Source organism: Triticum urartu, chromosome 4 (assembly GCF_003073215.2).
Source record: "Triticum urartu cultivar G1812 chromosome 4, Tu2.1, whole genome shotgun sequence".
In the NCBI taxonomy this organism is placed as follows: domain Eukaryota; kingdom Viridiplantae; phylum Streptophyta; class Magnoliopsida; order Poales; family Poaceae; genus Triticum; species Triticum urartu.
Genome location: NC_053025.1, coordinates 582,028,908 through 582,100,996, shown reverse-complemented (window position 1 = coordinate 582,100,996; position 72,089 = coordinate 582,028,908).

Below are 72,089 nucleotides of genomic sequence, written 5' to 3'. Positions count from 1 at the left end.
ACGTCAGCCTTCTGCCATCCAATCCTTCTGAAGAAATGCATGCTTAGCTCAGCTCGGTGACCATAGTATCAATGGAGATGACATCACGGATAACCGTGTTTCTGCCCTTGTCATTGCCATGAGCTATCTTCCATAGTTGATATCTCCTGCCTTAGGGTTTTCTTGACAAAACTTTGAGTTCTCATGCTCCTTGTTTCAGTCTTTCTCCGATACACCTTGATCTCGGGTATTGACAACTTTCATAGTCTGCCAAGTTCCATAAGGGTAGCCTTCCTAGTCATACAAATCTAGGAATTCTTCAGAGCCTTCAAATTCTACTTGTCTTCGGTCTTCAACCGTTGTAGTTTCCATTATCATAATGTATGGTAAAATCCTCTTCATTCCGAATGGTCTCGGTTGTCCGATATCTTGTACTTCTTGGAGTGGTCTCATTAGTCGAATCTTCGTGTGGTCAAAAGGGAAAAGGGGGTATGGTCTCACTAAAAGGGAATTTTTATTTTTGAATAAGCTCAGAAGAGAAGAGAGGTAAAAGATCTTTTTGAAAGGGAAAGTTGTCGAGAGAAATCTTTGCTATGGGCTTGCCAGTTTCTAGGGTCACGTCCTACAGTCAACATGTGCTCTGATACCATCTTGTAGCGACCCAAATCGAATGGATCAAGTCTCTGTGCTTAAGTGTCATCCCTGGATCGGTATGCTGACACACAAAGTACTCGAGGATTTATAACAGAGGTAAATCACATGTATAAAGTAGCGTAAATACTATTACCTCAATCCAAAATAGCGGAAGCAACAAGGTTGTGGATTCCCATCAACACCAACGGCAAAGTTGAGTGTAAAAATCGTAACCCTAACGTATCACTTACTCGTCGTAAGAAACCTGCAACATGAGACGTTGCAGCCTGAAATGGGTCAGTACATTGAATGTGCTGGCAAATTCACACCATAGAGAAAATGATGAACAATGGCTATCACTACATGCATATATGGCTGGTGGAAAAGCTCTATGGTTAAAATGTTTTTGCGAAAAGCCAATTTTTCCCTACTACAAAGGAATAAATTTTATTTAACTATCATGGTAGTTGTTAAACATTGAGAATGGTTGACAGCATTCTCAATCCCAATTAAGCATCAACATTAAAACCCAACAAAATTAATTAAAGTACTGTGATGAGATCAACAGGATAATCCAAGAACTAGATACTCAAATTGTCCATAACCGGGGACACGGCTAACCATGATTAGTTTGTACACTCTGCAGAGGTTTGTGCACTTTTCCCCACAAGACTCGATCTCCTCCATTGGATTTCTCGCACTACATGGTGTTTGAGAGACGGATGACCGAGACATAGTCTTTCAGAAGCGCTAGCACCTTACGATGGGTAGACCGTTACACCTACTTTCCCTTACATCTGCTAGTCTACCACTGTAAGAGTTCGCACGACTTAATCAACTATGCTAGAGCCCATAATAGCTTGTGGCTGCACACGGAAGTTTCTAGTATGAATAATCTAATGATCCCTTTGAGCCTGGGTGGCGGTCCATAAAAAAAACAGGCAATCCTGGTCTACCCAGGTGCCTAGGCAGGCAATCCTGGAATAACCAGGTGCCTCAATCCACCCAGATGTGTGTTTAAGTTGCCACCTTAAGTAAACCATTAATTAACAATCTCACATCTGTCATGAATACTCTCAAAACCCAATCCACGTCTACGAGCATAGCATGGCAATGTAAGCATAACGTAATAGTAACCCCCAAGGGTTTGATAATAAACAGGTAATAGGTACTACCTCAACTACTTCCCATCCCACAATTTAATTAGATCCTAACCATGCAATGTTTGAGGGTAAAACTAATGCATAAAGCTGGGTATGAAAGGGATATGATCAAAGTGTGAACTTGCCTGCAATGTTGATGAAGATGATGCGCACTCAAAACTCTTGATAGCTCTACTCGTCACACTCCGGTCAATCTATCGTGAGCAAGCAATAGTAACCACACATAAGCAATCACTCAAAAGATCAGAAAGAACGAAGAAGACGATTTGGAAAACTTCGAAACCTAGAAAATAACTCTTGCATCATAAAACAATTTCTAACAATACCAAAATTATGTGAATTTGGCCTTATCAGAAAGTTTAAGTCAAGAGCTTCGATTTGCAAAAAGAATCAACTCAAACGGAGCTACGAAACTCAAGTTATGATCAAACGAAGTTTGAATTCAAATCTGATCTAATTCAAATTTTAAACTTTTCAAAAACATGTTTGTGTTGGATTACTGGATAGAGGAGATTGTAACGAAGATGTGAGCATTGGTTTCGTTGAATTCAAATCCTATCGAACGGGCGTTCGCTACCGAACGCTAACGAATGAAACCGTTCACTGCAGAACCTAACATAATGAACATTCGCTAATTAGATCTAACTAAAAGAAAACCGGTTTTTTTAAAACAAAACCTAAGAAAACCAAACGACTAAACCAGACCGGAGCGGTTTTATTACCGGTTCGGTGCGGTCCTTCATCGAAAACCGGCGGTGGATCTCCGGCGGCATCCCGTGGCGGCGGGCGGCGATGAGGAGCGGGGCAACGGCTGCGGGCGTCGGCGGCGATAGGCGAAGACGGCGTGGGGCGGCGCGGCAAACGGCGGAGCCGACGAGGTGGACTACGGCGGCGCGGCAAGCGGCGGTTGCGGCGGCATGCAGTGGCGAGATGCGGCGGTGGCGTGGTTGTGCGGGCGGCGGCGAGAAGAGGAGGAGCGGGGCGGCGGCGGCCTATTTATGGGAGGCGGGGCGGAGAGCCTTAGGCAAGGGGGCAGAGGTGCCCTGCCTCGGCACGGACGCCGAGGTCGGTGGCGGCAGTCAAGGCGGCGGCGGTCTCCCGCTCGGGTGGAGGGAGGCGGTGCGGCTGGGCTGGGCCGTGGCCTGGCCGGTTGGCTGGGCCGACCTAGTTCGGCGGAAAGGTTAAAAAAAACATTTCCAAACAAATAAAAATAATAAAATAAAAATAAATAAAAATATTATATAGGCATATAATATATCAAAATTTTCAGAAAAAGATTTTCTAAGACATGAACATTTTTCTAGCATTAAATAAAATACACATAAATTCAGATAAAACAAAGAGTGCTACTAGTCTAATAAAATCCAATAAAAACCATTTTAAAAATACCAAAATGATTTCAAATAAATTTTTCTCCAATTTTCTATTGTAGGGAATCATGTTACCATATTTTCCATGTATTTTGTTTTTGGAGAAAAATAATTTGAATAAAACTCAAATAATCCAAATTGAAAAAATAATTTCAATGGATTTTGAATTTGTGTTTCTTTGAAACTCCCAACTCATATTTCATATAATTTGAAGAAGTCATTTTATCTTCTCTCGTGAAAATCACTGAGTTGCATAAAGTTTCAGAATTGGAAATATTCTCAAATGAAATTCAAATATTTTCAACACCCCTTGTCATTTAAATAAAAGGAAGAAGTCATGTCATCTTCTCTCCAGGGTTTTGTGATGAAAAGAATTTGAATTCACGGGGATCAAAAAGAAAAAGGTGAAAGTTTGGGAAAGTCCTTTTATTCCCTCTCATTTAACTTTCAAAAGTTTCGAATTTCACTCAATCAATCACACAACAATCAAACAATCAATCAAATCTATCTATTTATTATAACATTCCAAAATTTAGAATTTTGGGATGTTACAGATGGTCCCCTTCCCCCCTCTTCACCGCATACTATATGCTCCTGCCGTAATATATGTACAACCCAAAAGAATCCTCATCGATGGTGAAATTAATTAACCTGTCCTGATGTGGGTCAAAGTGATGCATGCATGCATACATCGACGATGGCCTGGTGGGCCCACAGATGGAAGCGTCACACGTGAGTGTCCTAGCTAGGATATATATGCATGTGGCCCAAAAAGGTGTTGTGTGATGTTTGAATAACCAATTTCAGAATTTTGATGTGGCACGTGCCTCGGTAACCAAAAAGTCCCGACACTGAGTGAGGTGTACTTGTTCACGGACGAATACGTATAGTATATATGCTAGTCCCCTCCCACCTCTTCGACGCGTTCTATATACCATCATAACACAAACAAAAAAGATTCTACCTTGCTGGTCAAATTAACCTCATTGCCGGCTATTCATCAAAGTGATGGACGATGACCTCGAGGGCCCACAGAAAGCGTCACACGCGAGTATCTAGTGTCATGTAGGACAACCATCGCCTGCATGTGGCAAAACATTTATGTATGAAAGGGTTGTGTAATGTTTTTAATAATGATTTCACGACTCTGATGTGGCACCAGCCTGCCTAACAGAATGGCCAACCCACACGGTGGCTCACAACTCGTAGTGTACTGCGAGCCACCCGCCACCCCCAGACGCACACACTGTAACATCCCAAATTTTCAATTTGGAATGTTATACACTATATCATCATTGCATATCATATTTATTGCATTTTGGTTGATCCTAGAAATTTTTGCAACTCAAGGACCCTCGCAGAGAGTTGGGGATTTCGTTATTTTCATATTTGAGTTGTCTCAAATTTTGAAAATAGGATCATTTGATTTTATTTATTTTATCTTCAATTATTTCTAATATAAAAATATGAGAGAGGGAATAAAATGACTTCCCCAAAATAAAGAAATATTTAGGATTTAATAAAAAATCAAACAAGATTTTATTTGGTTTTGTTTGCTATTTTATTTGAATTTAGGAAAAATGCGTGTTTTTCAAAATTGCATTTAGGCCCCAAATAAATGTTCATCCTGTGCGCCTTGATTTTAGAAGCCAGGGAAAATTTATTTCGGGATTTTTGGAGTCCGTTTAGTAGTCCTTTTGTTTTTTTCTGAGCGTAACTATTTAAAAAAACGCGCAACTGACCTACGGGCCGTGTCCGACCCGGACACTAAGGCCCGTCCGTCTTTAAAAGCGGGGGAGGTCCAGCCGGAACCCCACCCCAAACCCTAGCCGCCCGCTGCCGCCGCCGTCGCCGCCCCGCGCCGCCCGCCGCCGCCGCCCGCTGCCGCCGCCCGCCGCCGTCGCCGGAGCCGCCGCCGGAGCTGCCGCCGCCCGCTGCTTCCGCCATCGCCGGAACCGCCGCCGGAGCCGCCGCCGCCGCCGGACCCGCCGCCGGTTTTTTTAGAAAAACCGTTCGGTTTTCTGATGGTTTTGTTCGTTTTTTAGTTTCGGTTTTTTTAAAATAGATCGGTTTTCCGGTTTATTTAATTAGTGAGCATTCATCCGTTCGTTCGTTTTAACGAACGTTCGTCATTTTTCTTTTTCTCGGATTAAATCCGCAATTTTTCTGATCGCGATTTCTGATCCAATTTTCGTTTTAGTTTAACTTTTCGCTCGTTTATCGGAATCACGCGATTCAAGCGCCTGGAGTTTCGTCTCGAAACCCTCTTTCCGTTTAACCAACTCAAACAAGTTTTTTGCCACTGTAAAAATTGCCCTAGATCCAGAATAGTAAACGAAGTTTGTTTCCTTTGTCATTTTGTCTTTCGTTGCTTCGTTCGATTTGATTCTTTTTGCCAACCAGAGTTCCTAAGTTGAACCTACTGGTTAGATCTCTTATTTGAGTTTTACCTGTGCATTAGTTGAGTGCTTATTGTATGCTTGTTTGTTAGCGATAGAGTACCCGGAGTGCGCCGCTTGCTATTTCGAATCGCTAGGTTTCCCGGATCATCAGCAAGGCAAGTAACACTTTGATCATACCTCCTACTACCCAGTTTTATTGCATTAGATCAATCCTTACACATTGCATGATTAGGATCTAATTAAATTGTGGGTTTGGGAAGTAGTTGAGGTAGTACCTATTACCTGTTTACTGTCAAACCTTTGGGAGTCACTTCTACGTTTGCTTATTATGCCATGCTATGCTATAGACGTGGATTGGGTGAGTGTATCCATGACAGATGTGAGATTGTTAATTAATGGTTTATTTAAGGTGGCAACTTAAACACACATCTGGGTGGATTGAGGTACTTGGGTATTCCAGGATTGCCTGTTTTTCTTTATGGACCGCCACCCAAGCTCAAAGGGATCATGAGATTTTTCATGCTAGAAACTTCCGTGTGCAGCCACAAGCTATTATGGGCTCTAGCATAGTTGACTAAGTCGTGCGTACTCTTACAGTGGTAGACTAGCAGATGTAAGGGATGTAGGTGGTACGGTCTACCCGTCGTAAGGTGCTAGCGCTTCTGAAAGACTATGTCTCGGTCATCCGTCTTCCCAAACACCTTGTAGTGCGAGAAACCAAACGGAGGCGATCCAGTCTTGTGGGGAAAAGTGCGCAAACCTCTGCAGAGTGGATAAACTAATCATGGTTAGCCGTGTCCCCGGTTATGGACATCTTGAGTATCTAGTACCTGGATTATCATGTGAATCTCAACATGTTACTCTAAATTAATTTTGACGGGTTTGTTTAATGATGATGCTTAATTAGGATTGAGAATGCTATCAACTACTCTCAATGTTTAACAACCACCATGATAGTTAAATAAATTTATTCCTTTGCAGTAGGGAAAAATTGGCTTTACGCAAAACTGTAACCATAGAGCTTTCCACCAGCCAAATATGCATATAGTATAGGTGTTTCATTCCATTACTCTCTATGTGTTACATTGCCAGCATATTCCATGTGCTGACCCGTTTCGGGCTGCAACGTTAATGTTGCAGACTTTTCAAACGACGATTAAGGAGTTTTAGGTCATGGTTCTATACTCAGTGATGCCATTGGAGTTGATGGACTCACTTATCTTCCAAGCCTTCCGCTGTTATCGTTATTAGATGGCCTTAAGCCATATTTATTGTAATAAGTTCTCTTTTGAGACCCTCGATGTAATAAGTGTGTGATTGCTACTCTGTTATAAATCCTTCAAGTATTGTGTGGTGTCAGCATTACTGATCCAGGGATGACACCGGAGCACAGAGATTGGACCGTTTGAGGTCTGTTCGCTACAAGATGGTATCAGAGCACACGCTGACTGTAGGACACGACCACTAAGCTAAAGACCTAGATCACTACTCACTCTCTTCTCTTCTGACTCCTCATCTTTTCTACTCTTTTAGGATGGCGGATGCAAGGAACAAGTTCAGTCAACCGGATGAAGACACACCCTTTGGACGTCACTTGAAGGAAGTCACTAGATACCTGAACATAGGAGTACCAAGCTTCACCGGAACCTACAACGCCACCTTACCTGAAGAAAAGCGCTGGATGATTCAAGTTCAAGTTCCAGGAAGGACTTCCATGCCAGTCACTGAGCCCATAGAGTTTTCTTTTGATGCACCAACTTGGAATCTAGGAAAGAGCATGGCAGCTCACATCGCCATGGGACACATTGGAGAAGTCTACCGCAATGATCTCAAGGATACTATCTACCAGATTTGTGGGCACCGAGATGAGCACTGGGAGATGATCAACACCAGGAAGGATAGATCAATTGCAGCTTTCATCCAGGAGTTAAACCAGCACATTAGACGTCAGGAGAATCAGATGTGCACTGACATGATAGACCTGAAGAAGGCAAAGACAAGAATCAAGGAACCGGAGGAAGAACTCAATGCTACTCATGAAGATTATGAAGAAGGAATTGAAGTATTAGTGGATAAGAATGCCGACCTAACAATGAAGATCGGAATAATTATGGAAGGCCCTACACCGGTAGAAGAAGACGAAGAACCCAAGGAGATTTGCCCGGAAGACTACATAATCATCGACGACACCGACTCGGATCCCGACGATAGCGATGATGACTATGTTGATGAAGCCGGAGCAGATATCATGGAGTCTGCAACCGAAGAATATTTCTAGTAGACCACCTCATCAGTAGTAGTAGTCCACCATGTAAATATTATAGTCCGAGCACTTTTGTGATAGTTAGATCGATTATATGCCCTTGTTTGATTGAATGAATGAAGTGAATTGTTTGCTTTTGCCTCATGTGCATATGGGTAGTGTTTTCTCTTTACACCCCCTCTATTCTTAAATATCATATTTTCTAAACCCTCAGATGCCTCCGAGACGTGACCCCGGATTTACCTTTCCACCGGAGCTCACTCAGTTGATCCAGCAGCAGAACACATTGATGCATTTGCTAGTCCAGAATCAGAATCACGGGAACAACAACAACAACCCACCACCACCACCACCTGTTGATCACTTAGCCTGTTTTCTTAGGCTAAATCCGCCGGTGTTTTCCAGTAGCACCGAGCCGATAGTAGCAGATGATTGGCTCTGCAAGACAGCTAGAGAGTTGACCACAGTAGGATGCACGAATGCATAAAAGGTGAAGTTTGCCGCACATCAGCTTGAAGGACCCGCAACCTCATGGTGGGAGAATTTCACAGCCACTTTCCTGTCGATACTATCACATGGGACCAGTTTCAGCGGGCTTTTCGTACTGCCCATGTTTCAGCAGGAGCTATGGCCATGAAGAAGCGAGAGTTTCGCAACTTGCGCCAAGGAGGACGGACAGTTGGCCAGTATGTGGAAGACTTTAGTAAATTAGCACGTTATGCCCCAAATGACGTTGCTACGGATGCAGCAAAGCAGGAGAAGTTTATGGAAGGACTGAATGATGAGTTGAGCATGCGGTTGATGGTAGCAACCTTCAACAACTACCATGAGTTGGTAGATCGTGCTCTCATGATTGAAGGGAAGCAGCAGCAAATTGAGAATCGCAAGAGGAAGTATGCTCAAGGAAAGGACAATTCCGGAGCTCAGCAGAAGCCACGATTTACCCCTAGGCCGGGAGGACATTTTCAGCATACCCATGGAGGAGGTAGCTTGCACAATCACAATGGCCCCAGGAATGGTAATTTGAATGGAGGAAGCAACGGCCAGAACCGCACCAACCCATCAACCCCAGCCAAGAAAGACTTGAGCCAAGTCACTTGCTTTAAGTGCCAGAAGACCGGACATTATGCCAATGAATGTCCTAAATCCCAGAATGGGAATGGCAATGGAAGCTCTGGGAAGAAGCTAAACCCTTTCAATAGGGGACAGGTGAACCACGTTAATGTGGAGGAGGTTGAAGAGCAGCCGGATGCAGTAATCAGTAAGTTTTTGGTTAAGTCATTTACTGCACTCGTTCTTTTCGATACTGGTGCATCGCATTCATACATATCAAGGGGATTTGTGGATAAGTATAAACTACCAACCCAAGCCCTTAGGTCACCCATGTTAGTAACCTCGCCTGGAGCAGAATATATCGCTAGTCTATGGTGTGATCGGTTACCATTAAGGATTGGTAACTACGTATTCCCATCAGACCTAATAGTGTTGGAATCCCAAGGATTGGATGTGATATTAGGCATGGATTGGTTGTCAAAGTATGAAGGGAATATTGAATGTGCCAGTAAATCAATTTTGCTTACCACCCCAGAAGGGAGAAGGATCAAGTATGTATCCAGACATGTGCCAAAGAGGACTCAAGTAAATTGTTTAACCGGAGTTGTGCAGGAGGAAGTACCAGTAGTGAAGGATTTCCCCGAAGTATTTCCAGAAGAGTTGCCAGGCATGCCACCGGATAGAGATATAGATTTTTTAATTGAGCTTTTGCCAGACACAGTGCCAATATCAAAGAGACCATATAGGATGCCTGCAAAGGATTTGGTGGAAATTAAGAATCAAATTAAGGAGTTACTAGATAAAGGTTATATTCGCCCAAGTTCTTCACCTTGGGGATCGCCAGTACTTCTAGTAGAAAAGAAGGATGGATCGTTAAGGATGGTTGTCGATTATCGAGGATTGAATGAAGTAACCATCAAGAACAAGTACCCACTACCGATGATCAATGATCTGTTTGATCGATTGCAAGGAGCTAAGGTATTTTCCAAGATCGATCTGCGATCAGGATACCACCAGTTGAAGATTCGGGAACAGGATATACCCAAGACGGCTTTTACCACCAGGTATGGGCTATACGAGTATACCGTTATGTCATTTGGTCTGACTAACGCACCTGCATATTTTATGAACATGATGAACAAAGTGTTTATGGAGTTCTTGGATAAGTTCTACGTAGTGTTCATTGATGATATCCTGGTTTACTCGAAGAATGAAGAGGAGCATAAGGAACATTTGCATTTGGTTCTTGGAAAGCTCAGAGAACATCAGTTATATGCCAAGTTTAGCAAATGTGAGTTTTGGTTGAAAGAAGTTGGATTTCTCGGACACGTTATATCCGGAGAAGGTATAGCAGTTGATCCCACTAAAGTTGATACCGTTACCAAGTAGGAAGCACCAACCACCGTGGGAGAGATCCGGAGTTTGCTTGGACTCGCAGGATACTACCGGAGGTTTATTGAGAATTTCTCAAAGATTGCAAAGCCTATGACAGAGTTGTTGAAGAAGGATACCAAGTTCATATGGACGGAGGAATGTGAGGCTAGTTTTCAGGAGTTGAAGAAACGTTTGGTTACCTCACCAGTGTTGATTTTACCGGATCAGACCAAGGACTATGAGGTGTATTGCGATGCTTCACGTCGAGGACTTGGAGCAGTGCTGATGCAGGAAGGGAGAGTTGTTTCATATGCCTCACGACAGCTTAAGCCTCACGACAGCTTAAGCCTCATGAGTTAGCAGCCGTAGTGCATGCATTGAAGACTTGGAGACATTTTCTGATTGGAAACCATTGCGAGGTGTATACGGATCATAAGAGTTTGAAGTATATTTTCACACAGAAGGAGTTGAATCTCAAACAAAGGAGATGGTTGGAGCTCATCAAGGATTATGATATGAAATTGCATTATCACCCTGGAAAGGCTAACGTAGTAGCTGACACGTTGAGCCGTAAGAGCCACGTCAATACCCTAATGACAGGAGATTTACCAAGGGAGTTAGCCGAAAATCTTCGAGAGCTATGTTTGGAAATAGTCCCGAGAGGCTATGTAGCAGCATTAGAGATTCAGTCTACTTTGATGGATAAGATCAGAGAAGCTCAAAGGTCTGACAAGGAGATTGCTTCTATTAAGGAGAAAATGAACAAAGGAAAAGCTAAGGGATTTCGTGAGGATGAGCACGATACCTTATGGTTTGAAGACCGTGTCTATGTACCAAATGATCTGGAGATTAGGAAGTTAATTTTACAAGAGGCCCATGATTCAGCATACTCGATTCACCCATGAAATACCAAGATGTATTTGGATTTGAAGGATATTTTTTGGTGGACCGGAATGAAGAAGGATATTGCTGAGTATGTAGCAGTTTGTGATGTATGTCAGAGAGTGAAGGCAGAGCATCAGAAGCCAGCCGGATTGCTACAACCATTGTCGATACCCGAATGGAAGTGGGATAAGCTGGGCATGGATTTTATTACAGGATTACCCAGAACATGTTCAGGCCATGACTCGATATGGGTTGTAGTCGATCGCTTGACAAAGGTAGCTCATTTCATTCCAGTAAAGACTACCTATACCAGTGCAAAGTTGGCAAAGATATACATGACCAGGATCGTATGTCTGCATGGAGTTCCAAGGAGCATTGTATCAGATAGAGGAACCTAGTTTACCTCAAAGTTCTGGAATCAGTTGCATGAGACTTTGGGAACTAGACTGGAGTTTAGCACAGCTTTTCATCCACAGACAGATGGACAGACTGAGAGAGTCAATCATATTTTGGAGGATATGCTAAGAGCTTGTGCGCTAGATTACGGATCTAGTTAGGACGAGAATTTGCTGTATGCAGAGTTCTCTTACAACAACAGCTATCAATCCAGTTTGAAGATGGCCCCTTTCGAAGCCTTGTACGAAAGGAGGTGCAGGACCCCATTGCCCTGGGATGAAGTTGGAGATTGCTAGTTGTTTGGACCAGATCTGATAAAGGAATCTGAACAAAAAGTGAAATTAATTCTCGACAGGCTGAAGGTACCTCAGTCCAGGAAGAAGAGTTATGCAGATTCTAAACGCAAGGAGACAGTTTACGAAGTAGGAGACGAGTTTATCTTCGAGTATCTCCACTTCGAGGAGTTAAGCGCTTTGGAGTTAAGGGAAAACTAGCGCCACGTTTTGTAGGCCCATACAAAGTTTTGGAGCGTATGGGAGAAGTAGCCTACAAGTTGGAATTACCCGAAGGACTGTCAGGAGTTCACGACGTGTTTCATGTATCCCAGTTGAAGAAGTGCCACGCAGAGATGGCTGACATACCGCTGAGAGATACGGTACCACTGGAAGCAATTCAGTTGGACAGTGATTTGACCTATGAGGAGAAACCAGTTAAGATTCTAGAATATACCAGTCAAGTCACCCGCAGCAAGGTTATCAAGTTTTGCAAGGTTTACTGGAGCCACCACACGGAGGATGAAGCCACATGGGAACGAGAGGAATAATTGCTCAAAGACCACCCTCACCTATTTTCTAGCCAACCCGAATCTCGGGGGCGAGATTCATCTTAAGGGGGGTAGGTTTGTAACATCCCAAATTTTCAATTTGGAATGTTATGCACTAGATCATCATTGCATATCATATTTATTGCATTTTGGTTGATCCTAGAAATTTTTGCAACTCAAGGACCCTCGGAGAGAGTTGGGGATTTGTTTATTTTCATATTTGAGTTGTCTCAAAATTTGAAAATAGGATCATTTGATTTTATTTATTTTATCTTCAATTATTTCTAATATAAAAATATGAGAGAGGGAATAAAATGACTTTCCCAAAATAAAGAAATATTGAGGATTTAATAAAAAATCAAACAAGATTTTATTTGGTTTTGTTTGCTATTTTATTTGAATTTAGGAAAAATGCGCGTTTTTCAAAATTGCATTTAGGCCCCAAATAAATGTTCATCCTGTGCGGCTCGATTTTAGAAGTCGGGGAAAATCTATTTCGGGATTTTTGGAGTCCGTTTAGTAGTCCTTTTGTTTTTTCTGAGCGTAACTATTTAAAAAAACGCGCAACCGACCTACGGGCCGTGTCCGACCCGGACACTAAGGCCCGTCCGACTTTAAAAGCCAAGGAGGCCTAGCCGGAACCCCACCCCAAACCCTAGCCGCCCCAAGCCGCCGCCGCCGCCCGCCGCCGCCGGAGCCGCCGCCCAACGCCACCGTCGGCGGAGCCGCCGCCCGCCGCCGCCGGAGCCGCCGCCCAACGCCGCCGTCGCCGGAGCCGCCGCCGCCGGACCCGCCGCCCGAGGTTTACCTCGATCCCACCGTCGTTTTTTTTCAGAAAAACTGTTCGGTTTTCCGACGGTTTTGTTTGTTTTTTTAGTTTTGGTTTTTTTAAAATAGATCGGTTTTCCGGTTTATTTAATTAGTGAGCGTTTGTCCGTTAGTTCGTTTTAACGAATGTTCGTCATTTTTATTTTTCTCGGATTAAATCCATGATTTTTCTGATCGCGATTTCTGATCCGATTTTCGTTTTAGTTTAACTTTTCGCTCGTTTATCGGAATCAGGCGATTCAAGCACCTGCAGTTTCGTCTCGAAACCCTCTTTCCGTTTAACCAACTCAAACAAGTTTTTTGCCACTGTAAAAATTGCCCTAGATCCAGAATAGTAAACGAAGCTTGTTTCTTTTGTCGTTTTGTATTTCGTTGCTTCGTTCGATTTGATTCGTTTTGCCAACCGGAGTTCTTAAGTTGAACCTTCTGGTTAGATCTCTTATTTGAGTTTTACCTGTGCATTAGTTGAGTGCTTATTGTATGCTTTTTTGTTTGCGATAGAGTACCCGGAGTGCGCCGCTTGCTACTTCGAATCGCTAGGTTTCCCGGATCATCAGCAAGGCAACTAACACTTTGATCATACCTCCTACTACCTAGTTTTATTGCATTAGATCAATCCTTACACATTGCATGATTAGGATCTAATTAAATTGTGGGTTTGGGAAGTAGTTGAGGTAGTACCTATTACCTGTTTACTGTCAAACCTTTGGGAGTCACTTCTACGTTTGCTTATTATGCCATGCTATGCTAGTAGACGTGGATTGGGTGAGTGTATCCATGACAGATGCGAGATTGTTAATTAATGGTTTATTTAAGGTGGCAACTTAAACACACATTTGGGTGGATTGAGGTACCTGGGTATTCCAGGATTGCCTGTTTTTCTTTATGGACTGCCACCCAGGCGCAAAGGGATCACGAGATTTTTCATGCTAGAAACTTCCGTGTGAAGCCACAAGCTATTATGGGCTCTAGCATAGTTGACTAAGTCATGCGAACTCTTATAGTGGTAGACTAGCAGATGTGGGGGATGTAGGTGGTACTGTCTACCCATCGTAAGGTGCTAGCGCTTCTGAAAGACTATGTCTCGGTCATCCGTCTTCTCAAACACCTTGTAGTGCGAGAAACCAAACGGAGGCGATCGAGTCTTGTGGGGAAAAGTGCGCAAACCTCTGCAGAGTGTATAAACTAATCATGGTTAGCCATGTCCCCGGTTATGGACATCTTGAGTATCTAGTACCTGGATTATCATGTGAATCTCAACATGTTACTCTAAATTAATTTTGACTGGTTTGTTTAATGATGATGCTTAATTGGGATTGAGAATGCTGTCAACCATTCTCAATGTTTAACAACCACCATGATAGTTAAATAAATTTATTCCTTTGCAGTAGGGAAAAATTGGCTTTACGCAAAACTGTAACCATAGAGCTTTCCACCAGCCAAATATGCATATAGTATAGTTGTTTCATTCCATTACTCTCTATGTGTTACATTGCCAACATATTCCATGTGCTGACCCATTTCGGGCTGCAACATTAATGTTGCAGACTTTTCAGACGATGATTAAGGAGTTTTAGGTCGTGGTTCTATACTCAGTGATGCCGTTGGAGTTGATGGACTCACTTATCTTCCAAGCCTTCCGCCGTTATCGTTATTTGATGGCCTTAAGCCATATTTATTGTAATAAGTTCTCTTTTGAGACCCTCGATGTAATAAGTGTGTGATTGCTACTCTATTATAAATCCTTCAAGTATTGTGTGGTGTCAGCATTACTGATCCAGGGATGACACCGGAGCACAGAGATTGGACCGTTTGAGGTCTGGTCGCTACACACACCCACACACACACCGCGAATCCACGGCAACTACGATGCATGTTAAATTAATTATCCCGCGGTGAACATACATGTTAATAAAGGAGGGACGTTTTAATTTCACAAAAATCACAGAGATCATTAAGATGTTTTAGTACATTGATTGATTGATTTTCCATGGGTATAGTGTGCAAAAATCAAATTTGAGCTACATGCACACGTGACAGTGCACCTAAATGGATTGCAAACACACATGTGTCTCACTGGGTGCATGTTTACTCCCCGTGCAACAAATTTCAAACATTGAGAATCTTGATTTTTAAATTCTAGTACATCCAAAACTTATTTGAAGTTCTTGAAACTTATCGTGTTGTCATATGGACACTAATACAAAGTGGCATTGTACTTTTTTGTCAATATTGAGACCAGTTTTGATGTAATTTTTATCTAATTATAGACAGGAGATTATTAATAATTGGGAACCAATATCCCAAACGGATTATTTATTTGAACCGTGAGCATTAGACCAGCAATGGATACGTGCCATGCTTCGGTTAAGCAATAAAGCGGCAGCATTAATCATCCAAATAGAAAAACAATATACGTGTCATCGCGCGACCCATGTGGCGTGCGAGCAGGCGTGAGTTGACGGGACGCATGCGAGTAGTCCACCGCGCAGGCAGACGGGGAGGCGTGCGTGCAGGTGTGTGAATTGACGGAGACGTGCTTGATGTGCAGTGTCATCAGGAGGCGTGCAAGTAGCTGTGTGAAACTTTGGTAGGCATGCCAGCAGTCCGGTGCGCAGGCTCACCGGGAGGCGAGCCATCGGTTTGACTACCACCCGCCTCTCTCCCACAACTCCCACTACTCCATATTAATGGTGTGCTCGAGCGGCCGCACCCCCCATCCTTGCTATGCACACACAATCCTCTCTCTCCGCTTGCATCCTCGACGCCGCTCTCTGTCCACAAAGCCATCAGTGTATGAGGATGGCACCGAAGCGCCCCATCGGAGGGAGTGGCGATGCCGGGGCTGCTAAAGCACTGGAGCATGGCGTGGAGATGGAGATAGAGCTTGCCGTCATCGCCGGCGAGTTATCGCTGCACCCTGACATCGTCGACGGCGTCGAGCTTCCACAGCTGGAGGCGGAGTTCCACACTGACTCCGACGACCACTCTGGCGACGACTCCGACGACCACTCCGGCGATGACTCCGACGACGACGGGCAGCTGGTTAGTCATCTATACCCATTTATGTGTCAAATAGATCATAGGGTTTCTCTGGTTACTCCTGCCTCCCCCTTTTTGGAATAGAAATCATGTGGTTATGTTCTCCCAATCCATGAAATCTGAGCAAGTTTCGTTACATCAGTGTAGTGTATTGATTGTTTGAATGGTACAGGTGATAAGTGATTAGTTGTTTCATCTGTGCAAATGATTTTTGCTAGTAATCCGACTAGGGTTAGTGTTCGTGCTAATAATTCCAAGCCAGGACTTGACAATTGATTTTGAATGACCTACCTATGTTTGTGCCATTATTTTCTTCAAGATTGGTCTGTACATAGACGACTGTGCTTAAAAATCGAACCATAATCTCTGGATATGTATAAATAAATAGCCATAAGTTCCTAATCTTACTTCACGGCATGTAATCAGTGATTTGATGCCAAATTTGTTTTACTATTTGTATAAATCTTGTCTAACAATGTGGACAGTGAGGATGAAGATGCCCAGAGGAGGTACAAGAGGCGAATCCTGAGGGAGCTTTATGCGGGAATGCATAACAGGCGTATTAGGACCTGGAACGACGGCTATGGATGCCCATTCTGCAACAATAAGATTCATGACGCGTATCTAAGTGTTCTGGCACATGCAAGAGGGCGGGCCGTTGGCTCCTTCAAGCAGAAGTATTCTCGCAGGGTGACGCACGACGCGTATGCCGAGTACCTGGAGAAGCTTCAGGATCGTGCCGGCCGCATGTGAGATGAGATGTGGGATGGATCGAACTATGTACGCTTGAGTATGCTTAATGACGGTTGAACTATGCACTTATGGTTGAACTATGCTTATGTACGTGTATGCCTATTATCTATGTCTGAGTATGTTAAATATTTCGCCAAATTTTGGTAAAAATTACAACGGGGAACCAATAAACCAGGACAGAGGTAGTACGTCAATCACACACGGTTCCCAAAATTGGAACCATGTGCAACAACTTCCATTTTGCCTACTACATCAATCACACACGATGCACTCTAGCAAAACCGTCGCCCCAAAATTCTTTGTGGGACAGAAAACCCTCACCATCCAATTCAAAAAATAAAAAATAAAACCCTCACCATCCCCACATCACAAAAACCCTCACCCCGCCTGCCACCCCCTCGGCCCCTCCGGTATGTTCCCCATTCACACCTGCACAAGCTCCTCCGCATCTATGCCATGGCACCGCATATCACGGCGGTAAACACTTAGCTCGACGCCTGCCGCCGCGAGGCTGCTGGCAAAGCCGCATTTTGCCACTTTCGCTTGCCGCCGCCTATCGCCATCGACTTTCTCGACGCTGCTCGCGATCGACCCAACTCTGCTCGGTTGGGGAATTTGCCATACAAAGGGTTCTTTCTCATGGATGACAAGGTAACTAATTTAACGAGATATTATCTCATCTCTTATCCTAGTCCATCCGCCTCCTTTAATCACCTAGCAGAAATCGCCGTGAATTCATTTTCATTCGAGCTGATTTGAGGGTTTTCTTTCATTTCATAGAATGTACAGTACGCCGACACTTCAGGACTTGGCGACCGCCGCCAGAGATTCCATATCATCGTACCAGATAACTTGAGGATGCACGCGGTATGTTCAATCGCACCCTAAATCAGTTGGCATGGCCTACTTTCCTGAACATATTCTAAATATTGCTACATTTGGATAAAAGGTGCCACATGCACCATATATGTCAAAGTGGATTTTCCCCTCTTCTTTCTATATTAGGCAAATTAATGATGTATTGTTCTTTCGATTACTCTCATATTTCCATGACATCATGTTTACCCTATCTGTTTAATTATAGACTTTTGTCCTTCGATTTCAACTGTTGTACATTTCTTTCAATTTGGGCCCATATTTGCATGTTACCATATTTTCTTTAACAATCCTAACATTTTCTGCAGGACATCCCTCGCTATGCAACAGATTATGTAGTGCACAATTTTTCCCTTTACATACATCAAGGCTCCACGAATGTCATACTACACACAAACCATGGATTTACAATCATTGCTACTGTAAGACTTGATGAACATGGTGACTCCTATTTTGTCACTGGCTTTTGGAATGAAATTGCAAAGTTTTATGTACTGAAAGCTGGCACTAAAATTGCACTGCACATAGAAGGGCCTGGTCATGAGATATATGCTAACTTCCCCGAAAAAATCATCCATCCAGACTTTGTTCGAAGTAAGTTTTCTTTTCAACTATCTACATATGTTGACTTACCCAGCAATGTCAAATGAATTTTTTAGTATTTAGAGCCTGTTTCGGAATGCTCTGGTCCTTAAAATTCAGCTCAGCTTCAGAAAACACAAACCAAACGGGGCAGCTCCACAATATGCCGCTCCACAAAAAAACTAGAATCTGGGGTACTCCAAAAAACAGATAGGCTAAACATGATGTCATGGAAATATGAGAGTAATCGAAAGTACAACTCCCAATTTTTTATGAAGCTCTTCAGGGGGTGCTCCAAAAAACTCTAGAAGCTGGAGTTGGGTGGAAATTACCCACCACTGCCACCAGTAAGTGGATACCCCTTCGTTTCTCCCCCTCAACCAATTAAATAGATCATTTCCACCAAATTTTTCATTCTCGAAGCTGAAGCTAGATGGAAGCCAAACATTCTCTTGGGTAGTGCTACAACTTTTGGATGAAACTGCTTCAAAGTGAATTTAGTGGAGCGAAACTGATTTTGGTGAAACGAAGCGGTCCCGAACAAGCCCTTAAGAAACCAATTGTTATTCCCTTTTCTTACTATATCCCTACCTAATAACTCCTAGTTACCAATACACTTTTCTATTCCCCTGTTTTAACTAAATATTCCCTGTACTCCCATTTCTATCAAAAAGCGCCGCTGACAAGGAGACTTTGGAGGTGGAGAACGGGGCTGCCAACAAGCGGAGGCGGGGTGAGCTAGAACCGCAAGCGACTCCAGCAGGCCTAGACTTAATCAGCAGCCTCCTCGATGATATGTTGAGAGCCATCATCTCCCTCCTCCCAATCAAATATGGAGCGCGGACAACCCTCCTTTCCCGGCGGTGGCGCCCCCTATGGAACTCCAGCCCTCTCAACCTCATCGACACCCACGAGCTCTGCCATGGCTATCGCAAAAGCTTGGATGCGTTCTCCAAGATCCTTGGCAGTCACCTTGGCCCAACCAAAGGCCTTAGAATGGGCAAATTCCGTTCCAACGGCAAGGACCGAGCCAAGCTTGACGACTGGTTCCGATCCCCCACCCTAGATCAGCTCGAGGAGCTCACTTTTGATGATGGGCATATGAGGTCGCTGCCAACGTCCGCACTCTACCTCGCGCCCACGCTGCGCGTCGCCAAGTTCAGGAACTGCCATTTCCCGCCCCTTAATGACGCGCCCGCTCTTATTCTACCACGACTGAAGCACCTCGAGCTCGTCATCGTCTGCCTCTCAAAGGGTGACATGGAGCGCCTGCTACATGGCTGTACTGCACTCGAGTACCTTCATCTTCAGGCGATCAATGGGTTGAGTACCTTCCACATCACCTCCATGACTCTCCGGACTATTTATGTGTGTTGCTGGTGCGGCAGGAAGACATCACAAAAGGTGGACCACGATATGGTCATCCAGGACACCTGCACTTGAGAGATTACTTGTAGTTGATCAAGAAGGTCCAACAAGAATCAATGTCATTTCTGCGCCGAAATTGATAGTGGTGGGCTACTCATCTGACAAATACTCCGAACTTGTTATTGGATCCACACCCGTTCAGGTACAACAACCGCCTTCTACCTCTCCTTCTACAAATTAACATTATTTCTAATTTTGAAGATGTTTGTTTGTCTGTCATTCAGAAAATGATTCTGACAAACTTGACCCCAAAACTGCCCATAGTGAAGGTCTTGGCACTAGAATCTATCGGGCCCGACCTAGAGCAAGTTATCAGTTTCCTGAGATGTTGTCCGTGCCTGGAGAAGCTATATATCAAGGTGATGTTCCTTTCCTGTTAAATGTTAACCATAAGGGAGTTCAATTTGTGACATCTTTTTCCAAGTTTACAATGACAATGTACTACAATTTCTGAAGGTTCTTTTGGAGGATTTCAGTACATACATGCCCCCCATATTGGTTGCTTGATCCATATGGTTACATTCAATAAGCATTTCTCCTTTGGATTCATCTGTACTAGTTTTCTTAGGGAACTTTTCATCCACTCCAACCTCTTGTGAAGAAGCCTACATTTTTATAGAATGTAATCAAATGCCCATGTTAATCATGTCAGATCAAAAATGGCATGTTAGTGCATTTTACAAATCCTGCAAACCAAATAGCTAGGACTGTAGTAATGTTCAAAACTGCATGTAGGCACTAACACATTTTTCTTCTTTTGAAGATAAGATTAGGCCTAATGGTGGATAATGTGGTACAATATAACAATCACGTCGAATGCCTAGATCTGCATCTCTCAGAAATTACTTTGAACTCCTATCGAGGGACCTTACCGGAGATTATATTCGCCAGGTTCTTTGTTCTCAGAGCAAGGGTGCTAAAGGAAATGAGGTTTGCCCTACATTTATTTTGGAAAAATGAATGGTCTGTTGATCAGCGCCGGCGCCTGCGGCAGAATGGAGTAGGCTCCAAAAATGCTGAATTTCATTTTGGAACTTCATATGACAGAGTAATCGGAAGTCATCGGGTCAACCCCATACATGACTTCTCAATGGCTGACCCCTTTGCAAAAATTGTGAGGTTTCGAAACCAGACTTAGAAGCGGTGATATTAGTTTGAACCTCTCTGATATCCATATCCAGCGCATCAGTGCAAGTGTTTGCAGCTGATGAGCTAAATTTCATTTCTAATATCAGTTTGAACCTTGTAATCTTCGAATTTGAGCCATATAACTCTGGAATTTGAACCTTGTAACATTTCGAGCTTTTGTCGTACACTTGAAATGGCATCGTATGAGACTCGTATATTGCTAGCACTATTTTTACCTTAATATGCAATGGTCTTAGATTTTATTAACCATTCTCGAATCAGTTTACCTTGTCGATCTCACAGCACATGATCTGTATAGCTAACTTGACTGCGATCTTCGACAATATTGCACACAGTTGGTTTCTTCCACCGTGTACACTATAGAGTGCAGAATTAATTATCGCACTCGATTGTCCATCATCACCCTTCTGTGTAACTTTGACCTCATCACCCAAGGGTAAACTTATGACCGAAGTCATTCCACACAGTACGTTTTTTCAAAGCTTTTTGCCAATAAACGCCCACGATTTGTCCCTCTTCTAGCCGACGCGTGGCCAAACTAGCCGGGCAGGAAGCGTGCACGGTAAACAGTGCGGTAGCGCGGGAACAGGCTCTTCGAGCCCACACTTGGGGTGCGGTGTTGTCAAGCATGCACTGGATCCTGGAATCCTCCACTATGACCGTCGTGACAAGATGTGACGATTACAGGCCGGTCGTCCCCCATTTATTACAGTGGCCATTTAACATACCATTGTGTCTCTTCAACCTTTCAATCACACCCCACCATTGCAAGAAGCACACCCACCACGAGAAATTCTTAGAGGGTATCCTGCGCGGTTCCAATGACGCTCCGAGCAGCTCAACGACGAGCAGCAGTTCACCATGCGTGTCATGGTGGACACCCACAGAAGGTTCATGGACCTCTCAGTGGTGTACACCAATGACCCGGTCTGGGCGGAGCACTCCATCCACATCATGGAGCTATTGCTTGCCGAGGAGAAGTACAAGGTGGTCGGGTTCGACCTCGAGTACACCCGCGCTCGTGTCGGGTCTCGTCCCAAGGTCGCCGTTGCCTATATGTGCGAGCACCACCACGCCCTCGTCTACCACTACTGCCTGGCCACAAGGCCTTGCGAGCGTTCTGCCAGGTTAGTCAACAGCCCCCACTACATGTTCGCTATGGTGGACATCACCAACGATGTAAAGGCGCTCGAGAATTCAGGCATCACCTGCCAGAATCTTGTCGGCATCCAAGGCCAATACAAGACCAGGGGAAACAAGGAGCATGAGAAGGACTCACTGGTTCACCTCGTCGAGGCCATCATCGACCCCTACTACAGAGACATGAAGGATTCGTGTAACAAGGACAAGCGTGCCTGGCACTCGGCCTGGATGGAGAAACTCCACAAAGCTCACGTCGTGTACGCGTCCAAGGAGGCGTACACGAGTTACGACATGTACAGGCGGATCGTTGACATGAGGAAGTCTCTCCTTCCTCAAAACGGCCAGGGATCCAGCCGGAAGCAGAGCAATGGCAAGCGTCGTCGCAACAATAAGTAGATGATTAGATCCTCGTTTCTCCTACTTTAGTATGCATGTAATTGCTTTCTTTGGTGTGTGGAAATGTTATGTGTGTAGTCACTTGTGTAATTGTATGCTTAATTTGGTTATGCAATGCTGTCTTTTTAAGTATATATGTTGATGTTGTAGATAGACCATAGATGTTGTGCGGACAAAGAAAATCACATCGCACACGGACTAAACAATGGAACTCGTAGGTGATGTTTTCATCAATCACTCACAATTGTATACCAGCAATTGTTTGCTCACAACACACACGGCTTGTTAGAAGTAATCGTTTGTGTTGTTATCGGTCTTCGCACATGTCTCCGATTACAGACCTGTTTGCCTCGTATCGCACACATCTTGTTCATTTGAACCGTTTTTGTTCTCATGTCTCAACGCAAACAGTTCATCCGAGTGAACCGTACGCTGTGTATCGCACACGCCTTCATCTAGCTGCCCGTTTCTTTTGTTCCTTCTCATCGCAAATAGTTCATTGAACTGAACCGTATGCCCTCAATCGCACACGCAAATAAAACCTGAACCGTGTTTGATGCATCCGTCATCGCAAATGTTTTACACATTTCTAACGGTTTTCATACAGCACCGTTTGCGATTATTGCATCGCACATAGTTTCTCGAAGGGTCTCTGATCATAGTGTCACATTAGCAGCTGATACGTCTCCGTCGTATCTACTTTTCCAAACACTTTTGCCCTTGTTTTGGACTCTAACTTGTATGATTTGAATGGAACTAACCCGGACTGACGCTATTTTCAGCAGAATTGCCATGGTGTTGTTTTATGTGCAGAAAACAAATATTCTCGGAATGACCTGAAACTCCACGGAACATCTTAGAAAAAATAATAAAAAATCCTCGCCAAAGATGAAGACCAGGGGCCCACACACTGTCCACGAGGGTGGGGGCGCCCCCCCTAGGGCGCACCCCCTACCTCATGGACCCCTGGATGCCCTCCGACGCCAACTCCAACTCTATATATTTGCTTTCGGAGAGAAAAAAAATCAGAGAGAAGAAATCATCGTGTTTTATGATACGGAGCCGCCGCCAAGCCCTAAAACCTCTTGGGAGGGCTGATCTGGAGTCCGTTCGGGGCTCCGGAGAGGGGGATTCGTCGCCGTCGTCATCATCAACCATCCTCCATCACCAATTTCATGATTCTCACCGCCGTGCGTGAGTAATTCCATCGTAGGCTTGCTGGACGGTGATGTGTTGGATGAGATTTATCATGTAATCGAGTTAGTTTTGTTAGGTTTGATCCCTAGTATCCATTATGTTCTGAGATTGATGTTGCTATGACTATGCTATGCTTAATGCTTGTCACTAGGGTCCGAGTGCCATGATTTCAGATCTGAACCTATTATGTTTTCATGAATATATGTGAGTTCTTGATCCTATCTTGCAAGTCTATAGTCACCTACTATGTGTTATGATCCGGCAACCCCAAAGTGACAATAATCGGGACCACTCCCGGTGATGACCATAGTTTGTGGAGTTCATGTATTCACTATGTGCTAATGCTTTGTTCCAGTTCTCTATTAAAAGGAGGCCTTAATATCCCTTAGTTTCCAACAGGACCCCGCTGCCACGGGAGGGTAGGACAAAAGATGTCATGCAAGTTCTTTTCCATAAGCACGTATGACTATATACGGAATACATGCCTACATTACATTGATAAATTGGAACTAGTTATGTGTCACCCTATGTTATGACTGTTACATGATGAACCGCATCCGGCATAATTATCCATCAGTAATCCGGTTCCTACGAGTTTTCCATATACTGGTTCTCGCTTATTTACTTTCCCGCTGCTACTGTTACAATCACTATAAAATACCAAAAACATTACTTTTGATGTGTTTACTTTTGTTGCCGCTACCACCACTATCATATTACTTTTCTACTAAACACTTTGCTACAGATACTAAGTTTCCAGGTGTGGTTGAATTGACAACTCAACTGCTAATACTTGAGAATATTCTTTGGCTCTCCTTGTGTCGAATCAATAAATTTGGGTTGAATACTCTACCCTCGAAAGCTGTTGCGATCCCCTATACTTTTGGGTTATCAAGACCAATTTCAGGCGCCGTTGCCAGGGAGCATAGCTCTATTCTTTGAGTCACTTGGGATTTATATCTGCTTATCACTATGAAGAAATTGAGAGATCCAAAAACCAAGATCTATCCCTCAACTACGAGGGGAGGTAAAGAACTGCCATCTAGCTCTGCACTTGATTCACCTTCTGTTATGAGTAAGTTTGCGACACCTACACCTGCTTCTGCTATTCGTTCTGATATGTCGCATGTTATTGTTGATGCCACTTCTTCTATGCATGATACTTATGATGAAACTGCTTCTATGCCTGATACTACTGTGCCCCTTGGTGAATTTCTTGATGAACAAATTGCTAGGGCTAGAGAAAAAGAAACTATTGAATCTAAATACAATGATGATAGTGATGATGAAAATATGCCTGTTATCCCTGAGGGTTATCTTTTTGATATGGAATCTTCTGCCGCTATTTTAGCTTGCAGAGATAGATATGAGCTTAAGAGGTTATTAGTTAAATGGAACAAAGAATCACTTAGAGATAAAATGAAACCCGACCCTGCTTTTGCTACTTCACCTATTTGTGTTCCTGATAAGGATTATGAATTCTCTGTTGATCCTGATATAATTACTTTGGTGGAATCTGATCCGTTTTATGGCTATGAATCTGAAACTGTTGTGGCACATCTTACTAAGTTAAATGATATAGCTGCCCTGTTCACTAATGATGAGAGATCGCGTTACTTTTACATACTCAAAATATTTCCGTTCTCATTAAAGGGTGATGCTAAGATATGGTTTAATTCTCTTGATCTTGGTTGTGTGCGTAGTCCCCAGGATATGATTTATTACTTCTCTGCTAAATATTTCCCTGCTCATAAGAAACAAGCTACTTTGAGGGAAATATACAACTTCGTGCAAATTAAAGAAGAGAGTCTCCCACAAGCTTGGGGGAGGCTTCTCAAGTTACTTAATGCTTTGCCTGATCATCCTCTTAAGAAACCTGAAATACTTGATATCTTTTATAATGGACTAACCGATGCTTCCAGAGATTACCTTGATAGTTGTGCTGGTTCTCTTTTCAGGGAAAGAACACCGGATGAAGCTGAAATTCTATTGAATAATATGTTGACAAATGAAAATAATTGGGCACCTCCTGAGCCAGCTCCTGAGCCAACTCCTGCTCCAATTACTGAGCCTATTCTTAAACCAACTCCGAAGAAGAGAGGTGTTCTATTCCTCAGTCCCGAAGATATGCAAGAGGCAAAGAAATCTATGAAAGAAAAAGGTATTAACGCTGAAGATGTTAAGAATTTACCTCCTATTGAAGAAATACATGGTCTTAATATACCGCCTGTTGAAGAAACATATGATCTCAATTCTTTATTTATTGAAGAACCTCCTGATCTCGATATCCCGACACAGGTAGTAAAGGTAAATTCTCTCTATAGGTATGATAAAGCTGAAGTCCCTCCTACTAAAATTGCTAGCCAATGCTTGGATGAGTTTGATAATTTTATGTTTAAGCAAGACGACTTCAATGCTTATTTTGGTAGACAATTAAAAGAAAATTCTTATATGATTAGAGACTTGGGTGATTATATGGCTAATATTAAAGGTGAACTTAAACTTGTTGGCAAACATGCTTCTATGGTTACCACTCAAGTAGAACAAGTACTTAAGGCTCAAAAAGAAGTGCTTGATGAAATGAATAGTAAGAAAAATGATTATGCTGTTAGAGTGGCTACTAGAACTGGTAGAATGACTCAGGAACCTTTGTATCCTGAAGGCCATCCTAAGAGAATCGAGCAAGATTCTCAAAGAAATAATATTGATGTTCCGAGTTCTTCTAAAAAGAAGAAGAAGAAAAATGATAGAACTGTGCAAACTTCTAGTGAACCTATTGCTGAACCACCTGATAATCCAAATGATATCTCTATGTCTGATGCTGAAACACAATCTGGTAATGAACATGAACCTAATGAAAATATTAATGATGATGTTCATGATGATGCTCAACCTAGTAATGATAATGATGTAGAAATTGAACCTGCTGTTGATCTTGATAACCCACAATTAAAGAATCAACGTTATGATAAAAGAGACTTTGTTGCTAGGGAACATGGTAAAGAAAGGGAACCTTGGGTTCAGAAACCCATGCCTTTTCCTCCAAAACCATCCAAGAAAAAGGATGATGAGGATTTTGAGCGCTTTGCTGAAATGATTAGGCCTATCTTTTTGCGTATGCGATTAACTGATGTGCTCAAAACAAATCCTTATGCTAAATATATGAAGGATATCATTACTAATAAAAGAAAGATACCGGAAGCTGAGATTTCCACCATGCTTGCTAACTATACTTTTAAGGGTGGAATACCAAAGAAACTTGGAGATCCCAGAGTACCTACTATACCTTGCTCCATTAAAAGAAATTATATTAAAACTGCTTTATGTGATCTTGGAGCCGGTGTTAGTGTTATGCCTCTCTCTTTATATCGTAGACTTGACTTGAATAAGCTGACACCTACTGAAATATCTTTGCAAATGGCTGATAAATCAACTGCTATACCTGTCGGTATCTGTGAGGATGTGCCTGTTGTGGTTGCAAACGTTACTATTTTAACGGACTTTGTTATTCTTGATATTCCCGAGGATGATAGTATGTCTATTATTCTTGGAAGACCTTTTCTTAATACTGCAGGGGCTGTTATTGATTGCAACAAAGGCAATGTCACTTTTCATGTTAATGGTAATGAGCATACGGTACACTTCCCGAGGAAACAACCTCAAGTTCATAGTATCAACTCCATTGGAAAAATTCCATCGATTATAATTGGAGGTTTTGAATTTCCTCTTCCTACTGTCAAAAGAAATATGATATACTTATTATTGGGGATGTGCATATCCCCGTGGAGGTAACTTAGTGTTATTCAAAATTTCTCCGGTTTCATGATTATCGGAATGAGTTTGTTAACAAGACTTGATCAACCTTGTTAGTGGATTCTTTTTGATGAGCATGAGATGGATGAAACTAGAAGCAAAACCTTCTATACCCTCTCTATATTTTCTGTTAATTAGTAGAAATAAAGTAAAAATAGTATTTTTCTGTCTATTTCCTGACTTATCCGTGCAATATAAAAATATCCCGAAAATAAAAGTCCTCAGAATGCCATGCCAATTTAATATGATTTTTTCGAGAATATTTGAGGATTTACTGTGCAAAAATTACCGCGAGAGGAGCTGCCACCTGGCCACGAGGGTGGTGGGAGCGCCCCCCTGCCTCGTGGGCCCACGGTGGCCCTCCTCCACTTATCCCAGCACCCATCTTCTTCCTCTGTCTCACACAAACCCGAAAAACCAACTCAAGCACGAGTTCCAGCCACTTTTGCTGTGATTTTCGATCTCCTTGCTCAAAGCACCTCTCGCAAAACTGCTTCGGGAGATTGTTCCTTGATATGTGACTCCTCCATTGGTCCAATTAGTTTTTGTTCTAGTGCTTTATTCTTTGCAAATTTTTGCTGCTTAGGTGACCCTGTTCTTGAGCTTGCATGTCAAATTTATGTGGTCAAAGGTAGTTTTGACGCATGATATAGGCCCTAGGCACTTGTAGGAGTAGTTGCTATTAGTTTTATTGAAGTTGGTTCACTTTTGTTTGAAGTTACTAAAAATTTCAGAATTTTTCAGAGAAAAACAATATGCTTAGGAAGATATTCCAAGGTGGTTCTTCTAAGAAGCAAGGACCCAGGATTGCTATGCGCGGTGCTGACGAGGATCCACCAAGAGACGCTCCAGTACGCCCTTGCGAATGGCCGTCGGAAAATTTTATGGACCGTGCGGGAATTAAAGAAGAATTCAAAGCATATTTGCGCAATGCCGGTCTTGAGGATTTTGAGGCTAACAAATGCCCCCAGTATCATGATCTCACAAGTTCATTTGTGAGGAGGTTTGAGTATTCATCTTCGCGTAATTCTCCTTCAGTCATGTTTGATCTCTATGACAAATCTTATACCATGGACTTAGAAGATTTCACTTCTGCTTGCAAAATTCCATCATGGGGTAGTGTTAGGGATCCCCCTAAATCTGAATTTAGAAACTTTCTTGCTAGTATAACTGTGGGGGAATCTAGAGATATAACGCAGGCTACCATAGGGAGCATTCACTTTCCTGCTATACATTACTTTGCTCTTTTCATCGGTAGATGCATAAATTCTAAGGATGAAGCATGTCACATGTGTGTCCCTGATCTTAGAATTCTTAGGAGTGCTGTGTTAGGAGACCAATCTTATCATATGGGAGCCATTGTAGCTCGTAGGCTGCATCATAATAGACATAATGGAGATTTCTTTGGAGGAATTTATGCAACCCGCTTAGCTCATTTTCTTGAAATAGACATTCGTGAGGGTGATACGGAGTTGCCTCCTGCATATTTAGATTATGACTCTATGGCTTCGCACTAGTTTGTCGAGAGGTCTGAATCACCTCTCTTATATCGTTTAATTTTTGATAAACGACGTGTTTTCCGTATTACTCTCCCTGCTCCTGCCTTCTTTGATTCATAGACAAAAAGAAGATATGTTATTACCAGAGAGGAGGCAGAAGAGTACGAGTGGAGAGCGGAGGCAACTCGGCTCCACGTTGCAGCTCAGTAGGCGATAACCGTTGCACATCAGTATGATCCCAACTATTCTTCGTCGCAGTACGACCCCAACAACTATTATTATGGATATCAGCCAGGCCAGCCGTGGCCATAGACCAACTTAGGCCAAAAGCCTAAGCTTGGGGGAGTACGTATTTCTAACCGACATTACATTTATGTTCACACACACTCGTTGCTAGATGTCGGTGCTCATACTTTTTCATTGTAATATCCATGCTAGTTTAGCTTCTTTTTCCTGCTTTCTTCTTGTGTGTTTGTTAAACCTTAAGAAAAACCAAGAAATTAGTAGTAGTTTATTTTTCTGCTATAGTAGTAATAATTTAAAAAAACCCAAAAATATTTCCCGTTCTTCTTTTGCTTGTTGGGAGCTTTCTCGTGTAAATAGTTTTATTTCTTTTCTTTTCTTTGGGGGTCAGTAGGAGAAGACCATAATTAAATTGTTGAAGTGGTTCTTATATGCATTATTGTTGATTTAACCAAGAGCCCATATTGCCTTGTCTTCTCCTGTTTATTGAATGCTCACAGATTCTAGCTTAGTCCAATACACGTACACTCTTATTATTATTCACACCGTTCGGTCGAGCAAGTGAAAGGCAATTATGATGATATATGATGGACCGACTGAGATGAGAAAAGCTGGTATGAACTCGACCTCTTTTGTTTTTATAAATATGATGAGTCCCTCGTTCTTGATTCAGCTTATTATGAATAAACATGTTTGCAATGACAATTAGAGATCGTAGTTGCTTGTGCCATGCTTGATTAGCTATGAGTTATAATGATTTACCTTGTGTGCCAACATGCTATTGCGATGATTATGATGTGGTATGATGGGGTGGTTTCCTCCTTTGAATGATTTAAGTGACTTGACTTGGCGCATGTTCACGCATGTAGTTGAAACAAAATCAACATAGCCTTCACGATATTTATGTTCATGGTGGATTATATCCTACTCATGCTTGCATCCAATGTTTATTAATTTTAATGCATGTACATGGCTGTTGTCGCTCTCTAGTTGGTCGCTTCCCAGTCTTTTCCTAGCCTTCACTTGTACTAAGCGGGAATACTGCTTGTGCATCCAATCCCTTAAACCCCAAAGTTATTCCAGATGAGTCCACCATACCTTCCTATATGTGGCATCTACCTGCCGTTCCAAGTAAATTTGTATGTGCCAAACTCTAAACCTTCAAATAAACATTCTGTTTTGTATGCTCGAATAGCTCATGTATCAACCAAGGTTGTCCTTACCTTCCGTATTAGGAGGTTTATTCTCAAGAGGAGTGGACTCCGCTCCTCACTCATGAGAAAATGGCTGGTCACCGGGATGCCCGGTCACATGCTTTATGCAAACTAAATCAAAATTAAATGCAAACAAAACTCCCCCTGGGACCTGATGTATGTTGGAGGCACTCGTTATTTCGAGCAAGCCATGGATTGATGCTTGTTGGTGGAGGGGGAGTATAAACTTTACCATTCTGTTTGGGAACCGCCTATATTGTGTTTAGCATGGAAGATATCGTCATCTCTTAGTTGTTACGTTGACAATGAAAGTATACCGCTCAAAATACAATTTATCTCTATTTCAAAGCCGAGCTCTGGCACCTCTACAAATCCCTGCTTCCCTCTGCGAAGGGCCTATCCATTTACTTTTATGTTGAGTCATCACCCTCTTATTAAAAAGCACTAGCTGGAGAGCACAGCTGTCATTTGCATTCATCACTATTAATCTATGTTGGTTGTGACTATAATTGGATCTCTTTTACCATGAATTACAATGTCTAGTCAGTCCTTGATCTTTAAAGGTGCTCTGCATTTATGTTTTACGGTCTCGGAAAGGGCTAGCGAGATACCATCTTGTTATATCATATTATGATTGTTTTGAGAAAGTGTTGTCATCCAGGATTTATTATTATGGCTTGCTAGTTGATCATGTTATTGATATGAGTAATTATGAGACCTGAGAATTATTGCAAATGTGGTTAGTTATGATCTATGCTGAAAACTTGAATGCTGGCTTGACATAGTTACAACAACAAGAGCAAACAGAGTTTGTAAAAGTTTTTCTTTCTTTCTTTCAGTTTGTCAACTGAATTTCTTGAGGACAAGCAAGGGTTTAAGCTTGGGGGAGTTGATACGTCTCCGTCGTATCTACTTTTCCAAACACTTTTGCCCTTGTTTTGGACTCTAACTTGTAAGATTTGAATGGAACTAACCCGGACTGACGCTGTTTTCAGCAGAATTGCCATGGTGTTGTTTTATGTGTAGAAAACAAATATTCTTGGAATGACCTGAAACTCCACGGAACATCTTAGAAAAAATAATAAAAAATCCTCGCCAAAGATGAAGACCAGGGGGCCCACACCCTGTCCACGAGGGTGGGGGCAACCCCCCCTAGGGTGCGCCCCCTACCTCGTGGGCCCCCTGGATGCCCTCCGACGCCAACTCCAACTCTATATATTTGCATTTGGAGAGAAAAAACCAGAGAGAAGAAATCATCGCGTTTTACGATACGGAGCCACCGCCAAGCCCTAAAACCTCTCGGGAGGGCTGATCTGGAGTCCGTTTGGGGCTCCGGAGAGGGGGATTCGTCACTGTCGTCGTCATCAACCATCCTCCATCACCAATTTCATGATGCTCACCGCCGTGTGTGAGTAATTCCATCGTAGGCTTGCTGGACGGTGATGGGTTGGATGAGATTTATCATGTAATCAAGTTAGTTTTGTTAGGGTTTGATCCCTAGTATCCATTATGTTCTGAGATTGATGTTGCTATGACTTTGCTATGCTTAATTCTTGTCATTAGGGCCCGAGTGCCATGATTTCAGATCTAAACCTATTATGTTTTCATGAATATATGTGATTTCTTGATCCTATCTTGCAAGTTAGTGTCACCTACTATGTGTTATGATCCGGCAACCCCGAAGTGACAATAATCAGGACCACTCCTGGTGTTGACCATAGTTTGAGGAGTTCATGTATTCACTATGTGCTAATGCTTTGTTCTGGTTCTCTATTAAAAGGAGGCCTTAATATCCCTTAGTTTCCAATAGGACCCCGCTGCCACGGGAGGGTAGGACAAAAGATGTCATGCAAGTTCTTTTCCATAAGCACGTATGACTATATACGGAATACATGCCTACATTACATTGATGAATTGGAGCTAGTTCCGTGTCACCCTATGTTATGACTGTTACATGATGAACCGCATCCGGCATATTTATCCATCACTGATCCGGTGCCTACGAGTTTTCCATATACTAGTTCTCGCCTATTTACTTTCCCGCTGCTACTATTATAATCACTACAAAACACCAAAAACGTTACTTTTGCTGTCTTTACTTTTGTTGCCGCTACCACCACTATCATATTACTTTGCTACTAAACACTTTGCTGCAGATACTAAGTTTCCAGGTGTGGTTGAATTGACAACTCAGCTGCTAATACTTGAGAATATTCTTTGGCTCTCCTTGTGTCGAATCAATAAATTGGGGTTGAATACTCTACCCTCGAAAGCTGTTGCGAACCCCTATACTTGTGGGTTATCAGCAGCATCCTGCAATAGTGGTATGATATAGAAACCAAACAAGTGGCATTCACACAAAGCAAATCTAAACTAAGTTGATGACATATAAGATGTATGATGTAAGCAATGCGAGGTGCCATATGCATGATATGACTAACATCAGCATGCCAGGTTAGAGCAAACACCTCAGGTGGTAAATAGGAGTGGTCAGCTCCCTCTAAATCCCTATCTGAACAGTTATCTTCCTCTGGAATACAATCTGGAATGGCGGGAGGGGGGCCACTTCGCCCACCATGGAGCGGTGTCTGCATGACATTATATTCCCACGCAACGGTCTTCTCTTTTTCTCTACATGTTCAATACCATTGTGTATAATAACTGACATGCATAATAAAAAATTGTTAGATTTTGTAAGGCCTAAGGGGTGCATGCAGAAATCAAGACTGGTGGTAGCAAACGAGTGGATAGATCCAAAACTAATGATAGCAGGTAGATTATAGCTTCAGTTATAAAAAGATAGAGAATGGATCATCTACTGTTTGTTGCCCACCCAACATGAACCACATAGAAGACCCGAGATGAACCGGATAGTAGACATATACTATTCGTTGTTGCCTCGATATGAGACCCACGGGCATTTTAAAACTCAAGTTTGAACGATAAAGTAGCAGGTAATAATAACCGATGTATAACATAAGCAAACACAAAAAGACTGCGACCTCTCTTCTGGAACTGTGTAGTCCTCGGGTTCATCAGCTCAGTTGGTGATGGTAATGCAGTTGGCGTGGCTGCCGGCAACTGGGAAGATGATCTAAGGCGGCGAAAGAAAGTTTGCAGGGGGAATCTCGGCTGTAGTGAACGCTTCTGTCGATGGTGCACCTCAGGTGGGGTGGATGATGGCACAGCAGGAGCAGGACATAACACACAGAGTTTTCTTTCACGCCTATCTAAAATGAAGTAAATTTGTAAGGGCTCCTTAGAATTGGAGGATTCTATAAACGCGGGGACAGGAAAAACACAAGAATAGGATAGGAATGCATGTGCAAAATAGAGCATTTGGAAACATAGGATTTCTGTCAACCTGGGTGTTTGGTTCACATGAATTGGAAGAACACAGGAATGGAGAAACATGGTCAAATTAAAGTCAAACCACGTGAAAATGATAAAATAAGAATCTTATTATGCCAGTAATGCAATTAGTCCTGTTCTTCATGCATATTAATTTGAAAAGGACGTCCAAGTGGATATTAAAATTCCTAGGTTTTTTCTTTGAAAGAGACACCAAAGGAAAAAAATCCTCCAGTTTTCCTTTGCTCCACTCCTTCTAACCAAATGCACAAATAGTGGTACCATAGTAGTTCCATAGCAAAGGATCCCTAAGGGGTCGACATGAATGCAAAGTAAAAAAGTGATGCAACAAGTGTACAACCTCTTTGGCATAGCCTTCTCGACCTCAGCATCATTGGGTTGGATGTGGAGGATGGTGATGCTGTTGTGACTATCGGAGGCGGGGAAGAAGATCTGAGGCCTCTGGAAATGGCGCCGAGGGTACTGCTCCGCTGTGATGGACGGTTCCATCATTGGAACAGCTCTGATGAGGTGTACGGTAGCGAGGCTGAAGCAGGACAAGACAGACAACGTTAATCTGAAGTGGGACTCTAATATCATCTGCAATAGATGATGTAAAATACAGCACCAAAAAGTTCTAGATGTAAAATGCATCTCAGCCGGCCCACGGCCGCTCCGACAGATGCTATAAATTTTGTTCACTCTTAACTTAACTGAAGAAACTAAACTTTACAGTCGAAACTGAATTTTACTGTCGAAACTGATTGAACTAGTAGCGGAGCATTGCAATAGATGTTTAGGGCGTTCGAGCACTAGTAGTAGAGAATAAGTGATCTAAATCAGCAGACGCTCTAGCAGGGAACACACTAGCAGAGAGCAAGTCGGGCAGCAGCACCGCGAGCGAGTGCTAAAGCAGCAACTCCTGTAGTTGCTAGAGATCGTGCAGCAGCAACAGCGCGAGTGAGAGCAAGAGCAGAGCAGCAGCACGAACGAGAGAAAGAGCGGAGCAGCAGCGTGACCGACAGCAATAGCAGAGAAGGGCGTCAGCACGAACGAAAGCCGGAGCAGCAGCAGGAGCAGCTGCAGCTAGTGCCGGTGTGGAAGTCGCCGCCGAAGAAGCAATGACATGGAGGAGAGACGGCGTGGATGAAGTGGCCGGCGATGGTGCCGTCGATGGAGACCCGCCATGGTTGCTCGGTATCGAGCACCGGCGGCCCTGTGAGATCGAATAAAAGATAAAATGCAGTAGTGAGTGCAGAACCTCCTTGGTGGTGCCGAGTGGGCCTCGGCTTCATCAGAGGAATTGGTGAGGGTGCTGCGGTTCCGGTGGGGCAGGTCAAGACGGCGCTGTCGAGATGGAGGTGGCGCGATAGACGAGGCGAATGTCAGGGCAGCTCCTTGGAGGTGGAGGACGGGGCGGCTGATCCGCGAGATGACGAGATCGATAATGCATCCTCATCCGGTGCAGTCGATGAGGGAGAGCGAGATGTTGTGGTGGACGCCATCGTCGGGGAAGAGTCTCCGGCTGGGTGGCGGTCGGGAGGCCGACGGAGGAGCATGGGGTTTCGCGGGTTTTGGCGGCCTCGGTGTACGAATGGGGGAATGAAGGTGAAGGTAGGGGGAGCCATGGCTTATGGACGCGGTTGTCCGAAATGTAGGGTAAGTTACCAGCATACCCCCTCCTTTTTTGACACCGCGACGTCAAGCTGGCATTTCCGGCTGAGGGGTAGAAGGGGGATTTCGCGTGTCTGGGCTGCGGGACCGATTTCGGATGAGGGGGGAGTTTTCTCACGGGTCGAAATTTCGGGATAACAAGGCGCGACGTGGGTTGAAGAGGCAGGAGTTTCAAAGCATATGAGACAAAACATATTCGAGCTTGAAAATTTTGGGATAACAAGGCACGGATTCCTTGTTCGGCAGAACAAACTTAACGTGTACAAAAAAACAATTCATACAAGACACAAGAGATTCATTTCCCCTTTTACTATATTGCTATAGATGTCATTCAAGAAACTACAAGAAAAATGTAAAAAAATCGGGAGAACAAGATTACCCTGTACGGTACCAAATCGATTCGCACTTCCCTCAACAACAACAAAAAACAAATCAACTCCCACCAAAAGAAAGAGTCATGTCCCTTTTTATATGATTACAAATGCCAGGATCTCGAATTTCAATTTTTGAAGCCACGTTATGTTGAATTCGAATATATCGTTAGGTGACCTTGCGGTTTATAATGGATGCAGTCCTACATTTTGATCTTCCATCATATATGAACATTTTACTCCACCCTACGAACATACATATTGTCGTCTACAATATGGACTAAATTTGAATCAATTTTCCTTATTTTAATATGATTGTTGTCAAGTTATACAATAATTTAAATATTATCTTGATAACAAAAAACATGCATATAGCAGTAATCACATTTCACTATACTACATGTACCATACGATCTCCAATTCAAATATTTGTATCCATTTTATGTTGAATTCAAATCAGAGTACATTAGTCTAGGTAGCGAGATGTTTGGGATAATCTAAACCCTATTTTCGTATGTATATTTTTTTGGCCGAATTGGGACAAGTTTTGGTATAAGCTTCTTCCAAAACTGGAGATTCTGTCAACAAGCCTCGTGGTACCGTGAGGGAACGTGTCACCTTTGTGTGTGAAACGATATACGCTGCCTCCCCTGATTTTCTTTACAAAGGCAACATAGAACTATATGGGTGCCCTGTTAAATTTTGGAATTATTCCGGGTTCGTTTGGCCTTTCTTATACATTAATTGAGTTTTGGGACATTTAATGTGCATAATCCAAATTTGAACTGCAAGCACATGCTCCGGTGCATCAAAGTTGGTTCAAAAATCACATGTGTGTCCTTGGGTGAATTTCTAGGTCCCATGCAAGAAATGGGAATGAAATTCAAACATCTTGGCATCGTGACTCAGCCGAGAACATTGAGAAACTCGGTTTTAAAATTCATGTAAATCCAAAACACGCCTGAAAATCATGAAACTTGGCATGGTGTCATGTCATGGTACTACCATGCCGTGGTAAAAAAATTGGCCGAATTGGAACAAATGTTGGTATAAGCTTCTTGCAAACTGGAGCTTCTCTCAAGAAGGCTCGTGGTTCTGAGAGGGAACGTGTCACCCTTGAGTGTGAAACAATATACGCTGCCCCCTTTAGTTTCTTTACAGAGGAAACATAGAACTACATGAGTGCCCCGTTAAATTTTGGAATTATTCTGGGTTCGTTTGGCCTTTTTATACATTAGTTGAGTTTCTAGTCATTTAATGTGCATAATTTAAATTTGAATTACAAGCACATGCTCCCGTGCACCAAAGTTGGTTGAAAAATCACATGTGTGTCCTCAGGTGAATTTCAAGGTCCCATGCAAGAAATGGGAATGAAATTCAAACATTTGGGCATCGTGGCTCGGCCGAGAACATTGAGAAACTTGGTTTCAAAATTCATGTAAATCCAAAACACGCCTGAAAATCATGAAACTTGGCATGGTGTCATGTCATGGTACTGCCATGCCGTGGTAAAAAATTGGCCGAATTGGAACAAATGTTGGTATAAGCTTCTTGCAAATAGCAGCTTCTCTCAAGAAGACTCGTGGTTCTGAGAGGGAAGGTGTCACCTTTGAGTGTGAAACAATATAGGCTGCCCCCTTGAGTTTCTTTACAGAGGCAACATAGAACTACATGAGTGCCCTGTTAAATTTTGGAATTATTCCGGGTTCATTTGGCCTTTTTTATACATTAGTTGAGTTTCTAGTCATTTAATGTGCATAATTTAAAATTGAATTACAAGCACATGCTCCTGTGCACCAAAGTTGGTTGAAAAATCACATGTGTGCCTCAGGTGAATTTCAAGGTCCCATGCAAGAAATTGGAATGAAATTCAAACATCTGGGCATCGTGGCTCGGCCAAGAACATTGAGAAACTTGGTTTTAAAATTCTTGTAAATCCAAAACATGCCTGAAAATCATGAAACTTGGCACGGTGTCATGTCATGGTACTACCATGCTGTCGTAAAAAATTAGCCAAATAGGAACAAGTTTTGGTATAGGCTTCTTGCAAAACAGAGCTTCTCTCAAGAAGGCTCATGGTTCTGAGAGGGAACATGTCACCTTTGAGTGCAAAACAATATACCTGCCCCCTTGAGTTTCTTTATAGAGGCAACATAGAACTACATGAGTGCCCTGTTAAATTTTGGAATTATTCCGGGTTCGTTTGGCATTTTTTATACATTAATTGAGTTTGTGGTCATTTAATGTGCATAATTCAAATTTGAGCTACAAGCACATGCTCCCATGCACCAAAGTTGGTTGAAAAATCACATGTGTGTCCTCGGGTGAATTTATAGGTCCCATGCAAGAAATGGGAATGTAATTCAAACATCTGGGCATCGTGACTCGGCCGAGAACATTGAGAAACTTGGTTTTAAAGTTCTTGTAAATGCAAAACACACCTGAAAAACATGAAACTTGGCATGGTGTCATGTCATGGTACTACCATGCTGTGGTAAAAAAATTGGCAGAATAGGAACAAGTTTTGGTATAAGTTTCTTGCAAACCGGAGCTTCTCTCAAGAAGGCTCGTTGTGGGAGTCCTGGATTAGGGGGTCTCCGGACAGCCGGACTATCTCCATTGGCCGGACTGTTAGACTATGAAGATACAAGATTGAAGACTTCATCTTGTGTCCGGATGGGACTCTACTTGGCATGGAAGGCAAGCTAGGAAATACATATATGGATATATCCTCCTTTGTAACCGACCTTGTGTAACCCTAACCCTCTCCGGTGTCTATATAAACCGGAGGGTTTTAGTCGTAGGACAACAAATCACAACATACAATCATACCGTAGGCTAGCTTCTAGGGTTTAGCCTCTCTAATCTCGTGGTTGACCTACTCTTGTAACACCCATATCATCAATATCAATCAAGCAGGACGTAAGGTTTTACCTCCATCAAGAGGGCCCGAACCTGGGTAAAACTTCGTGTCCCTTGCCTCCTGTTACCATCGGGCCTAGACGCACAGTTCGGGACCCCCTACCCGAGATCCGTCAGTTTTGACACCGACATTGGTGCTTTCATTGAGAGTTCCTCTGTGTCGTTGCCATTAGGCTTGATGGCTCCTACTATCATCGTTAGCGATGCGGTCCAGGGTGAGACTTTTCTCCCCGGACAGATCTTCGTATTTGGCGGCTTTGCACTGCGGGCTAATTCGCTTGGCCATCTGGAGCAGATTGAAAGCTACGCCCCTGGCCATCAGGTCGGATTTGGAAGTTTGAACTACACGGCCGACATTCGCGGAGACTTGATCTTCGACGGATTCGAGCCACAGCCGGGCGCGCCGCACTGCCTCAATGGGCCTAGCCTAGCTCTGCCACCGGACGGTATTCCAGAGGCCGCGCCCACACCAGCTCCGACCCTTAGCTCGGAGCCAACTGCGCCAATCGAGGACGGGTGGCTAGACACCGCCTCAGGGGCTGCAGTCTCGACGGCGATCGAGCCAAACACCAGCATAATCCTCTGCGCAACCCGTGACTCCAAGGTGCCAGACTCTCTTCCGGACCCCGAACCATCCGCGCCCCTGCCAATCGAATCCGAGTGGGCGCCGATCATGGAATTCACCGCTGCGGATATCTTTTAGCACTCGCCCTTCGGCGACATTCTGAATTCACTAAGGTCTCTCTCTCTCGTTGTCAGGAGAGCCCTGGCCGGATTATGTCCAACAGGACTGGGATGCGGACGACGAAGAAATTCGACGCCCACCCACCACCCACTTTGTAGCCACTGTCGATGATTTAACCGACATGCTCGACTTTGACTCCGAAGACATCGACGGTATGGACGATGATGTAGGAGACGAACATGAACCAGCACCTATAGGGCACTGGAAAGCCACCTCGTCGTATGACATATACATGGTGGATACACCCAATGAAGGCAACGGCGACGAGATAGCGGAGGATGACCCCTCCAAGAAGCAACCCAAGCACTGACGTCAGCGCCGCCGCTCTATGTCCCGCCAAAGCAAAAGTGGTGATACCGGTGCAGGAGATAATAACACTCCGGATAGCGCCGAAGACAACGAAACCCCCCTCCAGCAAGAGTTAGATCAGGAGGATGAAGGTGCCAACTCTCCTGAGAGAGCGGCTGGCGGAGAGGAGGAGGATGACAATTACATGCCCCCCTCCGAAGACGAGGCAAGCCTCGGCGACGATGAATTCACTGTACCAGAGGATCTCGTCGAACAAAAGCGCTTCAAGCGCAGGCTTATGGCCACAGCAAATAGCCTGAAGAAAGAGCAGCAGCAGCTTCAAGCTGATCAAGATCTGCTAGCTGACAAATGGACTGAAGTCCTCGCAGCCGAGGAATATAAACTCGAGCGTCCCTCCAAGAGTTACCCAAGGCACAGGTTACTACCCCGACTGGAGGAAGAAGCGTATGATACGGCTGACCGGCCACCTCGTGGCCGCGATAGAGAGGCATTCCTGCCGAAAGCTCAGCCTCCACCCCAACTTCATCCAAATAAAAAGGCATGGGGAGATACGCCAGACCTGCGAGACATATTGGAGGACATAGCAAAGCACTCAAGATCGATCTACGGATCATGAGGGCGCACCACTCTACGAGACGGTAAACGTCACGCCGGATATAGTAAAAGCAAATCCGGCCGGGCCGAACACAGCGGGCACGACCCATACGAGCTGCGTCGCGATATAGCCCAATACAGAGGCGCCGCACACCCCTTATGCTTCACAGACGAAGTAATGGAACATCAATTCCCAGAAGGTTTCAAACCTTTAAACATTGAATCATACGACGGCACAACGGATCCCGCGGTATGGATTGAGGACTTCCTCCTCCACATCCACATGGCACCCCAGACAAGCCAGCCAATCACACCAACAGGGATTGTTGGGTGTTCAAGCAGGCCGGCAAGTTAATCGCTGAAAACAATGACAAGGGGCCGCATAGCGATGACGAGGAAGAACCCCCGCAGCCGCACACTGGAGGACAGAAGAGGTTTCCCCCGCAAGTGCGGATGGTGAACATGATATACGCAACCCACATCCCCAAGAGGGAGCGGAAGCGTGCGCTCAGGGACGTATATGCGTTGGAGCAAGTCGCCCCGAAGTTCAACCCTTGGTCCTGCTGTCCGATCACCTTTGATCGCAGGGACCACCCCACTAGTATCCGTCACAGCGGATTCACCGCACTGGTCCTAGACCCAATCATCGACGGATTTCACCTCACTCGAGTCCTCATGGACGGCGGCAGCAGCCTGAACCTGCTTTATCAGGACACAGTGCACAAAATGGGTATAGACCCCTCAAGGATCAAACCCACAAAGACGACCTTTAAAGGCGTCATTCCAGGCGTAGAGGCCCACTGCACAGGCTCAATTACACTGGAAGTGGTCTTCGGATCCCCGGATAACTTCTGATGCGAAGAGTTAATCTTCAATATAGTCCCGTTCCGCAGTGGTTATCACGCACTGCTCGGACGAACCGCATTCGCTAGATTCAATGCGGTACCACATTATGCATACCTCAAGCTCAAGATGCCAGGACCTCGCGGAGTTATTATAGTCAATGGAAACACAGAGCGCCCTCTCCGAACAGAGGAGCACACTGCGGCCCTCGCAGCAGAAGCGCAAAGTAGCCTCTCAAGGCAATCTACCAGTTCGGCGTTTCAATGCCCGGACACCTTCAAGCGCGCTCGGGGCAATCGGCAAATAGACCGCCTGGCGCGATCTGAGCTCGCGTAGCAATACGACGGCCACCCCAATCCCAGCCCAGTGACGTTGTTTGTGCCATGCGTACATCATTACGCATTAAAAATACCATGAGCACAGATGGGGAGGGGGAGGCACAACTACGACACGTCCCAAAACGCGGCCTAAACCGCACCAGGGGCTTCCCGTTTGGTTATATTTCTTTTTCTTTCAGGACTTCTATCTCTGGAAACACTGTCCAGCAGCTCTATTGCCGAACACATGATACATCAACCAAGGAGGCCGACGACTATGGAATTCCCAGGTGGATTACAGATTTCACATAATTCCTTAGCTCGCCCTTGGAAGGGACATAGTCCTACTCTTTTGCTCATTACACTATCTGTAGCACTCTGCTTTAATGCAATTTTTTAATATACAATGCATGACATTACGATTATTATCGCATTTTTGTTATATGTATACATACCTATGTGTTCATTAATGACGCCTAGCAACCGTACACTCTGGTACGGCCAATGCACCTGGGGCTTACGTACCCACAATATGGTGTGAAAAGTCCGAACACTTTCACAAGTGCGGCACCCCAAACTTATAGCATTATATGCATCAGCTCTGAATCATGTCTTTGGTCAAATGTTGGGTTTGCCCGGCTCCTATGTTTTGGTACCTTAGGTTCCGCTCTATCGGCTAAGGTAGCGCTAGGAGAACTACTGCAATTGTGCCCCGGTTCTGCCGGGCCGAGCACCTCAGTAGAGAAAGCTAAAACTGACTATCATGATAAGGTGAGAGACTGGTCGCTGTTCGGCAAGGTTTTTCAAGTCCCTAAAGACTTATGCCGCTTAGGGCGAGGGGCCGGCTCCGTTCGGCTTACAGGCGTGTATCGCGCCCTGAATTCGGCCTTCCAAATACCAGGGGCTTCACCGAAATTTAAAATTATAGAATTCCATGGCTAAGTGAGAGTGATAAAGCATTATTAGTCCGGTTGCCTTGTTCTTTGTGCTGAGCACCTCCCTCGAAGGACCCAAACATGGGAACAAGAGTGCTCAAGTTTATCCCGAACACCCCGGCACTCGTGGCATGGGGGCAGAAGCCGAGGACTAGCCATCTCTCAGATTGGATAAACAGCCAAACAGAAGGTAATATTTTAAATTCACACAAGCGTTGCATAGCGCATATGAAACAAGTTTTCATTACACAGGATAAAAAACGAGCAAGTCTCATTCAAATATTACATTTTTTGAACACTCATCCGCGATAAGACGGGCGCCCGGCAGGACACCCTTGTAGTACATCTCGGGGTGGCGGTGCTCCTTGCCCTCCGGCGGCCCCTCCTTGATAAGCTTCACAGCGTCTAGCTTGACCCACTGCATTTTCACACGGGCGAATGCCCGGCGTGCACCTTTAATGTAGATAGATTGCTTGACGACCTCCAGCCATGGGCATGCATCCACAAGCCGCCTCACCAGGCCGAAGAAGCTGTTTGGAAGGGCGTCGCCAGGCCACAACCGGACTATGAAGCCCTTCATGGTCTGATCGGCCGCCTTATGTAGCTCGGCCATCTGCTTCAGCTGGTCGCTCATTGGCACCGGCTGTTCGGCCTTAGCATACTAAGCCCAGAACAGCTTCTCCGTCGAGCTTCCGTCCTCGGCCTGGTAGAATAGTGCGGCATCGGACACACTGTGGGGCAAATCTGCGAATGCTCCTGAAGAGCTCCGGATTCGGGTAAGTAATCGGTAATTCACCGTTGCAAGCTTGCTTTGGATATCGAAAGCCTTACACGCCGCTATCTTCTTCATCATGTCGATCTCCTGAAGGGCCTTCTGGGCCTCGGCCTTGGCACTCTTCGCGCTCTCACGGGCTGCGACAAGCTCAGACTCTCTCATCTTCAAGTCAAGCTCCAACGCCTCGTGCTTCATCACGAGAGCTTGGATCTCTTGCTGCACCTCGCCCACCCGAGCCTCGTGCCTCTCTCGCTCGGTACGCTCCTGGGCCGCCTTTTCTTCGGCCTGGGACAGCGCTTGCTTCAGGGTCGCCACCTCGGTCGTGGCCCCTGGCAAACATACAATGATCCTGTCATTTAGCAATCGCGTCCTTTTTCTCATCTACAGACGGGGTATCACTTACCCTTGTTCTCCTCGAGCTGCCTCTTAGCAAGGTCGAGCTCCTTCTGGGACCCCTCGAGGGCCTCCTTCAGTACGGCGACCTCCGCAGTCAATGTGGTGGACGCCAGCAGTGAAGCCTGCATATGCATATTGACATACTTATATTAGACTCCTGCGATGTTATTTGATCCTTTGTTCGGCTTTTCTTTGTGAACACCGAACAAAGCATCAGGGGCTACTGTCTATGCGGTAATATTTCTACTACATTTTAAAACACTTACCTCGAAGCCTGTTAGTACAGGCTTCAGTCAATCCGCTCTTGGAAGCGCACTCATGATAGTGCGGTGCTCCTCCTCGATGGAAGCGCTGCAAAGCGCTTCCAACATAGTGTCCGGCGCCTCTGGGTGGACAGAGGTCACTGGCACAGGCGTCTCACCCTCCTTAGAAGGGCACCGCCTGCTCGAGCTCGGATCCGTTGGAGGGTCCGGCGCGGTGTTCGGCTGAGGGCCGAACTTGGAGCTCTCGGGGACCCCGTCCCCTCGGCTCCCGGAGTCCGGAAGGTCGCCTTGAGGCGCCTCCGGGACTGTCCCCCCTTGATCCTCGCCGGATGAGGGGAGGTGGCGGTCGGGACTGGATCGCTGTCCATGTCTGACGAGCCTAGGGAGCCGTCCGAGGATACCTCGATATTGGCTCGGGGCGGCCTGTACAATTGAGTTCAGTGTTAAGGAAAGCAATGCGACAAAGGAATCCTATGGGTTACTTTGGTATCCAAACACTTACGATCTCCCCTAGGGCTTTCCCCTGGGCAACCACTCGTCTTCACTTTTGTCGGCGGCGGTAGAGCTATCCGGAAGGAGCGTCCTTCCCTTCTTGGACCCTTCGGCCTCCCCAGTTGGGGCGGCCTTCCTTTTCTCGTCTCCCCCAGTCGGTAGGGGAGCCTCTTCTTCCTCTTCCTCGTCTTCGGGGGAAGAGTGCACCGCAGAGTCATCGGATGGTGAGTCCGACGACGCCTGGCGTCGGGAACTCTTTCGAGCTCCCTTCGCCTTCTTGGTCTTTTCCGGCACCTTATAAGGGGCCGGAGTCAGCATCTTCATCAGAAGAGCGTCTGCAGGGCCTTCGGGCAAGGGAGCCGGATAGTCGATCTGTCCAGCCATCTTCTGTCAGTCCTGTCAAAATTACGGGAGTTTAGATCCCGCATAGAGCCAATCTATATATATATAACAAATATCCTGTAAGAGGTAAAACAACTTGCCGCACTGGTGTGGCGCTTCGCGCTGAATCCGTGATCCTCAGTAATGGGGGGAGGGACCGCGGCGCCCTTGAACAGCACCCTCCAGGCATCTTCATGAGTCGTGTCGAAGAGCCTGTTCAGAGTTTGGTGCTGCGCCGGATTGAACTCCCACAAGGTAAACTCCCGTTGTTGGCACGGGAGTATCCGGCGAACGAGCATAACCTGGACTATGTTGACAAGCTTGAGCTTCTTATCCACCATGTTCTGAATACATGACTGGAGTCCGGTCAGCTCTTTTGAATTACCCCAGGACAGGCCCTTCTCTTTCCAGGAGGTGAGTCGCATGGGGATGCCAAATTGGAACTCGGGGGCCGCTACCCATGCGGGGTCGCGTGGCTCAGTGATATAGAACCACCCCGATTGCCACCCCTTTATGGTGTCCACAAAGGTGCCCTCGAGCCATGTGATGTTGGGCATCTTGCCCACCATGGCGCCTTCACACTCCGCCTGGCGGCCGCTCACTACCTTCGGCTTGACATTGAAGGTCTTCAGCCATAGGCCGAAGTGGGGCTTGATGCGGAGGAAGGCCTCGCACATGACGATAAACACCGAGATGTTGAGGATGAAGTTTGGGGCTAGATCATGGAAATCCAGGCCGTAATAAAACATGAGCCCCCGGACGAAGGGATGGAGAGGGAATCCTAGTCCGCGGAGGAAATGGGTGAGGAATACCACCCTCTCATGGGGCTCGGGGGTGGGGATGAGCTGTCCCTCATCTGGGAGCCGGTGCGCGATGTCGTCGTGCAGGTATCCGGCTCTCCTTAGTTTCTTGATGTCTCCCTCCGTGACGGAGGAGACCATCCACTTGCCTCCCGCTCCGGACATGGTTGGAGAAGGTTGAGATGGAAGTGAGGACTTGGGCGCTAGGGCTCGAGTATGCGGGAGCGGATGAGCAGAGGAGGAAGAAGGCGTGGATAGAAAGGTGAATCCTTATCCCTTTATATGGGCGGACAAAATTAAACATCCCCACTTGCCTAGTAAAACACGCTTATCCCCCAAGCGCTGCAATTGATGGCGTGGTTGGGTTACCCACGCCCGTATTGATGAGAATCCCATAATAAGGGGACACGAAATCTGCTTTGACAAGACATGTCGAAAAACTGCCTCGCATTATGTGCGGGGCTGGTTAAAAGAAACGGATCGAATAATCATCGGGCCATGACGTAACGTCCTGTTGCCGAAACAAGCTAACGGAATAGATCTGCGAAAACATTATTCTCTCTACGGTGAAATGTGGGACTTATTTTGCAGGCTCGGACACTATCCTCGTATTCAATTTCTTCTGTAATGTATTCGGCGAAGGAACCCGCCTTGCAATGCAAAAGACAACAGCGCGCCGGACTCATCGTCATTAAAGCCTGGTTCAGGGGCTACTGTGGGAGTCCTGGATTAGGGGGTCTCCGGACAGCCGGACTATTAGACTATGAAGATACAAGATTGAAGACTTCGTCTCGTGTCCGAATGGGACTCTACTTGGCGTGGAAGGCAAGCTAGGCAATACGTATATGGATATCTCCTCTTTTGTAACCGACCTTGTGTAACCCTAACCCTCTCCGGTGTCTATATAAACCGGAGGGTTTTAGTCTGTAGGACAATGAATCACAACAAACAATCATACCGTAGGCTAGCTTCTAGGGTTTAGCCTCTCTGATCTCGTGGTAGATCTACTCTTGTAACACCCATATCATCAATATCAATCTAGCAGGACGTAGGGTTTTACCTCCATCAAGAGGGCCCGAACCTGGGTAAAACTTCGTGTCCCTTGCCTCCTATTACCATCCGTCCTAGACGCACAGTTCGGGACCCCCTACCCGAGATCCGCCGGTTTTGACACCAACACTCGTGGTTCTGAGAGGGAACGTGTCACCTTTGTGTGCATAATTCAAATTAGAAATACAAGCACATGCTCCAGTGCACCAAAGCTGGTTGAAAAATCACATGTGTGTCCTCGGGTAAATTTCTAGGTCCCATGGAAGAAATGGGAATGAAATTCAAAGATCTGGGCGTCGTGGCTCGGCTGGAAACATTGTGAAAATTGGTTTTTTAATTCCTGTAAATCCAAAACAAGCATGAAAATCATGAAACTTGGCTTGGTGTCATGACATGGAACCAACATGTTGTGGTAATTTTGCTGCCCGATTTGCGAAGGCGCACACATTAACAATCAACAAAGTCATTTTGGAACAAGTGTTGTCACGTTACAATCGGAAACACAAGTATTATTGAAACCATGGGCATTCTATTTACCATTTACGTGTCGCACGCGTCCCCATTTTTTATTAGCTAGGAGGCACCGTGCAGGGTAGCTATTTGAGTACGGGAGGCATGCGATCAGACCCCTGCGCGTGCTTATCGGGAGGAGAGCCCTTTGTCCTCCATCTTCCGTCCACCTCTCTCCCAAGGTCTCCATCAATGGCGTCCGAGCCTCCGTTTAATGGTGTGGCTATGTCTCACTCGACTGAGATTTAAGAGAGAAAAAGGAAAATCTAAAAAGAAAATTTTGCACGGATCTTGATGTAAGATCCGATGGACCTATATAGCATCTACCGCGACTTACAACAAGACTGGTGAATATATATAAGGACGACGAGAGTGGATAATAATTGTCTTACATAATTAGGAAGATAATTAAAAAGCCACATGCGGATACGCCCGAAATACACAAGGGCAAAAGAAGAAGGAAGACGCATACAACGATCTGGCTCGCTGATCTCTACTTTATTTGTGCACTGCAGGTCGCGGAGACTAGTTCTCACGGCGAGTGGCGATGATCTCTTTCATCAGTTTCATGTCCTTAATACACTTCTTGGCAGCATCCCGTGCTTCCTCCACCAGCCTTTCGCGCTCGATGCGGAGCATGGCATTCTCGTCCATAAGTTTCTTTACGATGACGCTTGTCCTCTGCAAGAAGGCAACGGTCTCCTCCGCCTGCTTCGCCCTTTCGGTGATCTTCGCCCTTAGTAGGTCATGCTCAGCCCGGAGCTTTGCATTGCCCTCCCCCAGTTGTTGGATGACACCGGTAGCCTCGTCCTGCAACCTCGCCCAGCCGGAGATCTGATCCATCTCGCTATGGACGATCGCATGCATGCGCCTGTAAGAGTCTTCGCCTGCCCGCGAGAAATTTTCCCAGGCCACCGCGGCACGGCAGGACCTCTGTGCTGCTTCGACGGCACGGCGGGACATCTCTGCTACTTCCGCGGTGCGGCCGGACCAATCTGCTACATCGACGGTGCGGCAAGACCTACATGCTGCTTCGGCGACGCAGCAGGACCTCTCTATTGCTACTGCTGTGCGGCTGGACATGTCGGCTTCTTTCGCGGTGAGGCGGGACATCTCTCGTGCTTCCTCTTCCATGCTTGCCTCTCCCTGGTGGAAATCTCTCGACCCAGAACTCACGCTGGCCATGACAGATGCAAAGGAATGATGCTGAATGACTTGATTGTTTTTTGTGGATGAGGAGTTGAGGAGGAATGTGCAGTCATCTTGGCATAGTAGTATTTATAACTGAGTACTACTAATACACTCCTAAGTGGGAAACTGTTTAGGTTGTGATCGGTGTGAACAGGTTTTCAATTAAATATAGCGTGGTAGTAATTTCGAATGTGACGAGACACAAGCTCAAAATTTATTGACGGTACTAGTTTCGAAGTGCGGCACTATTCCCGGATGGCGTAATGTGGGCACGTGTTCTCGACCGTGGTGTAGCATATGCCATGTTACTACTTCTTTTTCTACTGTTGTGTACGTGCAATAACTAGCACCATCGGATACATATCTTATGGTTATTGGGGTGTTCGACAGCAATAGCCTCGTGGCGAGCTATAGACTAGTATTTTTTTCACACGCATTACATCGACACATATCATCTCTCTCCCACTTCCCACGCACACACCTATCTCTCGGGACTTCTCGCACACACCATCTCTAGCTCCCTAGGTCGATGCCACCCACATACACTTGTACTCTGAGTTTAGTACGTTATACAGGAACAGAAGAGGTGCACGCACGCACTCGTCCTCTCTCACACACGCATCTGTAGCTACAAATTGTAGTGTTCTCAACCATCCAATTGGCTCTATCATAGGTTTCACGTTGCTCCTTGGACTTGAGATTGAGAAGTTTAAAACACAGAGGCTAAGATGGAGGCATGAGGTTTTGGTTAATATGCAAGCCGCACACGGCACCAACATGACATGAGCTTCGTCTGCCTGGTGCGCCTGCAGTCGGATGAGTTGTCCAAGTATAGACACAACTAGGCCCTCCTTGGTATCCGCGCCTCGACTTAGACTAGTCACAGTGTGGAGTAACTTAGAGTAGTAACATGCACATGTTACTAGTCTATGTTACTACCTCCACAGTGGGTAGTAACATATGTGTTGTGTGATATTAGGTTGTAGACTCATCTTTTTTTGATATGTGTGATATTACAGTAACTAGCTATGTTACCACATGCCTCTCTTTCTTAGGTTGTAGACTCATCTTTTTTTGATATGTGTGATATTACAGTAACTAGCTATGTTACCACATGCCTCTCTTTCTTCATTAATTACATGCCACATCATATATTTGGTCTAGATAAGTGTGATGTTATCGCCTATGTTACTCCCACTATGACCAGCCTTATGCGCAGAGACATTAGGATCAGAGGGAGTACTACTAGAAGTACTACTACTTTGATGTGTCGCGTCAACTCGCACAAGTATGCATCACTTCCTGAACAAACAAGCATATAAGCTGTTATACTTACTTATTATAAGCTATTATACTTCTTACCCAAAAGATCTTTATATCCAACAAACACAAAATATCCATTTGACTGTTGAAAATTACTTTAACTGCTGATCTGATGTCGAAGTAATTGCTGCATGCCACCAAAGCCCACCATCTCTTAAGCTAAAGTAGACCGAGCTAACCCCTATATTAGCATATTACTAAGATAAACAGAAGGCATTGTAGAATCATTTAGGACGTGAGCTTGTCAATCTGAATGTGGAGGGACACAAGCTTAGCCCCGGCCAGCAGCTTGGGCGGAACTGTGAAGAAGGTCAGCTCATGCACGGCGATGTCGCGCGGGATCCTTGCTACTTGTCACCTCCATTTCCACCTTGACGGTGTCGGTCCTGAGTTTGGGCTCCCCCAGCGGGCCATTCACCCACAGCTTGGCCACGTAGTGCTGCAGATGGGCGAACCCGCTCTGAGGCAGATGACTGACACGGCGATAGGCGCGCCGATGTCGAGCATGCCGTCGACCAAGAAAAACGCGCGGCCGTCCTCGTCTGCGAACAACAAGAGCCGTGACTCCGACAGTGGCACTTGCAGCTGGAGCACCTTGTCGTACTAGATCCTGTGCATAGGCATGGGATGCACGGTGCTGATGTGGTGGGAGAGCACCGGCGTCGGGCCTTCGTAGCCGCACACGGGGCATTTGCAGGGCGCGAGCGACACACGCTCCGGTGATCGGCGAGCTTGTGGCAAGTGGCATAGAGCCAATAGCCTTTGTGTGGGAACTCCGCCTCACCGAGGAGAGGACGGCGTCCACCACCGTGTTCCGCATGTCGAAGCCACCACCACACTCACACTTCTGGCACTGCCGCTGGTTCTCGGGGCGCTCGACGCGGCAGTCCACGCAGGCCAGTGATACGTCTCCAACGTATCTATAATTTTTGATTGCTCTATGCTATATTATCTACTGTTTTGGACATTATTGGGCTTTATTATCCACTTTTATATTATTTTTGGGACAAACCTATTAACTGGAGGCCCAGCCCAGAATTGTTGTTTTTTGCCTGTTTTAGCGTTTTGAAGAAAAAGAATATCAAACTGAGTCCAAACGGAATGAAACCTTCTGGAACGTGATTTTCTCAATGAATAAAACCACAGAGACTTGGACACTACATCAAGAAAAGAAACAGGAGGCCACGAGGTAGGGGGCGCACCCACCCCCACAAGGCACGCCCTCCACCCTTGTGGGCCCCTTGTTGCTCCACCGACGTACTCCTTCCTCCTATATATATCCACATACCCCCAAACGATCAGAGACGGGGCCAAAACCCTAATTCCACCGCCGTAACTTTCTGTATCCATGAGATCCCATCTTGGGGCCTATTCCGGAGCTCCGCCGGAGGGGGCATCGATCATGGAGGGCTTCTACATCAACACCATAGCCTCTCCGATGAAGTGTGAGTAGTTTACCTCAGACCTACGGGTCCATAGTTAGTAGCTAGATGGCTTCTTCTCTCTTTTTAGATCTCAATACAACGTTCTCCCCCTCTCTTGTGGAGAACTATTCGATGTAATCTTCTTTTTGTGGTGTGCTCATTGAGATCGATGAATTTGAGTTTATGATCAAGTCTATCTATGAATAATATTTGAATCTTCTCTGAATTCTTTTATGTATGATTGGTTATATTTGCAAGTCTCTTTGAATTATCAGTTTGGTTTGGCGTACTAGATTGATCTTTTGTTGCAATGCGAGAAGTGCTTAGCTTTGGGTTCAATCTTGCGGTGTCCTTTCGCAGTGACAGTTGGGGCAGAAAGGCATGTACCATATTGCTTCCATCGAGGATAACAAGATGGGGTTTTCTTCATATTGCATGAGTCTATCCCTCTACATCATGTCATCTTGCTTAAGGCGTTACTCTATTTTTAACTTAATACTCTAGATGCATGCTGGATAGCGGTCGATGAATGGAGTAATAGTAGTAGATGCAGGCAGGAGTCGGTCTACTTGTCTCGGACGTGATGCCTATATACATGATCATACCTAGCTTTTCTGTCAATTGCTCAACAGTAATTTGTTCACCCACCGTAGAATACTTATGCTCTTGAGAGAAGCCACTAGTGAAACCTATGGCCCCCAGGTCTATCTTTATCATATTGATCTCCTACTATTTAGCTATTTCCTTTGCTATTTACTTTGCCTTTATTTTACTTTGCATCTTTATCACAAAAATACCAAAAATATTATCTTATCATATCTATCAGATCTCACTCTCGTAAGTGGCCTTATAAGGACTGACAACCCCTATTTGCGTTTGTTGCGAGGATTTATTTGTTTTGTGCAGGTGTGAGGGACTCGCGCGTAGCCTCCTACTAGATTGATACCTTGTGAGGGAGTCCTGGATTAGGGGGTGTCCGGATAGCCGGACTATATCTTCGGCCGGACTCCTGGACTATGAAGATACAAGATTGAAGACTTCGTCCCGTGTCCGGAACTGACTTTCCTTGGCGTGGAAGGCAAGCTTGGCGATACGGATATGTAGATCTCCTACCATTGTAACCGACTCTGTGTAACCCTAGCCCTCTCTGGTGTCTATATAAACCGGAGAGTTTTAGTCAGTAGGACGAACAACATTCATACCATAGACTAGCTTCTAGGGTTTAGCCTCTCTGATCTTGTGGTAGATCTACTCTTGTGCTACCCATATCATCAATATTAATCAAGCAGGACGTAGGGTTTTACCTCCATCAAGAGGGCCCGAACCTGGGTAAAACATCGTGTCCCCTACCTCCTGTTACCATCCGGCCTAGACGCACAGTTCGGGACCCCTACCCGAGATCCGTCGGTTTTGACACCGACATTGGTGCTTTCATTGAGAGTTCCTCTGTGTCGTCACTTTTAGCCCCGATGGCTTCTCCGATCATCAACAGCGATGCGATCCAGGGTGAGACTTTTCTCCCCGGACAGATCTTCATATTCGGCGGCTTTGCACTGCGGGCCAATTCGCTTGGTCATCTGGAGCAGATCGAAAGCTACACCCCTGGCCATCAGGTCAGATTTGGAAGTTTGAACTACACGGCCGACATCCGCGGAGACTTGATCTTCGACGGATTTGAGCCACAGCCGAGTGCGCCGCACTGTCACGATAGGCATGATTTAGCTCTACCGCCGAACAGCGCCCTGGAGGCCGCAGCTGTGTCCGCTCCGACCCCTAGCTCGGAGCCGATCACACCAATCGAGGATGGTTGGTTAGACACCGCCTCGGGGGCTGCAATCTCTACGGCGATCGAGCTGAACACCAGCCCTATTCTCTGCGAAGGCCATGACTCCAAGGAGCTGGACTCCTCTCCTGACTCCGAGCCCTCTGCGCCCCTACCGATCGAACCCGATTGGGCGCCGATCATGGAGTTCACCGCCACGGACATCTTTCAGCACTCGCCCTTCGGCGATATTCTGAATTCACTAAAGTCTCTCTCTTTATCAGGAGAGCCCTGGCCGGACTATGACCGGCAGGATTGGGATGTGGACGACGAAGAAATTCGATGCCCACCCACCACCCACTTCGTAGCCACTGTCGATAATTTAAACGATGTGCTCGACTTCGACTCCAAAGACATCGACTGTATGGACGACGATGTAGGAGACGAACATGAACCAACGCCTATAAGGCGCTGGACAGCCACCTCATCTCATGATGTATACATGGTGGACACACCCAAAGGAAGCGACAACGAGGAACACAGGGATGCAACGAGGAATCATTCACTTGAAAAGCAATCAAAGCGGCGACGTAAGCGCCGCTCCAAGCCCCGCCTCGACAGAGACATCAGCCATACAGACCCAGCCATAGAGCAGGACGAGCCGGCGGACGACGAACATGCCTTCGAGCAAGCGTCCGAACAGGGCAACTTGGATAAACAAACCGAACACCCCGTCCCCGGCGAAAACAACAGTCCGGACGACCTTACGCCGGATAAACTCATGGAGCAGAAGAACCTCCACAAAAGGCTCGTCGTCACTACGCATAGCCTGAAAAAGAAGAAGCGGAAGCTAAAAACTGCGGAAGATGCACTCAGAATCAGATGGAGCAAAGTACGCAACACCGCAGATAAATATGCCGGCAGTCACCGCACAAAAAGCTATCCAAAGCCAAAGTTACTGCCTGAATTTGACAAAGAGGCCTTAGAGCCCCCGCGGTCAAAAAATAGGAAAGCCATCCGGTCGGATGGATGACCGCATGGCCAGCATGGAGCGGCAAGCGGCGCCGCACACAAGCCGGCACGCGATCCACCAAAGGATCCGCATCAAAAAGACGGCCCAGCCAGATCTATATATGGGCCAAGAAAGAAAGCTCTAGTAAGCAATGCAACACAACAAATATCTGAACATCACGGCACGCCCAAATACAAGGGTGCCGCACACCCCCTATGTTTCACCGATGAGGTGTTGGACCATGAATTTCCAGCGGGATTCAAGCCCGTAAACATAGAGGCATACGACGGAACAACAGACCCTAGGGTCTGGATCGAGGATTATATCCTCCACATACACATGGCCAGAGGAGATGACCTCCACGCCATAAAATACTTACCCCTCAAGCTTAAAGGGCCAGCCTGGCATTGGCTCAAAAGCCTTCCCGAAAACACCATTGGAAGTTGGGAAGAGCTTAAGGATGCTTTCCGGGCAAATTTTCAAGGGACCTATGTCCGCCCTCCGGATGCAGACAATCTCAGTCACATAACTCAACAGCCCGGAGAGTCAGCCCGGAAATTCTGGAACAGATTTCTTACTAAAAAGAATCAGATAGTCGACTGTCCAGACGCTGAAGCCCTAGCAGCTTTTAAGCACAACGTTCGAGACGAATGGCTCGCCAGGCACCTCGGCCAAGAAAAGCCAAGAATAATGGCCGCATTAACAGGCCTCATGACCCGCTTTTGCGCAGGAGAGGACGGCTTGTTGGCAAGATGTAGCACCAGCGACCCAAGTACATCCGAAGTTAGGGATGGAAACGGAAAACCCCGACGCAGTAAGGACCAGCGCCGGAATAAGGGAAACAGCCCAAAGAGCACGGCGGTCAATGCCAGATTCAAAAGCTCGCGGCAGAATCAGAGAAAGCCGCCCCTCAAGGATAACAGGGACGAGCTATCCAACTTAAACAAAATCTTGGACAAGATATGTCAAATACATAGTACTCCCGGGAAGCCTGCGAACCATACCCACAGAGATTGTTGGGTTTTCAAGCAAGCCGACAAGCTCAACGCCGAACACAAGGGGCTCGACACACCAAGCGAGGACGACGACGAACCCCATAAGCAGAGCACCAGGAAACAAAAGGATTTCCCACAAGAAGTCAAAACAGTAAACTTACTTCACATGACGAACAGAACGGCGCCACCAGAGATACACGCCATACGGCCTATCCCAAAGGAGTCTCTCCATTGGTTGTTAAAACCAATCACCTTCGACCATCAGGATTACTCTAGAAGTATCCGGAACGCAGGCTTGACTGCCTTGGTATCAGATCCAATAATCGGCGGACTCCGCTTTACAAATGTCTTGATGGACGACGGCAGTAGTCTAAACCTGTTATACCAGGAAACAATCTGCAACATGGGGATAGACCCAACAAAAATTCTCCATAGCAAAACCTCCTTTCAAGGGGTAATGCCAGGCCCAGATGCCCGCTGTATGGGTTCTCTCCGACTAGAAGTTATGTTCGGCTCCCCCGATAAGTTCCGTCGCGAATAGCTAACTTTCCACATCGCCCCATTCTCAAGTAGCTATCAAGCACTGCAGGGACGCGAAGCTTTCGCCCGCTTTAATGCAATACCGCATTATGCATCTCTTACGCTTAAGATGCCCGGTCCACGAGGCATAATCTCGTTAAAGGGAAAATATTGAGTGTTTCCCCCGCACAGAAAACAGAGCGGCTGCCTTAACAGCCCCACAATAAAGTGGCTTCACCGGCCAAAGCATCTAAACAGGTCGTCAAGACCACGGACACGGCTAGACGAGTCCGGCATAAACATACAATTGATAAAGGCTTAATAGCCGTATACCCCTGTACTAGGGGCTCCGCGCATATAAAACAAGAGACAATAAAGCTCAATTTTACCCATTTCGATTTATACTTCGTTTATTCAGTATAACTAATGTTCGGCATGATCTTTCTTTAACTAAGTTCCTCTCTTTTACAGATGAACACCGTGCTACGCCCGTCCAGGATACGGCACAATGGAGACACAGGCGCAGACGTGGAGCAGGGACCCGTTCCAAGGATTCTTTTCAGATTAAGACCCTGTGTAAACCTTTTTTACTGTCTCTTGTTGATACACATCCCCCGGTTTCTTCATATAACCAAGGAGGAGGCTGGCGTTTTGGCATGTGGCCACGTCAGAATTTTGCACGTACCTAGACACTAGGGGCTTATTACTAAGGGCGTTATCCCGCCCGCCCTCATCAAGACCGAATACCTTAGGGAGTGTTCGGCGTCGCGAGTTTGGCCTTATATGCATCAGCTTCGAATCATGTCTTTGGTCAAATGTTGGGTTTGCCTGGCTCCTGTGTTTTGCTGCCTTACGTTCCGCTCTATCGGCTAAGGCGGCACCAGGAGAACTACTGCGATTGTGCCCCGGTTCGGCCAGGCGAGCACCTCAGTAGAGAAAGCCGAAAACTGACTGTCATCATATAGCGTGAGACTGGTCAACCACTCGATGACTTACCGGAATCTTTAGGATTCCTCTGCATTAATGAAGGGCCGTTTCCCGGCCAGCCACATACGCGCCCCGAGTTCGCACGAGCGCAGGCGCCACCAGGGGCTATATAAGTAGCCTCACTATCAAACTCCTATGGCTAAGTGAAAGTGATAAAGCATCATAGTCCAATTGCCTAGTTCGCTGCACTATCACCTCCTTTGTAGGACCAAGACGTTGGGTCAAGTGTGAAAATGCGCCTTCTGCGAACACCCCCGCATTATGTGCGTGGGGGCTGAAGCCGACGATTGCCATCTTTCAGATTATATATATATATGTTAAACGGTCACACAGGAGGTATAATAATACTTGCAGGCACAAGTATAAAAAGCTTCCACAATTTATCAAAATATTGTTTTACAAATAATATATGCTATTCGAATATAGTATCCTTCGAGCACTGCGTCTCTATTAAATGAGCGCCTTGCAGAACTTCCTGAATATAGTGCTCGGCAGGTACTCGGCTTCCATCCAAGTCTGGAGATGCAACAGCGGTGGCTTCCATTTCCGCCCAGTGTGTCTTGACACGGGCAAGAGCCATCCGCGCACCCTCTATGCACGCTGACCTCTTCATCGCATTGATATGCGGCGCTGCACCAAGGAACTGCTGCACGAAGTTGAAATAACTTTTCAGCTTTGGCCTCTCTGGCCACAGATGACTCATGACATACTTCATGGCGAGTCCGGACAACCTATTTAGCTCGGCCCATTCGGCCAAACGATCGGCTAAGGACAGTGGACGCTCTAGATTGTGGAACTACGACCAGAAAAGCTTTTCCACTTCGCGATCTTCTTGATCTCGGGAGTGTTCGGCCGCATCTGCGGCACTCGCTGCTAAATCCATATAGGTGTCCGCCATACTCCACATCTGGTCTAACGGAGCATGTTTAGGATCACAGAACTTCCTCCGCAACATAAAGGGCTTTCCAGCCGCGATCTCTCTGGCCTGACGCAGCTCCTCCTTCATAGCTCTCATCGCAGAGCGAGCATCCTTGGCATCGGCAACGGCCTTCTTCAGGTCCGTCTGTTCCACCTGATCTTCTTTTTCAAGAAGTTTGCAACGGTCAGCAGCGTTCTTCAGCCTCAAGGCCATCTCGGCCATTTCCTTCTTGCTTCGGCAGTGAGCAGCCTGTTCGGCTTTCAGCTCTTCAATTGCCATCCCGGCAGCCGCATCACTTTTCCTGGCTTGCTCCTTGGCTCGGGCAAGTTCCGCCCGCAGATTTTCCATGGTAGCAGCACCATCTGCATCAAGCGCACACATTGTAAGATACTGGCATAAAGCTTCTCTTACCAAGCGTCGCTGAAGGAATTATATACCTTGTGCCTCGTCAGGCCGCTTGTTGACAAACTCGATGTCGGCATCTGCCACGTCAAGTTGCCGCTTTAGCTCGGCAAATCCGTCAGTCCGGCTGGCCGCCGGACACTTTGCCACCAACGTATAAAGGCAGAATATTAGACCTGGGATTATGATCCTCTGCGCGCCATCAGTTTTGACAACACACAGAGTCTCAGGGGCTACTATCTACATAGGGCGCATCTTATTTATGTGCAACTGTCCAAAAAGGGTACATTATTTCGCGTACCTCAAAACCTGTCAATAAACTCCTGACGTCCTCGTGCAATCCACTCTCCGCGGATGAAATCCTCTCAATCACCGTACCCATCAACGCACGGTGCTCCTCTGAGATAGATGCTCGCCCTAGCAGATCCTTCAGCTCCTCCGACCGTGCACCAGACGGCACCGGACTCGTCCGATGGCCCTTTTCGAAGGCCGGTTGCGGAGGGCTTTGGGGGGCCATATGACTACCTTCCGGCCCCGCCGGATTCGGAGAAACCCTCCGTGACGATACCTCAGGGTCGCCCGCCTCGCAAGGCAGTACGGCAAGGGGAGGCGTTCCGCTCTCCATCATCTCCGGAAGAAGATCCCCCGAAGACGAGCTCTGCTAAGAAGGGCTATGGTCCGAGCTGCAAGGTAAGTTTCCGATTACTTTTCTCGGATACAAAGCAGGGATTTCTCTCGTTTCTTAAAAAGAAAACTCCTCTCTTCTTACGGCTCGGTGGAGGGCTGATCCCCTTGAGGGCATAATTCCGCCAAAGTATCCCCCAGCACACGACCCTCTGGCGAAGATTTCTTCCCCCGCTTTAAGGCCATGGTCTCCGGGTCTTCAGAGGCGGTCCTCTTCTTCCCCTGAGGAGAGGAATTTTCGATTCCACCCTTCCGGACAACCTCCTTTGAGGAGGCTGTAGCTCCCTTGTCCCCTCCCTCGCTTCCCTTTGAAGGCACAGCCTCCAACATCCTGACTAGCATGGGACCCGGCGTGGTCTCGGGGAGGGGGGCCGGACACCTGATTAGCTTTGCTTTCGCTATCCACTCCTGTTTAAAGGACAGCTCTTTTAGGGGCAATTTTATGATAGATATACAGACAGCGAGTCCGGGCACAAGGCTACTTACTTGAGTATCCGGACGATTGCAGCTCAGACCTGCGTCCTCTGTAGAATCCAGACACACTGCTTGTGGTCTGAAGAACAATTTGTACACCTCCACGGGCGTCATGCCAAGAAAATGTTGGAGAACTCGTGGTCCCTCCGGGTTGAACTCCCACAGGCGGAGGGGGTGACGTTTGCAGGGCAGAACTCGGCGAATTAACATAACCTGCGTCACCACGACCAGACTGATGTCTCTTTCTAGGAGATCTCGGATGTGGCCCTGCAACAGGGGCATGTCCTTTGCCGGCCCCCGGTCCAGCCCCGTATTGACCCACGACGCCAGTCGTGGCGGGGGACCCGAGTGAAAGGCAGGTGGCGCCACCCACTTAGGGGCCCTGGGAGCGGTGATATAAAACCACTCTCGTTGCCATAAGCTGGACTCCTCTTGAAAAGAGCCCTCGGGCCATGGAGTACCAGCATTCTTGCTTATAAGAGCACCTCCGCACTCCGCGTGCCATCCCTCGATCATCTTCGGCTCTACTTTGAAGGTCTTGAGCCATAGTCCAAAGTGAGGAGTGATACGGAGGAAGGCTTCACACACAACGATGAATGAGGAAATATGGAGGATGGACTCTGGGGCTAAGTCGTGAAATTCCAGCCCATAATAATACATGAGCCCCCTCACGAAGGGATCCGTCGGGAAGCCTAGCCCCCGAAGGAAGTGAGACATGAACACCACACTCTCACCGGGCTTGGGAGTGGGAATGACCTGCCCTTGAGCAGGCAGCCTATGCGAGATTTCGTCGGTCAAGAACCTGGCCTCTCTCAACTTTAGCACATCCTCCTCCATCATCCATCGACCTCGAAGGTCGGAACCGGACATTGTCGAAGGTCCGAAGTGCCTGAAATCTGGAGCCTTGGGTGTTGGAACTCGAGGTGAAGGGCGAACTCGTTTGAGATTGAAAGAAAGGAGTAAGGCCTTGGTCTCTTTATAAGAGGTTGAATACCAAGGGCCTTCCCCGCGACCGTTTGGGACTCACCTTTGATAGAGAAAATATACCAACGGGTACGGTTGGGTTACCCACGCCCGTATTGATGAGAATCCCGGAATAAGGGGCACGATCTCTGCTTTAACAAGACGTGCCAAGGAAACCGCCTCGCTAAATGCGCTGTGGTAGAACAATAAAACGATTCGAATAAAGACTTGGCCGTGGTGTGATGTCATGCTATGGAATACGTCAGCAGATTAGATTTGTGTAAATATTATTCTCTCTATGGCAATATGTGGAAACTTATTTTGCAGAGCCGGACACTACCTTTGTGTTCAAAATCTTCTATGAAGTACTTGGAGGAGGAACCCGCCTTGCAATGCCGAAGACAATTTGCGCGCCGGACTCGTCATCATTGAAGCCTGGTTCAGGGGCTACTGAGGGAGTCCTGGATTAGGGGGTGTCCGGATAGCCGGACTATATCTTCGGCCGGACTCCTGGACTATGAAGATACAAGATTGAAGACTTCGTCTCGTGTCCGGAAGGGACTTTCCTTGGCGTGGAAGGCAAGCTTGGTGATATGGATATGTAGATCTCCTACCATTGTAACCGACTCTGTGTAACCCTAGCCCTCTCCGGTGTCTATATAAACCGGAGAGTTTTAGTCCGTAGGACGAACAACAGTCATACCATAGGCTAGCTTCTAGGGTTTAGCCTCTCTGATCTCGTGGTAGATCTACTCTTGTACTACCCATATCATCAATATTAATCAAGCAGGACGTAGGGTTTTACCTCCATCAAGAGGGCCCGAACCTGGGTAAAACATCGTGTCCCCTGCCTCCTGTTACCATCCGGCCTAGATGCACAGTTCGGGACTCCCTACCCGAGATCCGCCGGTTTTGACACCGACACCTTGGTTCTAAAAAACTGAGGGAAATACTTACGCTACTTTGCTGCATCATCCCTTCCTCTTTGGGGAAAACCAACGCAGTGCTCAAGAGGTAGCAAGAAGGATTTCTGGCGCCGTTGCCGGGGAGGTCTACGCAAAAGTCAACATACCAAGTACCCATCACATGCCCTTATCTCCCGCATTACATTATTTGCCATTTGCCTCTCGTTTTCCTCCCCCCCCACTTCACCCTTGCCGTTTTATTCGCCCTCTCTCTCTCTATCCTCCCTGTCTATTTGCCTCTTTTTGCCCACTTGCTTTTGTTGGCTTGTGTGTTAGTTTGTTTGCTTGTCGTTATGGCTAGTCCTTTACCTTCTGCCTCTATGTCTGAAATTGGGGAAACTATTGTCGATAATAATTCTGATGCTCCTACTAAAGAACCCACTATCTCACATATAAAAAGATTATGTGTTGGTAGTGGTAATATTATTGGAAAAGCAGTTACTCAAGATTTCCTTACTTGTGCCGGTGCTTTACCTTCTATGGGTAGTTCTATCCTTCATAGAACTAGTAGTCTTGTGGACGCTATTGCCATGCTTGTAGATGAACTTGAAAGACAATTCATGAACATGCATCCTTCTATACAAAGGAATTTTCTGGAATTTTCTAATATTGAGCATTCTTCTGTTAAGCATGCCGCTACTATCTTTTTGGCTCATGAGTTTAGATTCATAATAAAAGAGGCCAGAGAAATCTTTGCACATTATAGGGTGGACACTTGTTGTCCTCCCATAGAGGCTATCCTCTTTGATCAAGAAGAAATAATGCACTTTCAATCTCTAGATTATGTTGCTTTCAATGAAAATCTTAGAAAAAGATTCCTACCAATGTTTTAGTTGATAGAATTTCTGAACTTAATGATGATTTGGCTATTCGAAATAATTAACTAGGATATTCTCTTGAATATAGGCTCACAAAGTTATGTCAAAAGAATGCTTATAATGATGAATTGGTTGTGCAATATGAAGGACCAAAGGAGGAACCTATACCTCCCAGAGTTGATCTTGGGGACTTTTGTCCCATTAAATTTAGCCCTTTTGATTACTTTTTCTTGCCTCAAAGAAAACTTGCTGCCGAACGTAGAGAATATGAAATGATTTTTAATAATCTATCTTACTATTATGGCAATACCTAGATCTATTCTTGATTGTTATGCCTAGCTAGGGGCGTTAAACGATAGCGCTTGTTGGGAGGCAACCCAATTTTATTTTTATTCCTTGATATTTGCTCCTGTTTAGTAATAAATAATTTATCTAGCCTCTGTTCTGGTTGTGTTTTTTGTGTTTAATTAGTGTTTGTGCCAAGTAGAACCATTGGGCAGACTTGGGGAAAGTCTTGTTGAACTTGCTGTAAAAAACAGAAACTTTAGCGCTCACAAGAACTGCTTCCATTTCTATTTGGAAAGTGATATTTAGTTAATTATTTTTGCAGATGACTAATATATAAATTCCTCACGTCCAGAAATTTATTTTAGAATTTTTGGGGTTCCAGATCTTGCGCTAGCTACAGATTACTACAGACTGTTCTGTTTTTGACAGATTCTGTTTTTCGTGTGTTGTTTGCTTATTTTGATGAATCTATGGCTAGTAAAATAGTTTATAAACCATAGAGAAGTTGGAATACAGTAGTTATAACACCAATATAAATAAATAATGAGTTCATTACAGTACCTTGAAGTGGTCTTTTATTTTTCTTTCGCTAACGGAGCTCACGAGATTTTCTACTTTAAGTTTTGTGTTGTGAACTTTTCAAGTTTTGGGTAAAGATTTGATGGATTATGGAACAAGGAGTGGCAAGAGCCTAAGCTTGGGGATGCCCATGGCACCCCCAAGATAATCTAAGGACACCTAAAAGCCAAAGTTTGGGGATTCCCCGGAAGTCATCCCCTGTTTCGTCTACTTCTATCGGTAACTTTACTTGAAGCTATATTTTTATTTGCCACATGATATGTGTTTTGCTTGGAGCGTCTTGTATTATTTGAGTCTTTGCTTTTTAGTTTACCACAATCATCCTTGCTGTACACACCTTTTTATAGGGCCATACATGATTTGGAATTTGTTAGAATACTCTATGTGCTTTGCTTATATCTTTTGAGTTATATAATTTTGCTCTAGTACTTCACTTATATCTTTTAGAGCACGGTGGTGGATTTCTTTTATAGAAAGTATTGATCTCTCATGCTTCACTTAGATTATTTTGAGAGTCTTTATAGCATGGTAATTTGCTTTAAATCCTAATATGCTAGGTATTCAAGAATAAAAAAATTCTCTCGTGAGTGTGTTGAATACTATGATAAGTTTGATACTTGATAATTATTTTGAGATATGAAGATGGTGATATTAAAGTCGTGCTAGTTGAGTAGTTGTGAATTTGAGAAATACTTGTGTTGAAGCTTGTGATTCCCGTAGCATGCTCATATGGTGAACTGTTATGTGATGAAGTCGGAGCATGATTTATTTTTTGATTGCCTTCCTTGTGAGTGGCGGTCGTGGACGAGCGATGGTCTTTTCCTACAAATCTATCCCTTAGGAGCATGCGTGTAATACTTTGCTTTGATAACTTGTAGATTTTTGCAATAAGTATATGTGTTCTTTACGACTAATGTTGAGTCCATGGATTATATGCACTCTCACCCTTCCACCTTTCCTAGCCTCTCTAATACCGCACACCTTTCGCCGGTATCATACAGCCACCATATACCTTCCTCAAAACAGCCACCATACCTACCTATTATGGCATTTCCATAGCCATTCCGAGATATATTGCCATGTAACTTTCCACCATTCCGTTTATTATGACACACTCCATCATTGTCATATTGCTTAGTGACGGTGTCATGGACTAGGGGGTACTCACCACGTCGTCTCCCGGTCTATTAGATTGGGCCGAGGCCCCCCATGGCCGTATACTCATGGGCCAGTTCGGACAGCTGCCGCATACAAGGAAGATTCCACAAAGACTTGGCGATCAATACAAGGACTTCTCCCCACCGGCGTATTCGGCTAGGACTCTTGTTAACCTAGGCCTCTGGTGCATTATATAAACCAGGGCCAGGCTAGTCGATAGAATATACAACAATCATACCATAGGCTAGCTTTTAGGGTTTATCCTCCTTGATCTCGTGGTAGATCTACTCTTGTACTACCCATATCATCAATATTAATCAAGCAGGACGTAGGGTTTTACCTCCATCAAGAGGGCCCGAACCTGGGTAAAACATCGTGTTCCTTGCCTCCTGTTACCATCCGGCCTAGACGCACAGTTCGGGACCCCCTACCTGAGATCCGCCGGTTTTGACACCGACATTGGTGCTTTCATTGAGAGTTTCACTGTGTGATCGACAAAAGGATCGATGGCTCGCCTGCAGATCAACTGCGACTTCGGCATCTTCGTCACCAGCTCGACTGGTCACCTTGGTTCGACCAAGAATTGCGCCCCGTGTTCGGATCACCATGTCCGGACAAGGGCCTTCATCAAATATCAACTCCGATCTCTATCAAGATCACAGAGGAATCATCTATGGAGCTCGGGGGCTCAACGTCAACATTGCCCTCAAGCGACCATGCTGTTTTTCTGGACAGCAAACTCGTATCTGCCGCCACCACCTCCTTGAGTATCGCTTTGACGATTGCTTTGGTGGAATTGTGCGGAATTGAGTCTACAACAACCCTGGAAAATTTCGTCGAGTTCCGATGGAGGAATCTCTGGCAATCCACGATATACCGGAGCCCTGTCAAATCAGGACGGGAATTTGGATGAGTTTAGGGCGTGGTGTCCAGCTTCTAGCTCGGACGTACTTTGGAAGATCCAACCGTTGATCGGCTGCGGAATTCCTATATCTACCACCTCTCAAAATATCGGCTCGATCCGACCGTCCAAACTCCGGGAACCTTCCTATTAGTGCATCACTTTTCGGATCTGTTTTCTGCGGGAGAATGAATCCGACCCGAGTTCATCTTTTTTATGAATAGGATTTCGGACATCCCTTTTGAAGGAAGTTTTGTATGGGGTATTGTGTTTTGTTCCCGAACACATCCCACTAACTGTAAGATCTTTTGAACATGATCTTCAACATCATGCTGGTGTCAAACCAGTCCGGCAATATTACTCCACGGCTGCCGACCTGCGCTAGACACGGCGTCACTTTGTTGAGCCGAGCTCAACTTCTTCGGATCATCATCTCGGCAAGCCGAACAAGAGCCCGGCATCGCAAAGGATAAATCATCACCAACATCGCCGCCCCACGGATTACACGGAGCGGGCATACCGTCATCGCCGCACGGTCGCTTCATCAAGCCGGCATCGACCACGTCACGACCTGCATCGACAGGGCCGCACTATTGCTTCTTCAAGCTGGTGTCCATCACGCCGACCTACTTCGACTCATTGGCTGACATCGAGGCTTCGACATCTCGGCTGGACCGGGGGCTTCGTCATCTCTTCATCAACCTACTCCGGACACTTCGGCGTCACTAGCCGACCAGCTCCGTCACGTTAGCTGGGCCGAGGGCTTTGCCTCGGCGAGTCAACCTTTACCAGCATTGCCATGCCGTCGTTTTATGGCCCATCAGGCAATGGGTGTGCGGAGCGGGTCCCAATTTTAGGAATCACCTTCCTTCGGATTGCTACAACAAATAAACTAGGTGCTATTAATCCCAGTATTTTTTGCTTGTTTGGGTTCATTTTTCCCAAGGAATTATTACTCTGGTTTGTCCGTCATATGTACACAGGTCTATCAAATGGTGGCCACATTAACGACAGTCGCATGGTGGTTCGGTCAGTTTCCGTACATAGTCCGGCGAACGCCGCACTCGGAGCTCGGACCGACCTGCGAATTCAGGCTTTGCCACGCCTTTACCGCATCACGCCGACGCCCTGCATCGACACTGACTTCGGTGCCAGGCCATATTTCTTTTATTACTCACTTTGCATAAAATATTTATTATGCAACGATTTTTTTAATTATCATTATTATTATTATCTCCGGTTTGCACTATTTTTTGTGCACAGGAAAATGATCCGGGGACTTCGGCGTCACTCTGCCGGTCTACATTGATCGTGCTATGTCACCACTTCGGCGTGTCAAGCTCTCCGCTCCGCCACCTCGGGACCGGCTTGAGGGATGGAACCTTGCCCCGCATCAAGCTCGGACCGCGTCATCAATACCGAACATATTAACTAGCTAAGTCACTTTCATGCTCAAAGCTTTAATTTCTAACTTGCGTTCGGTTCGACCAAGCATTATACTTCTTTGGAAAAAAGTTGCTTCTAAAAAATTTCCTTGTCCAAACTTTGTTTGTGACGCATAAATTCAAATACCCCGTTTACTTGGGGGCTCCCTTTATGAAGCTTTTCCTGTTGCATATGATTATACTTGTACGGCTTCGTTCCTTGTTCGTGTATTACGCCACAATATGCACCATATTGACTTAAGCGATTTGCAAGCTGGGTTGCCTCGCTCCTGTGTTTACCCCTACGTTCCCGATTGTTCGGCTAGGGAGTAAAGGGAGCACCTCTGCGATTGTCGCGATCGGGTCAACCGAGCCGGACCTCAGACTGGGTGAAGCCGAAAACTAGCGCTCTTATAGTTTTCAATGATGGTCAGCACACAACGGAACTCATGAGTACAAAAAATCTATTTCACAAGTCTCATAATAACAATGAGCACCGAAGAAAGGTATTGGTGGGGGTACTATTTTCTTCGAAGATGCTTCTTACACTTCACGGTAATATAGCATAAGTTCCCTGAGCGCGCTTTGTCTGTTACAGCCTTATGGCCTGATTGCCTGGTTATTGGAAACACCGTCGATATTCTCGACCGATGGAGTACATAACACTTTTTGGTCCTTGACCGAAGAGGGAGAAGCTGACGGTCGGTTAAGACACGTTTAAAGTTCGGCTGAACATAGATATGATATAAGTACTTCGGTACATGCAATCATTCTTCTACCCAAGTCACTTGGGGGCTCTTAAGTTTATTTGAGCCGTTTTATAATAAGTGTTCTTCTTCTTAGTCGTTGCAAAGTTTTATTATTATTATCACTCCTTTTTTCGACGCGAGTGTGCGGTCACTAGCCAGGGAGCCTAATTTCTCTCCCAAAGCTGCTAGAGTTTAGTTTGCTAAACTGGCCTAATGAGAAGTACTCCACCCTCGGGATAGGAGGTTGAAGCCGTAGGCTGACCCGCTCGAAGTCTTGAGATAGGATGTATCATGTTAAAGCACGATAGAAGCACTTCTTATTTCTAAGACCAATTTTCGGATTGGCACCGAACACTTGATCTTGTTCGGACGTCATGTTTTTACTGACGTTTCTTGGTTTTCCAAGCTTTTTGGCACTTTTAAACTATTTGTGCTTTTCCAGCATTAGTCTCGCAGTGCAACGCCGGACACCTTTAGGGATTCGGCAAAAACATTCTCAGATATTGCTATATATGGATCGGTTTCGAATTGTGTCTTCGGTCAATAGTTGGGTTGCCTGGCTCCTGCACTTGCTTCCTACGTTCCGTTTTGTTCGGCTAGGCGTGCAAAGGGAGAACCACTGCGATTGTGCTTCTAGCTCACATGGTTAAGCACCTTAGTGGAGAAAGCCGAAAACTGACTATCACAATAAGCGTAAACTGGTCAGCGATCCGATGACTATGACGGGCCATTCATAACATTGGCCGAAGTGTTTACGGCTTGACCTCGACTATCGTCGAACACTACCGGGGGCTATTAACTGGCCTCCCAAACTAAATCCTCGATATTTTTCTCTTACATTCGAGCTGAGGTTTCATGATCATGCTTAGCATGACAACCCAAAGAAAGGAACCGATAGCAGGACTATTTTCTTTGGAATACATTTCTTCTGTTAAACAGTAATATAACATATCTCTCTGCGTACCTTTGTTTATAAAACCGTGTGGCCAGATTGCCTGGTTTGTCGTAAATCTTTTCCCTCATAAAGGCTTTAAAAAGTAGGACAAACACTCCTCGGCTACTGGCCAAGGAGGTGGAAGCCGATGGTCGGTCAACAAAGTTTTGTACAATGCGGATCCGAGCATTAATGACGTAAAGTACTTGGATACATAGAGTCATTACACATAATTTGTGATTTTACTATGGATATTGATCCTTAATTCGGCCACCCGTGCCCGCATTAAGGCTCGGGGGCTACTGGGCTTCGGGCTTATTATTTACAAATATTAAAGGGGCACATCGATCCCCTGATCTTGTGTTGCCACCCGACCAGTGTCTCGGGGGCTACTGCATTGCTTGTCTAATGCAGAAAATTTTATGTGCAATATAGTTTCCGAGGACATTTTGATCCTCAGGTTGGTTGGCTGCACCCAACCTGAGTCTCGAGGACTAAGCACGCCGCTTTTAGTGTCCCAAAGTATTCTGCCGAGCATGGACTTGATCCTCAGGCCAATTTTGCAAATCAACCTGAGTCTCAACGGCTACCGGGATCAGCGGTCTTACATCATCCTTCAGGTGCATCTCGGGTTTTAGACCGATGCACACCTTGAGGGCTACTGGCTATACATCTTGGCAGAGAATAAATTGCACCAATAAAAAATATAAAAATCGGCCCACATTCGGGGTGGTGCACCACCTCGGAAGCAGCCCGGCATAAAGCTCGGGCGCTAGTGGCTGGCTCCATAGAGGGCATTTCCGGCATTAAGCTCGGCTAAACTCCTTCAAACTTCTTTGAACCAAGGTGATTTACGACACCTCGGATATAGTCCGGCATTGGAGCTCGGATACAGTCCGGCGTTGGAGCTCGGATACATAGTCCGGCGTTGGAGCTCGGATACATTCCGGTGTTAGAGCTGGGAAGCGGTCCGGCGTTGACGCTCGGTTGCAAAAGGTACCTCGAATACAGTCCGGCGTTGGAGCTCGGACGCAAGAGGACGCTGCCGCCCGGGAACAACTTCAAACCCGAGGTGTGGCATAAAAACAACAAGGCATTGGTAAAGGCCGGAAACTTAAAGGGGCTCCTTGGATACCCGACATGTAAACTCGTCGAATGCATTTCGGCGATCCTCAAGATCGAAGATAAAGAAGATTTGTTGAACCAGTTTTCAAGACCGACGACCGAAGATGAAGAGCAGGTCGGAAGAATCGAGGAGCGTCCCTAACTTGAAGACCGGTTCAGGGGGCTACTGACGGTGTCATGGACTAGGGGGTACTCACCACGTCGTCTCCCGATCTATTAGATTGGGCCGAGGCCCCCCATGGCCGTATACTCATGGGCCAGTTCGGACAGCTGCCGAGGCCCCCCATGGCCGTATACAAGGAAGATTCCGCAAAGACTTGGCGATCAAGACAAGGACTTCTCCCCACCGGCATATTCGGCTAGGACTCTTGTTAACCTAGGCCTCTGGTGCATTATATAAACCAGGGCCAGGCTAGTCGATAGAATATACAACAATCATACCATAGGCTAGCTTTTAGGGTTTAGCCTCCTTGATCTCGTGGTAGATCTACTCTTGTACTACCCATATCATCAATATTAATCAAGCAAGACGTAGGATTTTACCTCCATCAAGAGGGCCCGAACCTGGGTAAAACATCGTGTTCCTTGCCTCCTGTTACCATCCGGCCTAGACGCACAGTTCGGGACCCCCTACCCGAGATCCGCCGGTTTTGACACCGACACTTAGCATGATCATGTAGTTGACATCGTATTTGTGGCAAAGCCACCATTCATAATTCTTTCATACATGTCACTCATGAGTCACTGCATATCCCGGTACACCGCCGGAGGCATTCATATAGAGTCATATTTTGTTCTAAGTATCGAGTTGTAATTGTTGAGTTGTAAGAAAAATAAAAGTGTGATGATCATCATTATTAGAGCATTGTCCCAGTGAGGAATGGATGATGGAGACTATGATTCCCCCACAAGTTAGGATGAGACTCCGGATGAAAATAAAAAAAAGAAAGAAAACAGGCCATAAAAAAGAGAAAAGGCCCAAAAAAGAAAAAAATGAGAGAAAAAGAGAGAAAGGACAATGTTACTATCCTTTTACCACACTTGTGCTTCAAAGTAGCACCATGATCTTCATAGTAGAGAGTCTCTCGTGTTATCACTATCATATACTAGTGGGAATCTTTCATTATAGAACTTGGCTTGTATATTCCAATGATGGGCTTCCTCAAAATTCCCTAGGTCTTCATGAGCAAGCAAGTTGGATGCACACCCACTTAGTTTCTTTTTGAGCTTTCATATACTTATAGCTCTAGTGCATCCGTTACATGGCAATCCCTACTCACTCACATTGATATCTATTGATGGGCATCTCCATAGCCCGTTGATACGCCTAGTTGATGTGAGACTATCTTCTCCCTTTTTTGTCTTCTCCACAACCACCACTCTATTCCACCTATAGTGCTATATACATGGCTCACGCTCATGTATTGCGTGAAAATTGAAAAAGGTTTGAGAATGTCAAAAGTATGAAACAATTGCTTGGCTTGTCGTCGGGGTTGTGCACGATTTAAATATTTTGTGTGGTGAAGATAGAGCATAGCCAGAATATATGATTTTGTAGGGATAACTTTCTTTAGCCATGTTATTTTGAGAAGACATAATTGCTTTGTTAGTATGCTTGAAGTATTATTATTTTTATGTCAATATGAACTTTTGTCTTGAATCTTTCGGATCTGAATATTCATACCACAATTAAGAAGAATTACATTAAAATTATGCCAAGTAGCACTCCGCATCAAAAATTTCGTTTTTTATCATTTACCTACTCGAGGACGAGCGGGAAATAAGCTTGGGGATGCTTGATACGTCTCCAACGTATCTATAATTTTTGATTGCTCCATGCTATATTATCTACTGTTTTGGACATTGTTGGGCTTTATTATCCACTTTTATATTATTTTAGGGACAAACCTATTAACTGGAGGCCCAGCCCAGAATTGATGTTTTTTGCCTGTTTTAGGGTTTCGAAGAAAAGGAATATCAAACGGAGTCCAAACAGAATGAAACCTTCGGGAACGTGATTTTCTCAACGAATAAAACCAGAGAGACTTGGACCTTACGTCAAGAAAAGAAACAGGAGGGCACGAGGTAGGGGGCGCGCCCACCCCCACCAGGCGCGCCCTCCACCCTCATGGGCCCCTTGTTGCTCCATCGACGTACTCCTTCCTCCTATATATATCCACGTACCCCCAAACGATCAGAGACGGAGCCAAAACCCTAATTCCACCGCCGTAACTTTCTTTATCCACGAGATCCCATCTTGGGGCCTGTTTCGGAGCTCCGCCGGAGGGGCATCGATCACGGAGGGCTTCTACATCAACACCATAGCCTCTCCGATGAAGTGTGAGTAGTTTACCTCCCACCTACGGGTCCATAGTTAGTAGCTAGATGGCTTCTTCTCTCTTTTTGGATCTCAATACAACGTTCTCCCCCTCTCTTGTGGAGAACTATTCGATGTAATCTTCTTTTTGCGGTGTGTTTGTTGAGACCGATGAATTGTGGGTTTATGATCAAGTCTATCTATGAATAATATTTGAATCTTCTCTGAATTCTTTTATGTATGATTGGTTATCTTTGCAAGTCTCTTCGAATTATCAGTTTGGTTTGGCGTACTAGATTGATCTTTCTTGCAATGGGAGAAGTGCTTAGCTTTGGGTTCAATCTTGCGGTGTCCTTTCCTAGTGACAGTAGGGGCAGAAAGGCACGTATTGTATTGTTTCCATCGAGGATAACAAGATGGGGTTTTCTTCATATTGCATCAGTCTATCCCTCTACATCATGTCATCTTGCTTAAGGCGTTACTCTGTTTTTAACTTAATACTCTAGATGCATGTTGGATAGCGGTCGATGAGTGGAGTAATAGTAGTAGATGCAGGCAGGAGTCGGTCTACTTGTCTCGGACGTGATGCCTATATACATGATCATACCTAGCTATTCTCATAACTATGCTCAATTCTGTCAATTGCTCAACAGTAATTTGTTCACCCACCGTAGAATACTTATGCTCTTGAGAGAAGCCACTAGTGAAACCTATGGCCCCCAGGTCTATCTTTATCATATTGATCTCCTACTATTTAGTTATTTCCTTTGCTATTTACTTTGCCTTTATTTTACTTTGCATCTTTATCTTAAAAATACCAAAAAAAAATTATCTTATCATATCTATCAGATCTCACTCTCGTAAGTGGCCTTATAGGGACTGACAACCCCTGTTTGCGTTGGTTGCGAGGATTTATTTGTTTTGTGCAGGTGCGAGGGACTCGC